Source organism: Leptidea sinapis, chromosome 42 (assembly GCF_905404315.1).
Source record: "Leptidea sinapis chromosome 42, ilLepSina1.1, whole genome shotgun sequence".
NCBI lineage: Eukaryota > Metazoa > Arthropoda > Insecta > Lepidoptera > Pieridae > Leptidea > Leptidea sinapis.
In genome coordinates this window covers 8,961,316-9,033,404 of record NC_066306.1, presented here as the reverse complement: position 1 = coordinate 9,033,404, position 72,089 = coordinate 8,961,316, and the positions used below count along the sequence as shown (strand labels likewise).

Here is a 72,089-nt window from a genome sequence, read left to right as displayed (position 1 = left end):
TATCAATAGCCAGGGTCAAAACCTAATTGTGAGCGAGTACCGAGTAAGTTGATAAATCCAACGGGATTGTGACGTGCGCGCACCCCATCATACGCATTACTTATACAAAACACGAGCTATTCACGCTCACATAGATAGTTGTATTTCGGGCGCAGCGCGACAGCGATAGTTTCTTCAAATATACCTATTTTTCAAATTACGCTAGACCAGGGTTCCCTCTTAATTACACGCGTTTTAATCCTTCGAAAAGTGTTTTATTTAAATCAATCGTTTCTCCACCTAGTGGCAAGCTTACTGACTACTTCAACAACAGTTGACGAGTATCTGCAAACGCTGAAGACCGATCTAGGTCACGCTTATCATGATTAATGTTTTTTCATTTGAACTGAGCAAGCATTTAATATTAATTTTTTCTAAAAGAACAGGAACAGGTACTGCATAATATTGCAAAATTTCACCTAAACAACCAAACCTATACAAATAGTGAAAGCCAATAAAAACTTGTCAAAAGTGGTTACTGAATATGTCCTGAAACTGAAACATTAATCCCAACTATCTTTTGTCGTTTAAATAATCTTTTACATTATAATTACATGTTAATTTATTTTTCACGATACATTTAAATTTTTTATTGGTAATATTTAAATATCATTTGGGAGTTTTAACACAATCCACTTTAAAAGATTTACCAATTTTACGGAGCCTAGTAGACGGAATTGCGAGTTTATGTTTGTTTCGAGTATTGCCATTATGTACATCACTATTCTTTTTACCTAGCCTACAGCCTACCCCCTACCCCACAATATAATTCCGTAGTTCTTACATGAGCGCCCCATTATAGCTTTAAGTCTAATGTAATGCCTAGGAATGTTGTCGTTTCTACTACATCTAGTGTTGGTTGGTGCTTTATATTTGGAAGTGTTAACCTAATAAATTTTGTTTTCTTTTCGTTTCAAAGTAAGTTATTAACATTAAACCAATTTACTATTTCATCAGTATCGTTGTTAACTTGACAGAATTTTTTTCAGCTAACAGTATAAAATCATGTTTATTGAATAAGATATGGTAAATCATTGATTTCATACAAGAAGTAAGACAAACAAGAATCAGTCGGAGCGTTAGCCGCAGTTGTCAAACAATCGAACTGACGCTAAATAATTTAGTATTGTCGTGAGTAGTGTCCTTGTTTACAATACAATTTCCCATTATGTCTTGGTCGAGTTGGATACTTTATAATATCTTTCATAGTTATTATAACGATTCAGAGTTCAATCAGGGTTTTGATGTTTTTTAGTTGCGGACTGTCAAGCAGTATTAAGTTGCGCCACTATCTTGAGTTAAGTATTGGTCTTTCCTTTTTTTGTTAGTCTATGGCATATAAGTGAGAAATAAAAATAATTTGAAGTGGATTGATTAAATTTAAAGTACTAAATGGTGACGTAGATATTATAGGTGATTGTGTATGAATGTGAACTATAAAATATTAACACATGTGCGGTGTTAATTGACACCACGGTGAGCTCGACACAGCGTTCATTGTCACGGAAAACATAGTTATAAGCCGAGTCAACAGACAGAATAACCTAAAATGGCGTCGCTTAACATTCGTTATTCGTTCTCACTCACGCGACTGAGCAACTGAGCAACTGAGCGCAAAAAAGACATAAATGTTTACCACATTTAACAAGCGTAATATCGAGTATAACAGATATACATTATATTTTCTCTATTATCTAGGTTAATACGCTGAGCATTTTGATAAATTATTGTGTTAGTAATTATAACTGAATTTTGCAAATTAAACATACAAATAAAATTATCTCTTAGTCTTTTGGTGAAGATAATTTTTAAATAAGTGTATTATATTGATAGGAAAACCAATATCAGAAAAACAATTTATAAAATCCCGTATCACTCAAAAAATTTGGTAAAAATTAAATTTATCTAGGTACTCATTCTCAGAAATGAGGGATATAAGTTAAAAATAACATACTATTTAAATTATTTAGATTCGAGTTTATTATTAGACATTTAGATTTGAAAGAAAATGAAAATGAAAAAAAGTTTTATTTACGTAAACTTACAAAAAGTATCTGTAAATAGTCATAAAATTTACATAAGTGCGCAAAAGCGTCAAAAAGTAAATTACGTTAGTAATTAAAAATACGTCAGTGGATGCTACAGGGTTGCAGAGATTCGCGATATGCATGGTACCGTACTCCAAACTTCTTTATCCTCCATGTATTCCTTAATAATATAGTAACCTTTTCCTATTAAAACAGTTTTTATATATGTCTTGAATGTTTTGTCGTGGGGAGCTTATTATAGAATCTAACAGAATTTCCCAAAAATGACTTATTTGCCTTAGTGGTTCTAAAACTGGGTGTAGCAATTTTATGTTTATGTCTGGTATCAAAGTTCTGGTGTTCACACTTTTAACAAATTTATGCATATTTTTCCTAGTATATGTAATATTTTGATAGATATATTTTGATTGCACTTAAGTATATTATTTCTTTAAACAGATTTCGTAATGAGTTTCTACTTCCATGTCCGTATATAGCGCGAACAGCTCTCTTCTGTAAAATGAAGATGCTATCAATATCGGCCGCCGTACCCCAGAGCAAAACACCGTAAGACATAACACTGTGGAAGTACGCAAAATATACCAGTCTAGCCGTTGCTATATCTGATAGTTGCCTCAGTTTCCAAACGGCGTAGGAAGACGAACTTAATTTAGATGACAATTTCTCAATATGGGGGGCCCCCATTGCAATTTAGAATCTAGTGTAACTCCTAGGAACACTGTATCAGAAACTAAATCTAGAGTTACATTATTTAGTTTAACTAATTACTTGAAGCCATGGCCACTCAGCGAACTCCACCAAAAAGTGACATCAACAGATATCCGTCAAACCCGGAGATACCTACACCGGTTGCGAAAGAATATGCGAATATCAACACACGCAATCAAAAACAATTTTACGAATGCAACCCAATGTCTCAATTAGAGATAAGATTCGAGCAACAACTAATTACTTGGGATAATAAAATAACTGAAACGATAAATAGAAGTATAACAACAGCTATAAATTCGGCCTTAACTCAGGAATTATCAAAAATAACAACTGCACTATGTGATCTAAATTCAAATGTGTCAAAATTAAACAAAGAAACTTTAAATATAAAAAACTCTGTATCTGAAATGGGAACTCGGGTCCAAGAGATTTAAAACTCCTTAGATTTCGCAACGGAAAAACAAGCAAGTTTAGAGAATAAGATTAAAGAAATCGAATACAAAATATCTCCTATTACTACCTTGTCCACGGAATTCGAAGGAGTTAAACAGAAATTATTAGTGATGAAACAACAGGCAAGATCATGCAATATTGAAATATCAAATCTTCCTGAAAGGCGTGGCGAAAATTTACTTACCCAGTTGGAAAAACTATTTAACGCGATCAAGCACCCACTTAGTCCACCGTGTTCCACATGCTGATCAACAAAGCTCATCCCCGAAGAACATTTTGACTTTCAACAAGTGATTTCACATCCTATTTTGAATAAAAATATTTGAATTTGAATTTGTGAAGTTACCGACACGCATAATGCGAGACAACTTAATCGCGGCCCACCGAGCAGCCAAAGGCTTAACTTCTACACAACTATCAATTACGGGCCCCGCTCATAGAATATACACAAATGAGCATTTAACGTTTAACAACAAGCGTTTATTTCGCCAAACTCGGGAAAATGCCAAAAAACATAACTTTAAGTATGTTTGGGTTTAAAAAAGGAACCATATTTGCTCGTAAGACAGATACATCACCCATTATTGTTATTCGTTCACAACAAGATATCGGTAAAATTAATTAATCTGGTGTTATTTAACAACAAGTATATTGTAATTGTATTAAAAATAATTACACTACATGAACTTGTGCGATTAAACCTTAAGTATAGAAAAAGCCTTAACTATAGTCAGCTATATTACTATTTGATAAAGTCTAATAACTATAAATTAAAAACAATAATTTTAAAAGTTACCCATAAATGGATTTCAAAACTATCCATATCAATATCATGTTTATCTGTTAATATGTATCATAATAATTGTCAAAGTAGATATAGTAAATATTTATTAGTTACTTATTTTAATGAAATATTTCTCTCTATTGTAAAACATATTCTGATTCCATGTGTGCAAGGCATAATTACATTTGATGAAGTATATTATGACATGTCCATCAAATATATTTCTTACTATAATATTATTCAATATCTTGCAACTACCGTATTTTTGATGTGTCTATTAATTATCAATAATATATATATATATATATTAGTACTACAATTAATTTCAAAAAGATGTACAATGGATAAATACAATCTGTGTCTATTCTATCAGAATTGTCAACTTAAATTAAATCCAGTTTGTCCCAACATAATGACTAGGAATAGTATTGACATAGTGATATTTACTTTAATAATTGTGGTCTTGGAACTTAGTTGTACGTGGTATTTAATAAATTTAGCAATATGCTTTATATCCTTATTATCTTGTTGTGTGTTTATAAAAAAATTAGCAGTAGATTTTCAAATGACTCTTTATTATAATCTCTCAATTTTAATTTGCATATTTCAGAAAGGGATAATTAAATTTTTTAACGCAATCATGTTTCAATGTGCTATACATATGTCTATTAATTCTATAGTTAAAACCTCTATTATTATTTTCTTAATATCCAATGGCTAATAAAAGCACGCTTAGTATTTATTATCAGAACTGCAGGGGCATTCGTACAAAGTTACACACACTTTACACTAACATATTGACTAACTGCTATGACATTATCTTACTTACAGAGACATGGCTTATACCTGATATAAATAATTTTGAATTTATTGACTCCCATTACTGTGTGTTCAGACATGACAGAGACCGCTCTATAACTAACAGAAAAGAAGGTGGAGGAGTTCTAATAGCAGTGCTTGAACACCTCCATCCCATTCCAATGCATCCATCTATGGTAAGTGCTTATCCATTTGAGTGTATTGCTTTACAACTACCAAGGGCTAACCCCCACGTATTTAACATTAATATAGCTATTACATCCCGCTAAATGTATCTGACGATGTCTATGTCAATTTTCTTGACACATTAGCAAACCAAATGAACAAGAGTTCCGTTAATAAGTTCATTATTGTTGGTGACTTCAATCTGTCATCTATTGACTGGATTAGGTCTCAGGATCACATAGAAATATCCGATAAATGCCCACTAACGTCACCCAGAATTCATTTGCAACAGTTTATGTCATTAACTAATAGTTTTCAGTACAACCCATTTAAAAATCACTTGAACAAATTACTTGACCTAGTCATTAGCAGTGTGAACTGTCAAACATTGCAACCCAGTAAATCTCTAGTTAATATTGATGCACACCATCCACCCATACATATTTTAACATTTTTTGATATATTTACTCCACTACTAAAGAAAAAGGTTATGAGGTATAATTTTAATAAAGCTGACTATATATCAATTAACAAGGAGATTGACAATACTGACTGGGACTCGTTACTAAAAGATACATACTGCGAGCTATCCGTAGCAAAGTTTTATGAAATCATTAATACTACTATTAAAAATAACATACCGCTTTCAAATCTTAAAAATATGCAATTTCCCATTTGGTTTTCACCGTCTCTAATACACATTTTTAAAAATAAATCCCGAGCATGGAGCAGGTGGAAGAAATATAATAATATCTCGGATTATGAAACTTTCTCCATGTTTAGAAAACGTTTTAAGATCTTTCTTAATGCGGATTATGTTACAAAAGGTACATTAATTCTGTAGAGGATAGTGTTCACTCTAATATTAAATATTTTTGGAACTATGTAGCCAACAGTAAAAAAAAGATTGGTATTCCACATCATATGACATACAAGGACTTCTCCTCTAGTAATCCTGAAACTATTTGCGATATGTTTTCTTCTTTTTTTGAATCTTCTTATGAGCCATCAAGTCCTAATTTAGAAAACTGGGCCCACCCTTTATGCACAAACACTAAGAAATCTGAGTGTCACATTATCAGATATAAAAATTAAACTGAAATCTCTGGACCCTTCAAAAGGACCGGGACCTGACGGAATTCCAGCTAGGTTTCTTAAAAATACATGGGAAACCATCTCCTATCCAATACAAATAATATTTAATAAATGTCTGAATGAAGGAATATTCCCTAGCGTTTGGAAGCATGCAAATGTAGTTCCGATTCATAAAAACGGACCTAGAAGTAATGTTGAAAAATACCGCCCTATCTCAATAATGTCGTCCTTGTCAAAGGACTTTGAGAGTCTTGTACATGATAAAATTTACCCCCTACTTCACAACAGTATATTAGAACAACAGCATGGCTTTGTCAAGGGAAGATCAACCACAAAAAATTTAATTTTATTCACGACCTCTCTTTTCCATAACATTGATCAAAATATTCAAATCGATACTGTTTACACAGATTTTCATAAGGCGTTTGACAAAGTTGACCACAAAATATTATTGGATAAAATCTCCTACAGTGGCATAACAGGCAACCTGCTTCGTTGGTTTGCATCCTATCTTACTAACCGTACCCAGAAAATCGTCATTAGTGATTATGAGTCTCGACCTGTTAATGTAACATCCGGTGTTCCTCAGGGATCTATTTTAGGACCTTTTCTATTCGTTCTATTTATTAATGATATTCACACATGTTTCCTAAATTAAAAATTCTTACTTTCTGCAGACAACCTGAAGATATATAAAACCATATCAAATCCTTCTGACACTATTCTCTTGCAACAGGACTAAAATAGACTCACCGACTATTGCAACGCAAATAAATTGTTCCTGAGCATTCCCAAGTGCCACTCTATAACGTTTTCTAAAAAAAGAAATATTATTACCTCCCAATATTCCCTTTGCAGTTCAAACCTAGCTAAAATGTGCAGTGTCCGTGATCTTGGCATACAGCTTGACTCTAAACTACATTTAGACCAGCACGTCAACAATATTGTAAACAATACATATAAGATGTTTTCATTTGTCATGCGCGTATCCCGCCAGTTTAAGCAACATACAATATATATAACACTTTACAAATCACTAATACGTCCTCAACTTGAATACGCTGTACAGGTCTGGGATCCTCTGTACAGTAAATATACCGATATGATTGAGACTATACAGCGTAAATTTCTAAAATCGACTCATTATAGATGTTATCGATCTAAATTATCATACCTCGATCTCCTACAAAAATATAACTTACAGACCCTAAAGTCCAGAAGGGAACTTCTTGGGGCTAAAACATTATATGGATTATGTAACAACAAATATGACTGCAGTGATTTAGTACACAATCTAAACTTCCAGGTCCCAAGAGTTGTATGTCAGCGCAGTCTACGAAAGCGTTCCCTTTTTGCAGTTAGCCCAATTTGAACCAACTCCGGCAAACGCGCGCCTCTGCAACGCCTATTTAGCACATACAATGAAATCTTTTCAAATATTGACATATTAGGTATATTGGAACTACAATTTAAATCAGCAATTAATAGCACATTGAAACAGCATCAACTTAATTAATGTTATTTAATTAAATTTAAACTTAAATCTCATTGTTAAGAAATTAAATATTCTCATTGGAGACTTATATGTAACATCATAATAATATTGTAAGCAACATCTGTTTGTAATAACTACTTTTCTTTCTTGTTATCTAACACTTATATAGTAACCCGTGGACATTGTCGTTGGTTATGCACTTAGTACTACTTATGTTATTTCTTCCTCTAATGTAATCATCTAGTGTGTAATTGTTTTGTGTCCCAAATAAAATAAAATAAAATAAAACTATTTGTTCGGTAAATGTAACATTTTGTAAAGAGAATTTAATACATTTAGTTTTACCTTCATTCAACAAAAGATTATTTGCAGAAAACCAGTTAGAAACAACGCTGAGGGCATTATTAGTTTCAATGGTCTCTCTGTCTTTGATAGATGTGGAAGATCATTGATATAAACTAGGAACATGAAAGGACCCAGTACAGAACCCTGAGGCACTCCCATTTTTATTGAGGAACCTCCAAAAGTGACACCGTCGATGGACACTATTTGCTCCCGAACGGACAAATAGGAAATTATCATACCCAAAGATGTTCCAGAGACTCCATAGAATTTCAGTTTTACAATTAACGTACGATGATCAACGCAGTCGAATTCCTTCGGGAGATCACAGAACAGCGCATCGTGCGACGCCTCACAGGCCATCAGAACAGATTTGATAAGAGTAGATCCCGAGTCTTGAGTGGACCGGCTTTTTGTAAGTCTGAATTGGTTTTTATGTAATATTCCATTAATATTAAAGTGTGCCAACAGTTGCTCGAACATGACTTTTGCGAATATTTTACTTAACGCTGGCAGTAAAGATATAGCCAGTCTTGAATATGGGCACTACCTTGCTTAACTTCATTAAATCGGAAAAGATACAGTCCCTATAAGTCTTCCGTACCTTTTATTTTTATACTTCTGAAAGCTTTTATTTTATCATTCTTAGTTACAAATTTAAAACTAAATGTGGTCAAATTAGGTTTAATGCTGTTCTTTAAAAGAAGTTCAGCCGAATTTGGTAATGGACGGTGGGCTTGGTTGGAGAGAGAAGTGGGACGCAAGCCGAGAGTTGAACAAACAAACATGCCAAGATTTACGGATCATGCGGCATGCGGATGGTGGGCTTGGTTGGTGAGAGCACTGGGACCCAAGCCGGTATTTTGGTACAAATTAAATTTGTTAAGTTAATTCCAGAAGTGGGAGATATTACTTAAAAAAAACAAACATTTTTTAAAATCATCAATGGCTGGGCCGATTATGAAGGAACTTCCAGTTTGTGAAGGATTTTGCAAATAACTGAGATAGGGGTAATTAAGGGTACTTTTACTCCAGAAAATACTGCAAAATATATTATAGTCAATGTTGTTTAATATTGTTAAATACACTATCAAATCATAAATGTAAAATGACGTAAGTAATTGTACGTGCATCGGTTACGTCTGCGCCATACAGAATAGAGAAAAATATTTGACTGCTTTGTATTGAAACTGTCATTCAATTGTTCTTAATGCAAAACGATATTTTATGTGAATGTAATTTTCTACGTGTTTTAATATTACCTCCATTATAGACGCTTGAGGTTGTACTGAAATTAATTTACTTAAGCTTTTTTTTAATGACAATAAGGGACGAGACGAGCAGGACGTTCAGCTGATGGTAATTGATGCGCCTTGCCCATTACTTAGGATTCTTGAAAAACCCAAAAATTCTGAGCGGCACTACAGCTGCGCTCGTCACCTTGAGACATAAGATGTTAATAGTCTTATTTGCCCAGTAATTTCACTAGCTACGGCACCCTTCAGACTGAAACACAGTAATGCTTACACATTACTGCTTCACGGCAGAAATAGGTGCCGTTGTGGTACCCATAATCTAGCCGGCATCCTGTGCAAAGGAGCGTCTCACTGGTGCACAGGAGCCTCCCACTGGTAAAATAAAATTGTTTTATTTAAAAATGGCTTTTTAAATAAAACACTTTTAGAGGATTAATACGCGTTTAATTGTAATTATGTTATTACATTAGATTTTGGGTAATAATAACAGTTTTATTAATATCTTAATTTTTCATCTGCAGTATCATTTTTCCCCTGAAAACAAGATTTGGAAAGGTCTTGAAACGCCGGGTTAGCTTAAATAATAATAAAAATTTATCTTTTACGAAAAATTTATTCAAACAAAACAAATCTTATAACTATATGTATAATACTATGACTACATAAAATTAAAACTATCATTACGTGGAAGCGTATCTAGAATACTGGCAGCATTTAATGTCAAAATATAGTTACAATTACACGCGTTTTAATACTTTAAAAAGAGTTTAATTTAAATGTATAACACTCGCGTTAATCAAAGAAAAGACTATGCTTGAGACTTACTGTATAAGCAAATAATACTCTAATAATAAAAATACTCCATGAGAACTAACTGCAGTCTCCTCACACCGGAACAGAGTTAAGACGCCGACAGGGCCACGACAACCAGCCTACCTGCCATATGTTAAGGGTATTACAGATAGAATTAGCACATTGCGGATATCTAACACAGACGTAACTCTAAGTCAGCTGTATGTGAACACGTAACAGACCGTGCTAGCCACTATATCCGATTCAACCAACAAAAAATTTTGGTAAAAGAGAATAGATTTCTCCCAAGACTGTTATGTGAAGCCATGAAAAAAAACACCCTAATTTCAATAGAGAACACGGTCTCAAATTATGTAACACCTGGGGAATAATCTCTAAATTAAAACCCACAACTACACATACCAAAAAAGAAGCACAATGTCAGTAAATTTTGCCAAAAACCATCTGTCAATAGCAATTACCACCTCGAAGCATAAATGGCGCTAAACTTCATAATGACAACTATGACAAATACTATCTTTGACTCTTTTCATCTGCAGTCCCCTTGAAAACTAGATCTGGGCATCTACTCTCTTTCTCCGTAACGAAACTTCGTAAACGAACGAAATTTAAACGAGGTATCGGTAGCGACCTTACTATATATTGTTTTCGGATACATCATTGAACTTAGGAACCACAGACAATTTTCCTTATCGAGTGGTGAACGATTAAAATAAATATTATTTGTATCTGACGAATTTGAAGAGTACTATTTCGATGGGAAGTAACTAATGACAACTAACAATATCTGTATTACATACACAATGTAAACATGTAAATTTTTTGTTTGACTTCTTTAAAAAGTTTTCTTTAAAGAGTTCTCAATTATAGTGCTAATAAATGATCTTTTAATGTGATATTTAACATTCCTCGAAATCGCGATATCATACTCGTTCTATCGGAAAGTTTCAAGTAAACATCAGTTATATACTTGTTTGTTTTTTTTTTTTCACAAAAAATGTTGCGTCTACATATAACCATCCTTTTAAAGGTACGATGATGAAGCAATACCTTTTTTTATTTTATATGTCTGAGTACCTACTTTTTGTAAGCTGAAAGTAAGTTTTCCTGGTAAAATAAAAAAAAAAAAAAAAAACAAAAACCGTGTGGTGTCGTGGGACACCGGATAGGAACGAAGTTCCTTATTATAAAATATTAATTTTAAGTTCTATTCGAGGTATAAAGAAAATAATTATTCGTGTATTCATTTTTTTTGTGATTTTTTTTTAAACTACTTAACAATGTTTATTTTATACATATATATACTTTACAAAACGTTATTTTATTTACAATGATTTATATAAAATATGAAAACATTTTAAATAATGGAAAATGAATTGAATACTGAGTGACAGAATTGGTGTTTGATAATAATTGTATAAATGTTACCAAATACTATGTAAGTAAAAAAAATAAAAATATATTAAAAACATTTCATAAATAGGCAACACGTGTTTTTTGTTTGTGGTTGTATGTGTATTATTCATTTACGATTTTTTTAATTTTTTTTTTATATAAAATGTATTATTTTATTTGTTATATTATTCATGTTGCATAAATATTCAGCAAGATATTGTCGCGTAGCCATGCTTCGACGTACATGATGAAAGTTGTCAAACTTCATGTCCTACGTTCAGGACTTTTTTCCCGGTTAGGGGGATCCACTCCGGATCGTCCCATAACGAACTTCATTCCAAAAATAAATTTTGTTCTTTTATTTATAACAAAAATGACACTTATTTCAAATTTCACTATAGATAGGTATACCGCTACTCTTACAAAGGACTAAGTAATTTTTATTGATTTCTAACAGTTGTACTAATGCAGCTCATGCCTATAGAGCTTGAGGTGAATAATCAGCTGATTGAGAGGGAACCTGCCTGCTGCCAACTCGGCAATATCGATACCACGCCTACTACATAACTTATGTAAAAGACTGCAGGCTATAATTTATTTCAGTTTCCTACAAACTCTTAGCCGGGAATTTCACTAATATTAAATATTTGTGCAAGCGGCGCCGGTTCCCTCTACGTTCTAAACATTCTTCACGCAGAGCAGCCTCGATCAATATTCTAAGGTTAATACAAAGATATTTTATTTTTGTTGAATACGCATACCGTGCAGTGCCAAATAATAAAAAAAAGATAATTTATGAAGTTTTCCGAATGTCAAGCATCCTTGCAAATAAACGCGCGAACATTATACGTCCGAATAATCAAAATGTCTATTTGTAAACATTTTATATATTCTTGGTTTATTCATAGTTATAACTCTATATCAGGTTTATTTTTAATAGTAATAAAAATGTTACTATTACGCCAAAATCTAATGTAAAAATTTAGTTACAATAGCACGCGTTTTAATCCTTTAAATATTCCGTTTTACTTAAAAAGCTTCATTTCATTTTCATTTATTAAGCTCCTCACATCCATATTACAGCGAAATGTAATATCTCAAAGTCTATTAAATATAAACAAGTTTGCTCTATGAGACTGACATTCATCAGTCTTTCTAAAGGATTAATTAAAGGGTTACCTAGTATCTACTCTAACTACATTTGTCAGTTATACGTATAATAGAATAGAGATATATTTATTTACCGTTGGGAGTGATAATATTGTAACCATAGAATAATAACGCTCAGAACGATAGTTTCATTCATAGTTCCTGTCAATATAGAAGTAACATTATAATTAATGTGTACGTGAGCGTCACGTACTTACTCTCGCCAACACGCACACAGACAGCCAAATAATGTTGCAAGTTAATAGACATTTCCCTAAATCAGTAAATTATAAGAAATACTAGATTATAGGTACCTAATAAAGAAATAAGAAATAAAATATAAATTAGAATTTAATAAAAGCAACACGTATTTAATTATGGTTGCAACAATTTTTGAAGTGTAAGTAAAGAAATTCTTTAGAATCGTTGTTTTTTCAAACTCGATGAAACGAAAAAGGAGACGATAGAGGCGCCTAGGGTGTAGGTTTTCAAGATGGCCGCCGTGCAAAATTATGATTTAAACAATATGGATATCGTATCCGAGGTTCTCGAGGGTGCAGAGAACGAATTTGGGATCACTTTTGAAATCCAAGATGGCCGCCGTGCAAAATTATGATTTCAACAATATGGATATCGTATCCGAGGTTCTCGAGGGTGCAAAGAACGAATTTGGGATCAGTTTTGAAATCCAAGATGGCCGCCGTGCAAAATTATGATTTTAACAATGATCCCAAATTCGTTCTGTGCACCCTCGAGAACCTCGGATACGATATCCATATTGTTTAAAAAAAAAAAACAAAATGGTACGTAACCGAAAATCATGACAATTTGCTATAAAATTTCTCTCATACGTCGATAAAGAAGTTTCACTTCAAAAACATACCGTGTACCGTATTGAGAACCTCACAAGCTCAACTTTTCCGAACATATGGTAAATTCAGTAATTTAAAAGAAATATTTATAGTGACTATTCAAAGCCCTTAGTTTAAGCCTAATTGAATTAAGATAATTTGATTTTGACTTTGAATACTTATAGCATCATGTGGCGTCTTACATCCTTTCAATATCTACCAATAAACACAAAAAACTATCCCAGCGGAGGAACTCGGGGTATGTAGTACTTTCACAGCTGGCAACATATTTTTTTAATGGCGTTTGTTTTGTTTACATAATATTTTGCTGTTTTGACGAATGTATTAGCTTAAATTGAAAGTTGTGAAATAGTATTTTGGTGTGAAATGTGATTTTCTTATCATAATTTTTATTATAAGATGCTTTGTGACACCCTTTCACTGCACAATCAGTAATTTTGAATCAAAAATATTTTTTACAATTACAGTAACATTTACAAAGTAACATTGTACAATTAAACTTATTATTTAATAGCCTGAGGGCGGTCGCTCCATTCTCAATCTGTGGTATCATTAAGAAAGTCATTTATGTTATAATAACGTAATGCTTTTTTTTTGAACATTTTCTGGGATCCTGTTGTAAAAGCATATACATCGCCCTACAAGACTTGCTAACTCGACTTAGGCGAGTAGTAGGCATTATGAACTTATGTCTGTTCCTGGTGTTAATATTATGGCTATGAAAGTTTCTCGCAAATTAATTTATGTGCCTATGAACATACATTACATTATCAAGAATATATTGAGAAGCAACAGTCAAGATGTTAATTTCTTTGAATTTTGCTCTCAATGATTCCTTAGGCCTAGATTATAAACAGCGTGAATAGCCCTCTTCTGCAGCACAAATATTGTATTAATATCGGCAGCGTTGCCCCACAGGAATATACCATAGGACATAATACTATGGAAGTAACTAAAGTATACAAGTCGCGCCGTATCTATGTCAGTTAATTATCTAATCTTTTAACCGCCGATATTAAGAAACTCTCAGCTCATCTTTTAAATCATATAATAATACAAGTATTTAGCCTATTTTATATAATATTAGGTGACCTGCGCAGAACCAGTCCAGAGTCATGCATATTATCTTCTATACAATCTGCCTTATTTGTCAAAGAAGTTTTTGTGTTCAGTAAGTCCTAGTAATATCTGGTATTTTATTGTAATATTGTATATCAAGTCTTATGAAGGAGTCCTTAACTCTAGCTAACGTATTACAATGTACTTTTTTTTCGGTTTACTCGAATTGAATTAGTTCAAAACACAAATTTTGAGATATGGTCATTGTCGTGTCGCTGTGCGCTACGTTATAGCTGATTTTGTGATGCCTTGCATTTCAGACCATACTGTCAAATGTATGTGCACAATACTACCTAACTCCACTAGTAATACGATTTTCACTGGCATTTTTAAATGCATATCTAATATCATTAAACGAGCAATTCTTGTATATATATATATGTATATAATCTGAATCTTGGAAACGGCTCCAACGATTTTCATAAAATTTAGTATAGAGGTAGTTTCGGGGGCGATAAATCGATCTAGCTAGGTTCCAAATAAAAAAAAATGTAGTTTTATCCGTGTTTTAATGAAAAACAGCTACAATAACATTAGAATACAAAGGTAAAGGTCGTTACACTCTTGATAGAGCGGTCGTGGTCATCACGAAGTGAAAACTATATACAAGACTATAATAGCTCAGATGGGACTTTGGGTGATCCGGAATGCAGAAGACCCCGGTCCGAATTCAGGTGTTCTATAGGTTTTCTTTTTGTTCAAGTTTTGTACATCCTGAAAAATCCGAGCAAGGCTAGGTCGTCCGGATATTATAATTTATGTACAAGTGTTGGTCACGCTGTCATAAAAACTCAATGAAATAACAAAGAAAGAAATATATTTAAACAATGCTCACAAAGTAGTCTCCTTATTTCAGTAAGCGTTGACTATTTCATGTATCCTATCCTTATTTTTATTTTATTTTTATTTTTTTATTTTATTTTATATTGTCTTTACGTGTAATTATAAATTTACAATACAAACAGTTGGTTGAAAATAATCATAATCTTTTTCATGTACTTTAAATACATTAAATTGGAATAACACATTTGATTAATAACATAATATTATAGTGAAATTGATTTGACATTCTCCTGAAGCACTAGAAGGACCCGTGCCGATTCGTTCTGAAAACACTCCGAAATAAAACATTAAAACCTTAAGTCCTTATGACAATACATACTCCAAGCTTTTCTTATCATTTAAATAACTATATAGATTATAGAACAATGTGCATATTAATGTAAAATGAGTACTTTATGAATATATTAATTGATAAAAGTAAACACTAATTTGTACATAATACAGAAATGTGTATGTTAAATATATTTGTCTTAAAATTCATTGTTTTGTTACTCATATTCAAACTATCCCTAACATACTTTTACTTTGGTACAATATAATATTGATACACTTTTACAAGAATTATCACCTACCGGGACTCGAACCCGGGACTCAGCAAGCAGGGTCGCTAACCACTGGGCTATATGGGTCATCAAATGAAACACCTTATCCATTTCATTGTTCACTATTCACTATTCAGTCTTCAGTCACAGTTCACAGTAGAATCAGTCGTAAACGCTTTCCCGTACAAGAGAGACGCGTCGCGACCGCGGTCATTCCCGATCTCGATAAACTCTCGATCTATTTTTCACAGTTTTAATAAAAACATTGTGTGATTATTGTGATCATGTTTTACATTATTTTGGAACTTTAAAGTACAAGTGCACAAGGCATGGTATGTTTATGTCATCTTGCTTATAAACGGAAATTTTCGATAAAGTCATAAATGTTGTAATGTTAAAATGAAACTGAAATGGTACACTGTCGCAAATTTTTTTTGTTGAAAATTTAATAACTTTTTAAAATTCGAAGCAGCACTTCAATTCAGTCTCTGAGAACCTTTAAAGCGAAAAACAATAGGCCTGAATATCACTAAGTCTGACAGTACTTACACTTTGCTCAGACCCTACTTACGTAAAACTTAGCTGATTGTGATGAAACAAGAACTTGACTTTTGATTGTTTTTCGGCTATCTTATCTTAAGCTCAGCATTATTTCAGATTATGCTCAGCTTACACTCTTTTTACGTAAGTAAAGTGTGAGCAAAGTCTATGTACGCTCTATAGATCTCTGTGTTAGTTTCTAAAGAGCAGGTATCAAAACAATCCCACAGTTATCGTATTGTAAATATTATATTTTAATAATAATCTCTCTTGTACTTGGGCGAGGCGTTGTAATAAATACCTGGATATTTCATGCTTAAGGCAGGGCTAGACTGATGTGGTATAACGAAACATATATTAATTGCTGTTCCGGACCCTTTTTTTTCGAGAGAAGGCAAAAAAAATCCGTATATAATCCGTGATCGAAGGGCCCATAATATGTCGGATTCAGATCCGAATCCACGATCGACTTAACACCTCCTCTAAGCTGGTAGTTCTAAATCCTCTCCAGCGAAGACCGCAACACTTTGTTCTGTCAAAATAAAAAAAAGCAACAATTTTTTGAATTAGATAAAATCCAAGAAAATGGAAATGTACTTATAAGAAAAAAAAAGAAGTAAAAGATTCGGAATTTATATAGTGTTTCCTTATAAAAACTAATTTTTAAATGAGAATTCGTTCGGTATATCCTGTGATCATAATATTATATATTTGGCGATATACAGGGTGTCCCAAAGTTATGGGACATGAAGGGAAATTACCTTAAATGTCGTAGATAGAGTATTTTACTGAAAGAAGACTATATTATTTTTGAAAGTTAGTAATTGTGCATTCAAAGATTTTCTAAAAATTACTTGCCTCGTCTGGGACTCGAACCGACTTAAATGTAAAAAAAAACACCCGTATATTTATGATGCCACTTTAAAGAATGGCTAAAAACTAATGACTGTTCTTAAGTAACATAGTATTTTAAAAGAAAGGAGCAACGTAAAATGTTTGAGTCAAATTTTAAGAAAGTTATTTATTGCCGACGACGACGTTCGGAAAGTAGAAATACTATCATTCCATAGATAGCATTGATTATTCGTAAATAAGTACCCACTTCATAATTGAAATACTTTATAGCAAAGTTTGTTTTTAGTTTAAAAGCGAAACGAGAATGTGGACGAGTTACAAACAGAATTGTGCCATATCATATCGAGTATTCACCATAAAATGATAAGAAAATCAAAAGGCAGCGGACACATTAAAAGATTGGCGATTTGCGTAAGACAGGAGGGATCACATTTTGAGCATTTAATTAATTAATTTACAAAAAAATACCCACTTAATTGACTACTTTCTCATATCTACATATCATAAAAGTAGGGGTGTTTTTTTACGTTTAAGTTGGTTCGAGTCCCAGACGAGGCAAGTAATTTTTAGAAAATCTTTGAATGCAGAATTACTAACTTTTAAAAATAACATATAGTCTTCTTTCTGTAAAATACCCTATCTACGATATTTAAGGTACTTTCCCTTCATGTCCCATAACTTTGGGACACCCTGTATACGCGATGACACTTCGATACAATTTCATGAAGCCTGTTAGCCAGATCTCAGTTCAAGTATTAACGTCAGCTTTCACCCGGGACTTATTTGTCATTGAAATTTTGATGTTGAATTAAAATCATCTTTCTCTACGAAAACAAAAAAGGATTCTATCCCACGGGAACAATACCTTTTTTTAGATAAAAAGTAGCCCACGTCGTTCTATGACTCCTAATATAACCTCTACGCAAATAATCATCTTGACCCTCGCTCTGTGACAAACAAAAACGAATATATCCCACGGGAACATTACCTTTTTTTAAATGAAAAGTGGCCTACGTCATCTTATGACTCCTAAAATACCTCTATGCAAATATTAATGAAAACCCTTGCTCCTTGAAAAACAAAAAGAAATCTATCCCACGAGAAACATATATTTTTCCAAGATCAAAAGTTTACGTGCTTTATTTTTGTCCATGCAGCCATTTGTCCGATAATTGATTTCCATTATGCCATTCTACCGTCAAAACATACAAACATTGAATTCATAATATTATTAGTATTAGGTTTGAGAATCCGTGATATTAATAAGAGTTTCTTCCTTCAGCGCTAATAAAAGTTTGAAATCAATATAAGAATACATTCAACTAAATACCTAGTCTTGCCATAAATACTGAAACTAAGAAAAAAAAGCTCCGACGCACGACTGGAGTTTACTCCTCAAGAATGATTGTCTTTGAACAGGTACTAAATAAAATCAAGTCCAATGGATTCGGTTACAAAGCTAATAAAATCGTATTAATTAAAAATGATCGACATCATATGTAAGGGTAAATAAACGCATTAATGAAAATTCTTAAAGAATATATATATATTTATTTTATTTACATTTTTAACGACTATTCGGCGAAATATTGTATATCAAATATTTTACAATTAAGTAGATCTTACTTTTATTAATAATCATAACTGAAACTACAAAAATAGTTAATAGAAAATAAATCATAATAACTTTAAAAAAATTGTAGATGTAAAAATAAAATTTTCTATTTGGCGTAAATTAAATTAAACATTCACACACTCTCCATATTAAATTAAACATTAAATTATGTGCATAGCTCATATAAATTTGTATGAACTATATTGATAATTCAATATTTTTAATAAATACAAAGCACACATGTTTATATATACAATACATGTAATCTTAATGTATGAATTGTAACTTACTTAGTACCCACGTGCGTATCAGATTATCGGGCACTATTATTTACACCACTTTCTTCAATAATTTATAGAATTTTCACTTAACTGAAATCAATTTCAATAATACAATAAAGCTTCAACATACAAGAAAGAGAAAGGTGCGCGAGAAATGATGCGCACCAAAAACGTTACTATGCCACTTGATGAGTAGGTTTTACTCTCCGTATTTTTCTCAGCCTTATATGAAAATTGATTCTTAAGGAGTAAACTCCAAAAATCTTTTTTAAATACTTAACTTCTATTACTTTTCCAGTGTGTTAGTTTATTACATAAATACAAAACAATTTAAAATATAAAAAGCTTATGCAGAGTAGTCTTCATTGGCTGCAATACAGTTCTTCGAATGTTGAGGCCAGTTATCAATAGCAGCACGCACTCTTTCCATGGGAAAATGCGTCACTGCCAATCGTAAAGACCAGATCTTGCTGGAAGGACCATTCTTAGTTATTGAATATGGGACTTCTCCACCTTCACAAGAATGGTATCTTGATACACTTGCCGATGTTTTGATACCTTTTTCACAAAAGTCACTCCTTCATGGCTCTAATACCCAAACCAAACCATCACTGAAGTCGGATAGTGCCCACGCTGCACTCTGTCGACAAATAAGAATGCTTCCTTAGAGCTTTTAGCATAATAAATACGGACTTTTGTTTGTTACAATATTCCTCAATTGTACAAAATTTCTTATCCGTAAACAAAAATTTTCCGTGACCTCCCTTCGCGTACCGCTTCAGTAGTTGTTTAAATTTTACCACTCTATTATTTTTTTAATTATAATTTAAGATATCACCAGTACGTCCCTTATAGGCTGCAAGTCCTATGACATCTTTTAAAATAGGCGACATGGTTGTAGGTAATATCTACATGTCTTGAGATAAAATCTTTTGCTATCGGACAGGATTCTTTTTCTTATTGGTTTGATCACCTTTTTCGTACGAACACAGGACGGCCAGATCTTTTTCTGCCACACAACAGAACAGAGGAGGTCTCATAGTACCTATTAATTGCCCGGTACATAAACAATTCACTAATACCAAGCATATAGAGAGTTTTAAAAATTGCATTTGGCTCTATACCTACTTTGTGTAATGCAATCACAGCGATTCGGTTTTCTTTATCACTCTTTTTTATTATCGCAAAATATTGTACAATGTATTGGCGCTAAAATGAGAAAATTCAACGAACAATTATATTAAAGTGACAGATTCCAAATTCAAATGTAATATTTTGTTTATTTTTAATTATAACAGTATTTATGGCCACACTAAGAAGTTACTTTAACCAGGCGAGTATCACTCCGCGCTTTAGATATAAAAATATACCTTGTAAAATGAAGAAGCTATAAATGTTGATTTAATATGTGACGTAGATTTAAGTTATATAAAATGTGTATGTTAGAGTATAAGGTATTTATTTTATGGGTCTTGTAGCCTAAAATAAAGAAATTATTATTATTATTATTAAAAAGCGGTAATGATTTTCTAGCCACTTCTTCTCAACTTTTATTTATTATTTTAATTTAATATGTCAAATTCAAAAATAAAAGCTGAACTTTTTCCGAAGTGGTGGTAAATGTTAAAAGAAAGGAAAACTTTTGACACTCATAAGTGTTATTTCTTTGTCCTACATGAATAAAGTGATTTTGGTTTTATTTTACGTAATGGAGAACGGAAACCTGGAGGTAGACAATGTGGTGGATTGTCCAACGCTCACCGTAACAGGGGCGCCGCTTCGTAGGTATCCGGGCTCATCGGTTCATATTATATTTTCTCTGTTTGTTTGACCAAAGTAAAAGTCTTTATTCTGTGCTTCAACGTATAAGAAGGTTAGTCAGTCAGGTTTAACAAGGATGAGTAATTATTTTTCCATTTACTTTTCTACGGCTTTCGGGGTGCTTGTAAATAATTTATTGTTTCAGAACTAACATAATTGATACGTCTAGATACACTGAGACAGATGTGAACACGACCAAAAAGATAGCGGCGAACAGTACATCACTATTGTCAGCAACACATGCACACTACAACTAAGTGACATATATACGTATCGCGAGTGTAAGGCGTCGCTTGTCACGCATACTAAAGTAATAAGCCTGGCCTGTTGTCATGTGTTGCCTAACAAAAAGAGACCCTATCTATCTACGTAAATATCTTTATATATATAATTGTTCTGTAGGTACATGTGTTGACAGTGAACTCTTCCTAAACGGCTGGACCAATTTAAATGAAATTTTCTTTGGGTGTTCAAGTGGTTTCGAGGATGGTTTAAATTCACAATTGAACTACCTCCTAAATGGCTCGAACGACTTTGATGATTTTTCTAGAGTGTTTCAGTGAATTTGAGATTGGTAGATAGAAGTTGGGACTGTAAAGTCCCCGAATGGCGACCTCGTACAGTTGGTAGCCACACAAGATAGACCGATGCCTGGTCAAGATGGGAGGAACAAGTTGAATGAGGGCAGCGCAGGACTGATCGTCGTGTAGACCTTTGAGGATAGCCTTTGTCCAGCAGTGGACGTCTTTCAGCTGAGATGATAATGATGATGTCAGCAAACAATACTGTTCCAGCAACACCAAACTTAAACAGACCAGACAAGTGCGAGTCGCTCTCGCCTACCGAGGGCTCCGGACAATTTTATGATTTAATTACAAATATATGGTTTTATATTACATTTATGGTTTTCCCTATACATTGGTATTGCTAATAGGGCTCCTGTTTCTGCAATTAACACTTGAGTGCATTTTGCGTGCAATTTTGGCCAGTATATTCCAACCAGCCCGGCTGCTCCCAGAAGGTTAGAACACTAATGGGGTGTTCGCAGACTTCTCGAAGCCACCTTGCATTCACTAAGGGTTTTCGCCCGTTGGTTGGCCACTCCTACACATTCCAGGATTACATGAGTGACCGTTTCGTCCTCAGCCAGACAACCGCTGCACTGGGGACTGTTAACTAAATATTATTTTCTCATAGCTTAAAGAGACTGTACACTTGAGTATATTGTTTGAATATCGACTGACACCTTTACGCTTTCTCGAGACTTAACAGACTGGCGGACGACGAACAATCCTATAAGAGTTTTGTTTTTTCTTTTGAGGTACGGAACCCTAAAAAGTAGGCACCAATTAGCAGAAATATTTAACTGGAAGTGGCAATTATAAGGATATTTCTTCCAATTTAAAGTAAAAATATTGACTAAATGCCTGAATACTAGGAATAAACAATTTCAAGAAGACATTTTATGTTCGCGCATTAAACTATTTGTAGCTAGCGTAAGCGAGATAACTTTGAAACTTCCAGAATTGTATCCATATATCAATGTTATACCTTCAATAAAATAGTGCACGTTTTCACAATTAAAAGTGTTAATATATTATAATTAGAATATTAATGAGAGAGTTTTCGGAGGTACCTATAAAGCGTAGTATGGTTGTAATACGGTAATGTTTATAAATATTTAATTGAATGTCTTAAATATGTCTTACATTTGGATGATTTTTATTTCTTCAATTACTATTTATTAAAAGTAGGTAATTTCATACGAAATACATAAAATGGTTTTTACAATGAAACATTTTATTTAATGTTTTTTTTTGTTTCTTTCATAACATTTTGGTATTGAAAGAGCAACTAAAAGTTATAAAAGGCCCAGTCTTTATTATAAAGACAGTAATAATAATAAATCCACTATTTAAACAAAGAGACCGTACCTACTAACAATTATTTTTAAAAACTAATTAAATTTTTAATTCTATGTATCGATCTTTTTAATTGTTTCTATCTATAATTTTTTATTAATTTTAACAACACAGATATTATAAATATAACCTGAACTAATTTATTTTGGAGGAGGAGGAGAGGAAAACAATACATTAATGTATAACGTGACATCAAGTCATAGCGATTCATTTATATTATTTGACATAAAATTCATTTTTAACCCACTTCAAAAAAAGAGGAGGTTCTCAATTCGTCGGTAGTTTTTATGTTTGTTACCTCAGAACTTTCGACTGGGTGAACCGATTTTGATGATTGTTTTTTTTATTTGAAATCTGGTGCTTCCGATGTGGTCCCATGGGTGACATCCATGAGAAAACCATAAAAGTCTTGAATTTGCTATAAGTATGTGCGCTAGAAATGGACGAATAACTCAATACCACTCAACCGATTTAGATAATCCTGTTTTTATTGGAAAGGATATACTTCAAAAGTTGTCTGGTGAGAGAGAAGTTAGTTTCTGATTATGCGATCTATTACAAAGTCTAGTAGATTCTTAGAAGCAAATTAACGATACTCGGCTGAATTGCAGCTCTATTGATTGAAAAGAGTAGCCGTTGAGTTTCTTTTATGTTCTTCTCACGAGCTCTACTTTATACACATGGTAGATTCAGTAATTTAAAAGAAATATTTAAAGTGTCGATTAAAAAGCGCTTAAGTTAAGCTTAATTGCATAAAGTTTATTTGACTTTGACTCTGACTTTGAGAACAAAAGAGCGTATGGGTCACCTGGATTTAAGTGATCACCGCTGTCAAAATTCTCTTGTAACACCAAAGGAGCGTTGCCAGCTTATAAGAGGTATTTTATTTTTTATTATAACATTCTGGAAAATTAAACAAAATAATTATAAACATCGTTACATCTTTCTGAACTTGAAAAAAAAAATGGTGCTCACTTTCTGTTTGCTTTGGTTTAAGATTCAGACTTTGTAGGAACTTTCGAATATACACCTAATAAAAATTGTATAAAATTAGAAACAAGTCATGCAAAAGAAATTAAATTTTCCCTTAATGCCATAGAATTCATGACTAGCCGACTCAGAACAAACTTTGCACTGAAACGAATCTTGATTATTGTTTTCATATGATTTGCTGCAAACTACTCAATCATCTCTTAAGGCGCTATAGTCTTAAAAAGTAACATTTTTGAAAATCTACTTAAAATACTTCTACAAATACTACGGTTCCAATTTTTTGAAATGTTTATCTTCATTTCTTTATCTAAATTATCGCAGTTTCGAAAACACGATTACGGAAAAAATCTCGATAGATTTATTTTTTGAAAAATAGTCTTTTTTATTTGAATTGTTTATATTGTCATAAAACTATGAAAGCTATAAACACAAAACTTATTTTATTCGATAGTTTATTAGTATTTATAAATTTTCCTTGTGGGTTTTATCAATACGCTTTGTGAATTATTTTATATTATTTTTTATCGTAATAAACCAAACGCGACGCCTTGGTTGCAAGCTCATTGCTTGCTCATGCCAGCAGTACGCCCGTGACCACTGTTAAGGAAGGTATTGTGTTCGTGTCTCTCGGGCTCACATTACGTAAGATTTTAGCAAACAAGTACAAAGCGGGAATCATACCAAAAAAATAACGATGATGCGACAGCGTATTTGTTAAAATATATGGGTAAATAGAAGTCGGAAAGTACTAAAATAAAATGTACGTAATATTATTTTGAATATTATGCCACGCGGGATATTTGTATCAACGATTTTGGGATCATTTTTGGAATCCAAGATGGCCACCGCTCAAAATTCGTCCTCGTCACCCTCGAGAACCTCGGATACGATACCCATAAATTTGTAATCATAATTTTGAGCGGCGGCCATCTTGGATTTTAAACATGATCACAAAATCGTTCTCTGCACCCTCTAGAACCTCGGATACGATACCCATAATGTTGTAATCATAATTTTGCGCGGCGGCGATCTTGGAATTTAAAAAAAAACCTGCACGATACAAGGCTAGTGGAAGGTGTTCTACTTACTAGCGGCCGCGCGCTAAACCTGCACGATACAAGGCTAGTAGGGAAGCCCGAGAGTAAGAAATACTCTTCCTCAATCGGTGTCAATCGCTCTCTCCCTTGAACAAAAACTTCTCAAATTTCCGTGACGTTCTTTTTTTCCGTTTCATTTGTAAAAAAATACCCTCATGCGCCTAAAGAAGTTTCACTTCCAAATGCATGAAAATACGACAGCATTTCGTACTCTTGCGCAACCATTTTTATAAAATATTACGCCTTCTTCCGGGGTGGGGTCATTGACCCGCATCGCTCGGCTAGTGTCTCAGCCATGCCCGCGTCGAACGTATATATCTACCGCTATAGATAAATACGTTCGAGTGATTTTTGCCTAAAGTGTTGGGAAAACCTCGCCTTAAACCACTGTTCCCCTGCTCGACATGAGAATAACAATAATTTTGCTTACTGGGCAAATTGCAAATGATATTCTTTTATTCAGTATTCGGTCACCGAATGAGCCGTGCAAATGATTTTTTTTTGTTTTTACCGCTCATAAATTATCTATCGTTCTGTAACAGGACGCCTGTTTAGAAAACTTTACAACAAATGCCGATCCCAAATATTCTTGTCAAATATATCTAGGACGTTTTTAAATGCAAAATGTTCCGAAAAGACATTTGATCTTAACATTTTTTTTTTCATAGACCATAGAGCTTTTACCCCTATTGCTACAGTAGAAAAACATCTCTTACGATACAACAAGACGGAGAAGGAAAGTAATTCTGTTGTTACTAAAACGGATTTTGATGAACAAGTCGTAAACAGTCAGCCACGCCTGGGATTAGCTCTTTAGTATTTTGAATATTAACATTGATGACACGATGTCACGACAATGGGTGACACAGTTTCAGGATGTCAGGTCGTGTATAGATACGCCAGTATATTTTACAATATACACTTAAGTGTAAGGTAACGACGGTGTCATGAGGAGACACTCGTGCGAATAAATGGTCGGTTTGTGTGATACGTCATTGACCTCGTAGTCGACGTTACAGTTTTAAGTCAGCGTTAGATTTTGATTTTAGCCATATCATTGTTCCATTTATGTTTGGATTTCCTATGAAAAGAGACGTCGGTTATAAATAATTATTACATTATTATTCAATTGCTAGTTGCTGCGGACCTGTAGCAGTCTGTTCACAATTATTTAGGAAGTGCCCGTTTTTTTGATGAAAAATCCCAAAAAGTCAAAAGCAGCGGGATCAAAGAAAGGTCTTCCATAGTGCTGTTTTCAAAGAACTTGCTTCCATAGTGCTGTTTTCAAAGAAGTTGTGGAATGAGCTTTCTTGTACTGTTTCCAGGACAATACGAGATACCTTTAAAAAAAGCGCGTACACTTTTTTAAAGGGCTGGCGACCCTCTTGTGATTCCTCTGGTATTGCAGGAGTATGTGGGTGTCGGTGATCACTTAACATCAGGTGACTCGTACACTCGTTTGTCCTCTCCTATAAAATTAAAATTAAAATGTAGATGATCACGCCACTACCTACAAGATGGTAAAATAGTTATCAAATAAAATAGCACATATACTGTATTAAGATGTGAATAATCTTTGATAAAAAAGTCTTGGGTTTATAAAATACGTATAGCGTGGCAAGAAACATTATCCCCGACCTAATATTACTGTCAAAGAAATTACTGTTTCATACAGAAAACACGTTATAAGCAATCGGGGATAAAGAAAAATAATAATGTGTGATATCCAAGATGAGTGAAATGGTATTATGTAAGATAATTATTATATTCTATAATATTTGTGAGAGTTTCGTAAAAGCTTTCCAAAGTTGCCCACGCGTGTAATTATGTACGTCGTAGCGTGTTCTTGAATCTATTTTCATCATGACTTTACAGATGGGAGCTGAGTCTTTTATATCGTGTTTTCCGATTTTTTTTTACATATAATGTACGATTTTAATGGAATGTATTGCTTTTCAAAGCTAGTTATAAAAATCAAAGAAATTATTATATTTTCAAAAATGTTACTAAGGGTCCGCAAACCCGACACAGGACGATAGTTATTCGGATCAGAAGTGCATCCGGACTTAAATATTGGTGTAATTTAACTATATTGCAGAAGGGCAGGCAACATGCCTTGTATAATACAATTATTAAAAACTATTGCTAGGTTTGGTGCTATGACATCAATTATTGAACTTATAATTATAACAGAAATGCCCCATATATCAGCAGATTTTTTCATGTCAAGAGATTTAAAGGTTTTAATTATTTCTGCAGGGCTTACAAAACTGAAATTGAAAATTTGTTTACCCTCTCTAGCCTTTTCCAGAAGAAGTGACTCAGCAACGCTGGTGGAGGAGATAAGAGTGTTTATATCTGTTTTAATTATTTAAATAACATATCATACATCTTATTAGGATTACTATTATATTTGAATAATTTCAAATTTGAGAGTTTTACTGAAACATTACCTTTATATTTCTCCAATCGCCTATTATTCACAGGAACAAACGTAAACTTTTTAACTGTAGCACATTTTTTTAACTCAATATTTTAATACATATAATAAAGAGGCTAAATTGACCAAAGCCAAGCTGAGATCAGACCGATCTCTATTATAGACTGAGAAATGGGTTTATAATTATTAAATATATTATCAATACAGCTTTTATAGGTATAGGAAAATATTGGATAAATCGTAATATGATTTGAACAAAGATCTGAATCTAAAAACGGTGGTAGATTTTTCTAATTCATATTAAAGTGACCACATATCATAATATACTTCTTGGACTCAGAAAATTGTAATAAAGCCTCCTCCGATACACTTTCAAATAATTCTTTTTTTGGGTCTGTATATATTTACAACAATGGCGCGATCAAGCTCTGCACAGGCTATTTCAATGGTACATTTTACAGAGAGGCCTACAATATCTTCACGTTCTTTGAATTTAAATAATTTACTTACAAGTATAAGAGAACCGCCACGTGTAGCCTTTTCTCTGCTGAACCCACTTGCCACCTGATGACCACTGAAGTTAAAGATGAGCTCATATTTTTTGAGCCAGTGCTCTGTTAAACATAAAATATGTATATTTTCATGAGTCATAAATAACTCCAGTTCTAGTTCTTTACCTAACAATCCTTGCATGTTTTGGTGCATCAGATTTGCATTTTTACAATTAATAATTATTCTAGTACTTGTAATATTACCTTCTGTTTTACCACTGCTAGAAGAGCCTATTTATTTAATTTTTTGGAAAATATTCCAAATCTTTATTGAATTTAGTACACTGCTCAATAGAAGCTGTGGTTATTTCACTATTACTCTGCTCAATAGATGATTACATTGCTACGTACGCTTGAAACACTCCTCTTATTGAAGGACTGATACAGCAATGGTGCGCAAAATAATCAAATAGAGTGTTGTGTACATCTATGTTAGTCATGTGTTGATTCTTTGTTCCTTTATTAACAAAAACTCATTGATTGTATAATTACATCATGATAATATATATATATATATATATATAATGTATAAAATAATAAATAAAAATGTGTCAGCGATACTAATAAATTCAGAATCTCATTATAAACAATTATCGCTATAATACATTATTATATTAACTGACCTGGCGAATGTTTTGCCATATAAATTATTTATAGTGTTCGACCGTTTTTTCTCAGACTTACTTTTAAAAGCCGACAACCACGAACACAAAAAAGTCTTTTCATTTTTCGGGTTAATATAATATAGCTTATGACAGTCACAAAAATGTGGCTTTCTATTGGTAAGAATTTTTTTAAATCGTTTCAGTAGATCCAGAGATTATCATTATTATAAAGTATTTTATTTATTCGTCAACATTTCAATGTTTACGATTTACAGTACTTAGTTTCACAATTTACATACATTACACAGTTGTTCGAACACTTATATCATGAACACTATTTTCATGATTTTAAATTTGTTGGATTTGTCTCCGTTTCGAATAGCAAAATAATATAATATTTTGCTATTCGGAACGGAGACAAATTTAGCAAAATAATATAATATTTTGCTATTCGGAACGGAGACAAATTTAGCAAAATAATATAATATTTTGCTATTCGGAACGGAGACAAATTTAGCAAAATAATATAATATTTTGCTATTCGGAACGGAGACAAATTTAGCAAAATAATATAATATTTTGCTATTCGGAACGGAGACAAATTTAGCAAAATAATATAATATTTTGCTATTCGGAACGGAGACAAATTTAGCAAAATAATATAATATTTTGCTATTCGGAACGGAGACAAATTTAGCAAAATAATATAATATTTTGCTATTCGGAACGGAGACAAATTTAGCAAAATAATATAATATTTTGCTATTCGGAACGGAGACAAATTTAGCAAAATAATATAATATTTTGCTATTCGGAACGGAGACAAATTTAGCAAAATAATATAATATTTTGCTATTCGGAACGGAGACAAATTTAGCAAAATAATATAATATTTTGCTATTCGGAACGGAGACAAATTTAGCAAAATAATATAATATTTTGCTATTCGGAACGGAGACAAATTTAGCAAAATAATATAATATTTTGCTATTCGGAACGGAGACAAATTTAGCAAAATAATATAATATTTTGCTATTCGGAACGGAGACAAATTTAGCAAAATAATATAATATTTTGCTATTCGGAACGGAGACAAATTTAGCAAAATAATATAATATTTTGCTATTCGGAACGGAGACAAATCCAACAAATTTAAAATCATGAAAATAGTGTTCATGATATAAGTGTTCGAACAACTGTGTAATGTATGTAAATTGTGACGATGTGACCGTATTTATGGAGTTCGGCGCACGTGCACGTGTTTTCGATTCTTTTTAAAAATAATATTACATCAATGTAATCAAATGATGACTTATGATTTTATTTTATACTAAAATTATTAATATTCTTAGTCTCGATTTTATAATAGGTGTGTTGTAGTATTTGCGCCGATATACATTATAACATGTATTTGCAAGGCAAACATGAATTGCTCGCAGAATGCAGTAATTTTTAGTGTAAAGAAGTAATAAACATACACACACACTCACAAACTTTCGCATTCTCCTTGAACTATTCCCCACAAAGAAGTTTATTACATAAATATCAAAAAGAAAACCAATTAATAATAAAAAACATAATAATATGTAATATATTATATAAATATAAAAAAACAACTTTGTAATTAAAATAAAAACGAAGTAATCACTTATAATTAACTATTCAGCACAAACAAATTTCGCTTTCGTGGTCTTATTATAAGTAGTAATATCCATAAAAATCAAATACCAACCTAAGTTATTAAAATTAAAATCCTAACTCCTAATAAGTAGCAATGACAAACACTTAAGATGTCGTGGATTTATTGTAAATAACTGTTAAGTATAAAGTAAAGTAACCTACTTACTTCACACTTCTTTTACGTTTTGGATAATTCAAACTATAGTCTTATAAATTATAGCCTATGTATTATTCTGGTGTGTAAGCTACATTATTGTAAAGTTTCATCAAAATCCATGCAGTAGTTTTTGCGTTAAAGAAGTACAAACATACATCCAGACATACAAACATTCACATTTATAATATTAATAGGAAGAATATTTATTATATCCTAAACTTAAATATTATTATATATTTATTAATATTCTAAACCAATCATATCACAATACCAATCAACGATAATATTACATGTAATATTTTTATTGGTTTCGCTGTGGAAGATTTTCCGTAGATAGTTTTTCTGAACTTAAATTATTATTTTTTAATTAAAATTATTATTCACGTATGCCGTGCCGTGTTCATTAAGAATTGAATAATATTTGACGCAAAATGTTTATAGAAAATTGAATAAATATCGAATCGTGTTAGTAATTCAAACTTGACATAAACACGTACATATACTATGTTATATATCTAAAATCCCTTCGTGTGCTTGTATTGTTCAATCTTAATGAAACTTACATTTTCCAAGTAAACACTATCCCTTGTACCCAATTACGTAATCTCTGACGTAGGTACTTAGATGCCTTAGCAAATGGTGTTTGTTTTTCCGAGAAATAAAGTTTTGTATCAAACGATTGCCAAAATAATCCTCTTTGAACTTTTTACAATAATATTATTAATTAAACTGTGATGTCGATTAATTCTAATTCTAACTCTTTGAAGATTCCACATCAAAAGTCATACAGAATAGTTATCAAAAATTTTGGATAAACAAAGTTGAACTGCCATCGTGAATCTTTATCGTAAGTTCTCGTTACATACATTATTTTATAATCAATCAATCTGATAAATTATTTAATTATTAATATATTACATTGATTCTCAATACAAAGAGATACAAATTTCTAGTAACTTTTAAAAATTCTTTAAAAAGAATATTGATACAATTTGAAGGTTTTGATTGATATAACAAGACCCCTTGTTGTTAGATCACTTAAAAACGTTATCTGGTCTTAAGGTTGGGCCAGTCGGTCAATCTTCCATACAAACGTAGTATGGCGATTACTAACCTGATTGATGTTGTACGTTTTAATTGAAAGTAATATTTATTCTCCTCATATTATTATCTAGCGTCATAGCGGAAACAAAAAAGTAAAAAATAGTGTGTTTAAAGATATAGGTTATTTAGGTTAGGTCGAAACGTTCATATTTCAACAGTAATGAAAACACTTTTTGTGTGAAGATAAAACACTTATAGAGCCGTCTTTTGACGTCAGCACAATCGGGCAAGACTCGTCCGGGTTACTTACCACACTCGCACAGAATACCGGCGGCCTAGTGCCGCTATGTTTCGCATAGGTTAGTGTCGAGGACCGGAGGCCATTTCCCCCCCCCCCCCCCCTCCTTCCCCAACAAAGATTATGAAAGTGGTCCCTAAAGAGATAGTACCCCATGAGGGTACCGACTCTACCAGAGTCGGAGAATCCCTCCCCGAGCACTCTAGCTCGGGCTGCCCTTCGTATTCTGGGGAGGGCACAGTACCGCGCATAACCAAGGACAAACGAGGCAGTAACACCACGGCACCCCGCTCCACACTCCACGTGGACTTTTGCAATATCAGGGGAATTCACTCCAACTTAAACGCCGTCCACCACCACCTTGAGACGGCGAAGCCGGCCTTGTGTTTCCTTACGGAGACGCAGATATCTCGACCTAGCGATACGTCATATTTAACGTACCCCGGGTACAAAATTGAGCACAATTTTTTGCCTCATGCCAGGGTATGTATGTACGTTAGGGAGGATATCTCCGTCTCGGCAATTTTGAGGGTAGGGACCTGTCCACTCTCTGGCTCCGCGTAGATTTAGAGGACCGCGTCCGCATCTATGCGTGTGTCTACAGGTCCCATAGTGGTAACGCAGAAACCGATCATATCATGGGCTGCGTTCAAGCGGCAATTGACGACGTGCTTGCACAGACCCCCTCCGCTGAAATCGTAGTCTTGGGTAATTTCAACGGGCACAATGCCGAATGGCTTGGATCACGTACCACAGACTACGCAGGGCGATCTGTGCATAATTTTGCATTGGCGTACGATCTGTCCCAATTGGTTGAGTCGCCAACGCGGCTCCCGGATTTGGATAGCCGCATGCCGTCCTTATTAGATCTTCTGCTGACTACACATCCCGATGGTTACCAGGTCATTGTCGACGCCCCTCTCGGAACGTCCGACCATTGCCTGGTCAGGAGTGTAGTGCCTATCCGACGCCCACGTCGCAGACCACCAGCGACCCGCCGCGTTTGGCACTACAAGTCAGCAGATTGGGATAGGATGCGTTCCTTTTTTGCATCCTACCCTTGGAGCAGGGTTTGTTTCCCTTCGGATGATCCTAGTGCCTGCGCCATTGCAGTAGCCGATGTGATACTACAGGGCATGGATATTTTTATACCAAGCTCTGTAGTACCGATCAGTGGCAGACCACAGCCCTGGTTCGATGCGTCAGTTAAAGCAGCATCTGACTACAAAAAACAAGGGTATCGAAGTTGGGTTTCGGCGCTGGGCACAAAGGATCCGAACTGCATAGTTCTTAAGAGGAAATACAACCGTGCATCCAGATTTTTTAAGCGGCAAATCGCCCGTGCAAAGTCTAAGCACGTCGTCAAAATCGGCGAGCAGCTTTCCAGTTACCCGACCGGAACACGCAAGTTCTGGTCGTTCTCGAAAGCTGCTCTTGGTAACTTCAGCCAGCCGTCCATGCCGCCGTTGCACATGAGGAATGACACCCTGGCCCATACGGCAAAAGAGAAAGCCGATCTCCTGTGCGCTCTTTTCGCCTCCAACTCGACTCTTGACGACAACGGAAAAATACCGCCGACCATCCCTCGGTGTCAGAGCTCTATGCCTGAAGTACAGTTCCGACAGAAAACTGTTAGGCGAGCTCTGTTTTCGTTGGACGTCAGGAAGTCGAGCGGGCCGGATGGCATTTCTCCAATCGTGCTTAGAACGTGTGCCCCTGAGTTGACTCCGGTGCTAACGCGTTTATTCCGGCACTCTTATTCCAAAGGCGTAGTCCCTGACTCATGGAAGTCAGCCCTTGTCCATCCGATCCCAAAAAAAGGAGACAGTTCGGATCCGGCAAACTACAGGCCTATTGCTATAACCTCCCTACTCTCCAAAATCATGGAGAGCATAATTAACCGCCAGCTCTTGGTATACCTTGAGGGTCACCAGTTGATCAACGACCGGCAGTACGGCTTTCGCCATGGTCGACTGGCGATCTTCTGGTATACCTAACACATAAATGGGCTGCGGCTATTGAAAGCAAGGGGGAAGGCCTGGCAGTTAGCCTGGATATAGCGAAGGCCTTTGATCGTGTATGGCACAAGGCGCTCCTCTCTAAACTTCCATCAGTTGGGCTTCCCGAGAGCTTGTGCAAGTGGACCTCCAGCTTCCTCACTGGGCGCAGCATACAGGTCGTTGTCGACGGACATTGCTCGAACCCGAAGCCCGTGAATGCTGGAGTGCCCCAAGGCTGTGTGCTATCTCCTACGCTGTTTCTTCTGCATATTAATGATATGTTGGACACCTCCAACATTCATTGCTATGCAGATGACAGCACTGGTGATGCCGTATACACGGGCCATGCACGTCTCTCTCGGGAAATCGTCGACCAGTGCCGGGAGAAACTTGTGTCTTCTATCGAGTCCTCTCTTGAGAAGGTCGCGGAATGGGGTCAATTGAACCTTGTCCAATTTAACCCCCAGAAGACTCAAGTTTGCGCGTTTACCACTAAAAAAACCCCATTTGTCGCATCACCGCTCTTCGACAACACTTCCCTAAAAGCCTCGCCTAGTATCGAAATACTGGGTCTCGAAATCTCGAGCGATTGCCAATTCCGTGGCCATCTGGAGGGCAAAGCCAAATTGGCTTCAAAGAAACTGGGCGTCGTTAATAGAGCACGGCAACACTTCTAGCCGGCCCACATTCTAGCGCTCTACAAAGCGCAGGTCCGGCCACACATGGAGTATTGCTGTCATCTCTGGTCTGGCGCACCCCAGTATCAGCTCGATCCATTTGACCGCGTGCAACGCAGAGCAGCTCGAATTGTTGGGGACCCAGTACTCTGTGAACGGCTGGATCACTTGGCGTTGCGTAGAGACGTCGCTTCATTGTGTGTCTTCTACCGCATTTATCACGGGGAGTGTTCCGAAGAGCTGTTTTACCTAATTCCTGCCGCCGAATTCCACCTTCGCACGACACGCCACAAGTTAGGATATCATCCTCACCATCTGGATGTGTGGCGGTCCTCCACAGTGCGGTTTACAAGGAGCTTCCTTCCACGTACTACAAAGCTGTGGAATGAACTTCCTTGTGCGGTGTTTCCGGGACGATACGACATGGGTACCTTCAAAAAAAGCGCGTACACCTTCCTTAAAGGCCGGCACCGCTCCTGTGATTCCTCTGGTGTTGCAAGAGAGTATGGGCGGCGGTGATCACACATCAAAAAAAAAAAAAAGAGTTTTAAAATCTAACTAAACTTAAATATTCTAATAATTTTATTTTGATCTGGAACATTCAGTAGTTTTCTCAAAATGCCCAATAGCCTCTTTATAAATTCATTCAATCATTATCTATTATACCGGAGTGTGTGTGCCTGAGTACATTAGCTTTTTACTTCTCTTTACAGCGTGTATCACCTTCACACATGATGTTGTATGAGACAGCATGCATTTTAGCCGCCGTCAGCAACGATTTTGAACCGTCGACTAGTGTATCCTTAAGACAGATGCTAAAGTTGTAAAGGAATGTAGGTGTGTGAGCTATGTTCACTCTCAACGCTCGTATCTCAACCGCTGCGCAGTTAAGAATTCCTCAGGGGGTAATAAGCTACCTTATATATAGTCATAGATATATGACACAGCATAAATATAATAGACAAGACTCATTCCTGTATATCCCCGACGGAGTAAGTACAGATATTATACCATATCAACGTTTCGCCGGCTATATTATATCCTGCATTATTAGAGGCAAAATTCAAGACTATATTATATTGCTTAATAGTGAGAATTTCTCATAATTCCGAGTAAGTAAGTATTCTGTTAGGAGATGTGCTTTTACAACATAATCCCAGAAAATATATAATACAAAACAAATGTGTTAATTCAAAAGAATTGTTAAAAAACCTTGCGTGGTAAAGATAGCTATATGACGTACGGAACGTATAACGTAAATGATTTTCTTTATAATACCACAGATTGGAAACGGAGCGACCGCCCTCCGGCTGTTTAATAGACTTTATTGTAAGAAAATTGTAATTATTAATTATGACGAAATTTCATAAAAAAAGGAGCCCGCTGAGTTTCTTCCGCACATATCCTCAGTAGGTCTACTCTTATTCAAAGAAAAAAGAGGTGTCGACCAAAGTTTCGCGTGTTTTATATTAATGTATAGATTTTGTTGCAAATTTGCTTGATATGGTTTCAAGAATGCTTAAAATCGAGGCTGCTCTACGTGAAGAACGTTTAGAACATAGAAGGAGCCGCCTGCGTGGTAGTTTCACGACTTAGAGTTTGTAGGAAACTGAAATAAATTATAATTTATTTCTATTTAATACCTGCTGTGTTTTACATAAGTTATGTATAAGGGGTGGAATTGATATAACTGACTTAATAGAGGATGAACTCTGATCTGAAAGAAGCAGGCGGCTTCCTTCTCAATCAGCTGCTTCGTCACCTGAAGCTCTACAGGAACTTTGAATGACATAAGCTGCATTAATACAACTATTAGATGAAGTAACATATAAGTAAAAACCTTTATGTTACTTATTCCTTTCTAACAGTAGTGGTATTTCTATATTTAGTAACATTTATAACAAGTTTCATAATATCTTTCCGTTTCGTTATTAAAAATAGAACAAAATATTTTTTTATTTTATTTTATTATAACAGGAAAATTTACTTACAGCTAACAGAGAGTACTCAGACATATAAATTAAAAGGTATAGTTTCATCATTGTAATATGTGCAGCCAATTGAAAATATGTACTCATAGAACGATGCTTTTATTACATACAGGCGAAATTTTTACAGAAAAAAAACAAATAAGTATATAACTGACTGAAAGTAGCCCCCAGAGCCTACTTTCTTTCAAACGGGACCATATACTCTCTTTTATATATAGGTACTCTATTTTGTTCACGGACACATCGACTAAGTTCGGAATAATAGACAATATTCGTGAACGAATTGTGAACGATTGAAATGAACATTATATTAATCCAACTAATTTGAAGCATTCTTGAAACCATTTCAAGTCAATTTGCAACAAAATACACACAAACGAAAATTTTAGTCACGTTCCTGGATATCATTTCAACGTAGTTTTCATTTGCGACTACTGGAGAATGTTACTTTCATAATTCCATATCGTTGTAGCAAACCACAAACCAGTATTATATTTTGCACTCAAAACTCTTTATTTTGTGTATTATTTATATCATCAACCAGGCATTATTAAACTAATAAGAATTTCGTTTTTATAACAGTGTAAGTTTAGAACTAGATGAAGTAGTTGGATATGTAAATTTATTACTGTTTTAAATAGCCTCATTGTAAAAAGTAAGTATGGAGAGACAAGCTTTAAGCTCTGCCCTACCAGTTATGTTAGGTTAAGGAGTGCTAGTTTTTTAATTCTTTTCAATAGCCTTCTCAGTGAATCCTAGTCTAAAGTTCTCAACAAACTTATATACCTAAAATACAGTTTGGCTTGACAGTTTCGTAAGAGTAACGTAGACATTTCTATGAGCAGAAAATTTAAATTAGGCGGTAATTTTGGTGCTTGCAAACATGAAACGACCATTTTGACTAAGGTTTAGGATTTGTATAATAGGTATTAAAACTTAAGTATTTAAGACTAGTAGGATTCAAGCAGAGTGCTATCATACGCTGTGATGAGAGTTAGTTAGAATTGTGACTGTATAAACTAACATAACAATTAGGGCTTATACAGCTAGGAGCTTGCCTCTCCATAAGATGCCCTGCCCTGTGCTTCCTCGGGGCATAAAAAGAATAGGGAAGTCCCGGGCCCAAGGGTGTATGTAGTAAGAGGCGACAAAGGGCATATACAATTGGGAGGCTCCTTTGCACAGGATGCCGGCTATATTATGGATACAACAATGGTGCCTTTTTCTGCCGTGCCGTGCCGTGAAGCATTAATGTGTAAGCATCTTATCTCTCAAGGTGACGAACGTAATTGTAGTGCCGCTCAGAATTTTTGGTCTTTTCAAGAATCCTAAGCAGCACTTTTTTTATGGAAAAGGAGGACAAACGAGCGTTACGTTTACGGGTCACCTGGCGTCAAGTGATTATCTTTTTTTTTCTAATTGCAAATAACATTTATTACTTTAACAGTGTGTTAGTTTAATACATAAATATAAAACAATTTAAAATATTAAAAGCTTATTCGAAGTGTTCTCCATTGGCTGCAATACAGTTCTGTATACGTTGAGGCCAATCATCAAAAGAAGCACGCACTCTTTCCATGGGAAAATTCTTAAATGCCAATCGTACGGATTGTTTTAGAGACTCCAAATTATCATGGCATTTGACCATTCTTGGTTATTGAACATGGTGTTGTTGGGGGGCTTCAGTACCTTCTCAAGAATGGTATAATTTGCCTATAACAAAATATTACATTTGAATTTGGAATCTGGCGCGGGGTTTGGATTCGGGGTCAAGAGATGCATTGCGGGCCTTTAAGTTGGGAGTGTGGTCAATGCTTGAAGGTGCTTAAGTCTTAAAAACACCAGCCGGTAATTGATTCCATAAAGTGGAGGCAAGCAAGAAAGACTGGCTTGGCGCCAGAAAAATCCAACTCTATGGTACCCATATATCTATCATGCTGTGCAAATAAATTATTGAAAAACATGAAAACACAAATACATTAGATTTTATTTGACGCCATACATCGTCTAAGAAGGATTGCTTGCAGAAGAGTTAAAAGACGCATCGATCACAGTCAATATTGATGTCTTACAAGTTTTCTCTTGTTATGTAAATAATATAGATAAAGTTCTGTGCAGTGTCTTATCAAACATTACCGTGAATAAATTAAATCAACCACTTTACTGTTCAGGATTGCATGGCTTTCAAATCACATAAGCTACGTTTAAATTGAAGCAATATTATCGTCTTATTTGATACGGATGTCCCATGACAAATGTTTGTAGTCACTAGTAACAACTGTACTTTCTTAATTTAATATTTATGATAAGAATGTGATGAGACATCATTTAATTGATGCAAAATCTATAAATTCTTAACTCTACAGATATTTCGCTTTATACTTAGTTAAGGTTTTTATCAAGGGGTTCTAAATATTGGTGATTATGATTAAATAAAACACTTTGAACAGGCTTAAGACGCTACATGCATTGTTAAGTTGTATCTATATTTATACATTAGATTTTGCGTGAAAGTTGCACGCCTCGAACGCGAAGTGGCGAGGTTGTGCTTTATAACCGACCTGTCAAGGTCACACGATTTCCACTCTTTAAATTATATATTTTGATTTTCTATTACTCTTACACATTATAAAAAGAACATCAATATAAAGCTGAGACACTGACAATGAATAATCCTGATACTTTTTTAAATTGTAGAATACGTATTAATATAAAAAAAAGTTTATTAAAAAATTTATCGTGGACGTCCACTAGTCTGTGGTTCAAAAAATCAGCGTGGTATGGATATCTCGAGAAGGACTTGACGAAACGACTTAATTTCTTTTTTCACAATTTTTGTTATTATTTAAGTTAACCCGATGACCTATCCTGGTCACATTTTCAAGAAGACTAAAAATATAAATGTAGCGAGCTCTATAATTGTGACTTTAGCAACATTTTATTTTTACAAGTTTGTTAGCACATATCTCCGTAATTAAATACACATTACACAAAGAAAGAAAATTAGCCCCGTCGATTTCCCGAAAGATATACAAATAAATTAAACCTCCAACAATCAAATTTAGTATTACATACATCGAGTCCTTATGTAATGTCTATAAAAATATATAGTAATCTGCCAAACAAATAAATAATGAAAATGAATTTATTAAAATACTGAAACAGTTTTTATTACAAAAGTGCTACTATGCCATAAATGATTTCCTAAACGAGCCAAATGAAAATAAATAAATAAAAAATAAACGAAAATAAGTAAAAAATATGGGTCGGTCTACTACGGTCTGCTGTTCAGACCAAATTGCGCCACCCAAACTGGGTAGCCTTATGTAATTATAGTATTTACTACAAATGTTATATTTAAGGACTGTATTTATGGATTTGCAATAAATTGACATTGAAATTAATAATTAATATAAAAATTTGTTCCAGGTCTGTTCGTCATAAAATGTAGATAGACACTCCATATAAAAATGTATAATAACTCCCAAACCCTGCTCGATATATTCCACGAGATTCTCGCCGCGGCTGGCAACTCATCTGATCTGAACAGCATCGACGAGTCCAGGATACTCTCCGTGTTGAAAGAACAAGCTTCAAAGGAAAATGGAAAGGAAAATATTGGATCAGTGTTGGCTAAAGTCGTGAACGATGCTAAACTCAACATTACTATGAAACAAGGCCGATGCGGTTATTGTGAAGGAGATTTTAGAGACATTATAGACACTTATAATGGGATTCATGGTTACGTTGCCTTAATAGTAAGTTGCACATTCATTTTATTTATTATTGTTACAAATTATGATACATTTTCACCAAATTTTTAATGTTTGGAAGAAGACCAAAAAAGGACCTAATGCCACCGAGTGTCCATAATAAAGGTATTTTATACATAGACGTACAAATTATAATATGATTTAATATTTATTACAATTTTTTTTATTTTTTATTTATTTACATTAAAGTTTACAAAAGAAAATACTTAAAGCTAGCATCAGAAAAACCACAGGGGTTTGTAATATATTATGCTAACAAAGAGTTAAATCTAGGTACATTAACTACAGAACATTAGTGCCAGTTGGATAAATTGTGTAAATATATTTATTTGAAGTGACTTAAAAAGTATGATTTCAGTTTTTTCTTAATATTACGAGGATTTATACAGTTCCGTACATCAGTGGGTAATTCATTAATTAGGCGAGGAACTAGGTAAGCATTCGTTCGTTCGCCATATCTATTGAGCGCGCTCGGAGCGCATAAACAGCCCCGAGTGACGGCCCGCGTACATACAGATGTTGTACTTTATCCCAGTATTTAGTATTGAAAAAGTTTTCTTTTAACATTGAATATTTCATCAGTACTCGCACCGGTACAATTTTGCAATGTTTAAAAAGTTCAGTTTCGGAATAGTCATTATGATTTTTGTTAGGCAAAAGTTTTAATATACTTTTTTGAAACTTAAATATTTCAGTCCAGCCGTTCTCGAGTCTTAGCGAGATATACGAACAGCAATTCATTTCTATATACATATATATATAGATTATTTTTTATAACTCCATACATTTTCAACATAAGACAAAATCCGCATATGATATTCATTCATTCCCTTTGACAACAAAAATTAATTACGATGGGAAGACTGCAGCAACAGTCAACTTCAAATGTCACGGGGGGCTGCTGAAAACCAATGTTGTGTTGGTGTCTTCTGAACTGACCAACAACAGACTCCCACAGAGTATGGATGGATACATGCTTATTAAGTTATACTGACTTTGTATTCACTTTTAAATTGTTTGTTAACACTGAAAGAAATATACCTATAGGTACTATCATTCATAATAAATTTAAACAAACCTACTAGACAAAAAAAATTATAATAGATTTTGATGATTGAAACACGATAATAATATGAATTTATTCCTAATTGATGTAATTGTATGACATTGATTATTAATTCCAATCCATTATATCTGTATACAACACAACTCCATACACAAGACCGAACTCGACACGTTGCCAACACCCTTCGATAATGTTCATCCATTAATCAAGGGAGAAAAGTGATATGTCGACTTCCACTTACTAAAAATATTATTGATGTCTACTCAATTCTGTAATGGAACGCTCAAATGATTTTGTTATCATACGGATGAGTAAAAAAAGAAGGACTCCATTTCACCTTACCTAACAGTGAAGCCACAAAGCAAAACGGTAAACGTGTAAATACATAGCCCCCCACGCACACAGACTAATACAAGCCGATCGGCCGCCATTATGAGATTTGCCATCGTCTGTGACAGATCAATTTGCCTCGCAATAAAATATTTTAAAAATGCCGTGCGTTGTCTAAAAACAATAATATAAAAGTATTTCTGGATATATGATTATTTAAGGGAGAAAAAAATTGTGTAACTGGTATCCCCCGTAACCACACACACACTAGCACAAAGGTGCTTAATTTGCTAATATCACGGCGCGGAGTCCTTCTTTTTTTACTAGTCCGTGTGTTATCCTTAATGTCTCGTCGGTATTATTTTAATAACATTTCATGCTTTCATTTTAAGTTTAGCAGGCACGGCAGTAAAGCTTTATTATTTGAAATGTCAAATCTTTTATTGTTAAAATCGTTATTTATTTCTAAATAATGTTTAAGATTAACCTTCAACAAAATTAACTAAATTCGGAAATACGAAATACGAAGAAAAAAAGTTACAAACAGACTTCATTTTTTATTTTGCCTTCTTGTGGGACGGTATCTGTGGTCGTTTTTTGTTTTCCTGTTATTTTCTTTTTACTCTTTTAAGCTCGTCCTATTTAAAAATGTGTATCTCCTAGTACTTAGACACAAAATTATAATTCGTTCCACTACTGCAAAACTAGTATTTCAAACAAAGGTTTAAACTGGGTTTTTGGAACTTGTTTTATGCCAACAAAGTTTCAAAAACCTTTTTAACGATCTGGTTGTAGAAAGAAACTTTTACGGTTTATTCTATCCTACAAGTTTAGCCTAGATCTTTTTTCGGCATTATACATAGAAGACGAAGACATTCCTGTCCTCAATTGCAGTAGGTCCACTTTAAGGCTAATTAACATGACAACACCAGACTTTACGAGTTGAAATACTCTTGACAGTCAAAGTAACAAAAATAATGAGCACACAAAATAAAATGTGTCGCAACTATGCTAGATAAAAACTGTCAATTACTGGACACAATTAAACAAATAATTGGGTAAATGTTCGGTTTTGTAGTAAATTCAAATTCAAATATTTTTATTCAAAATAGGATGTGAAATCACTTATTGAAAGTCAAAAAACTACCACCCATTCCAAAATGAATGCCTCAGGTCTGAGAAGAATGGGCGCAACAAACTCAGCGGGCTTTTTTTTTCATCAAAAATATGTTTTACAATTAAAGTAACATTTACGAAGTAACATTGTACAATTAAACTTATTATTTAATAGCCTGAGGGCGGTCGCTCCATTCCCAATCTGTGGTATCATTAAGAAAGTCATTTATGTTATAGTAACCTTTACCACACAAACGTTTTTTAACAATTCTTTTGAATAAAGTAATACTTTTGTATTCAACATTTTCTGGGATCTTGTTGTAAAAGCATATACATCGCCCCACAAAAGACTTCCTAACTCGACTTAGCCGAGTAGTAGGCATCATCAGTTTATGTCTGTTCCTGGGGTTAACATTATGGTTATGACAGTTTTTGGCAAATTCACTTATGTGACTATGAATATACATTACATTATCAAAAATATATTGAGAAGCAACAGTCAAGATGTTAAGGAAACGAAATTCTAAATTAAATTGTGTAGATTGCATAGAGTTTTTGTTTGCAACAGAACAACTATATTTTCACAAACTGATTTTAAAGATTTCGGTGGTTTGGCGTATCTGTCAACCAATGTGTTTTTAATTTGAAATCGATCCGAGTGCGTATTACGTAATACCATGAAAGTGCAAAGTGGAAAATGTTTAAGAATAACGTAATATGTCGATAATATCATAATATGTTTCCAGTGCGTTCCAAGCTTCAATCACATTATATATTCCTTTAAATAACACTCAACCAATATTAAACATTATGGTCTGTTTCTGAGTCACCAATTGTTTTGCAGTTGTTACTTGTTTGTATATTTTTATCAACACGGGCACTAAGGTTTGTTTGAAAAAATGTTTCCATCCTGTACAATCATGTAAAAAATCCAAAATTATTAAATTATACGACATTGAATAACAGAATAATTTTAAATCAAGAAACACTCGAAATTCTCACTTTTATGTAAATATATTCTAAAATGTTACTGTTAATGTAATTGTAACTGTACTTGATAAGTTATTTGCGGAAATGTTACGTTTTTTATTATTATTAATTAAACCCGACGTTTTCTTCCTTTAAAAAGTATTTTATTTAAAAGGGAATGCACATTTTAGGCTTTCTCGCATAGTAATTTACTTATACTAAAAAACTTATTTTTCTTCTTTTATAAAAAAAATAATATATTTAAAATATATATAGAAGATAGATATATAGAGAAGTCAAACTTGTTTATGATATATAATTTTTCTATTATTTACAACTTCACAGAAATTGGGTAGGCTTAAGAAAAAGAAAATTCCATATTAAATTAAAGCTATTTATTATTATAGACATGCATACAAGTAAGTGTTTTATATTTATATTCTAATCTCTAATTTGATATCCATATTTTTGAAATCATAATTTTGCGCGGCGGCCACCTTGGATTTAAAAAATGATTCCAAAATCGTTCTCTGCACCCTCGAGAATCTCGGATACGATACCCACATTGTTGAAATCATAATTTTGCGCGGCGGCCCAAATTCGTTCGCTGCAACCTCGAGAACCTCGGATACAATATTGATATTGTTGAAATCATAAATTTACGCGGCGGCCATCTTGGATTTCAAAAATTATACCAAATTCGTTCTCTGCACCCCCGAGAACTTCGGATACGATATCAATATTGTTTGACATGAAGTTGTATCGTGCAGGCTTAGCGCGTGGATAAGAGTAAGTAGAACATCATTAACATTTGGTTTAGAGAACAGATTAGGATAATTAATATAAATGAGATTTAAAAATTAGTTTTCCAAAGAAGTTTCACTTCTGTCATGTGTTATTTGTACACATTTTTTTCTTCTTAAAAATCCATTCTTTTTTTAAACCAAAGTCCTAACTATTTTCTTATTCATAGTTCATATTGTAATCCCCATATACTTTTCTATGTGTGCACTCGTAGCCGAAGTTGGTATGGCTGATGGGCATCCCCCTTTGTAACACTCGCGTTTATAAAAGATAATACTTATATATATATATATATATATATATATATATATATATATATATATTTTTTTTTTTTTTCTAGAATAATTAAGAATATTGAAGAGGAGGACAAACAAGTTTACGGGTCACTGATGATGTGATCACCGCCGCCCACATGCTCTTGTAGCACCAGGGGAATCACATATTACATAACGCATACATCGTCCCCGTAACTGACAAACATTGACAACATGTGATATTATGTCAAGCGCGCTAACCAATTACCGTAATTATGTCATGCTGAGAATCAATCACGTAAATCAAGCTGGGCGCATGACAAAATAACTTATAAAACACATCCTAATATCGGTGTAGACCTAGAGTCAGTACTAATAACACTGTTTTTACAATTCATTGACAGTTTATTGTATTGTGACTAATGGTGAGAAATTTTGAATAATCAGAATAATCAACGGTAGATAGTATGACAAGACTGCTTCCATGTTTTATATGTATTTAATAGTTAGTAGCAGATAATTCCCCTTACCACTGTCGAAGGTAAGAAACTATCCTTACACATTGCCGAAAGCTGAAACTATCGAATGGCTCCAATCTAAAACTATATATCATAGAAAAAATATGATTAAAGCTCATTGTAATAAGTCGTGGAAAGAGAAAAATCAAATTATGAAACTTTAGCTGTGGCTAAGATGGCTGCGGAAAGTGACGCCACCGAGTATAGCACTGGGACTTGTATTATTGATTCTGTAAGAATTTAGAATTTTCTTTTATTAAGGCGAATGTTACACATTTATTTAAATAAATGGCCGGCGAGAATCCTTCGCTTTACTCACAACTCTACATAACTCGTTCGCTCTGCTCAAGTATGTCAGGATAGATATCTGGAATATTTCGATGAGCACACCATCTAATATGACAACGATGACGTAATACTAGCTCTACTGGTGTAAAGTCTACTACTACTATTTAGCATTTGGAAAAATGGAGCAAGACAATTATGTTTTGGTAAAGAAATGTGAACAAAAAACGTAGAAGACAATACTAAAGTTGTGAAGGTGAAATAAATAATAATAAATCATACAAATTCACATATAAAATTGAAATAAAAAATATCCAATACATTGAAACTGATAGTTTATTTTAGTATCAAATATTTAATAAGGTTCAATCTGAGATATATTTTCAATCGATTGTTACAAATATTTTAGGTGAATCACCTTTCATTGTTTGATCAAATTGAATATACCATACGCAAAACCATATTTAACTGATAACAATAAGACAATGTGTCTCAACAAAAAATGTAAATTGGACTTCAAAAACCTAACCAATTTATTATATATAACATATTTCATACAGCTGGTATCATCATAAAAATTAGGAGTTGTGAGAACTCCTAATTTTTTTTATTAAGAACTTAAGCGATAATAAACAACCAAATTTTTAAGAATCTAATTAAAATGTTACAAAGTGACTTAATGATGAAGCCGCAAGGCAGAAACTATTCACTAAAAGAAGGATCTTGGTCAGATCGAGCTCAACTTGGTCCAAAAACTCAGAAAAACCAAAACCAAAGAACATATTTTGCATTTATTTTCTTTATTAGGACCAGTACTGTAACAGTAAGTAACACAACGACATTTACTATAACTAACTTTTAAATATTAACCTTAATTTATGGTAAGACCAACTACATTAGCCACAGATGAAATATACACAAGAGATAAACACATACATATAGTTCAACTCTTAAAAAACCAATAATTATCATTAAAAGTATTAATATAAAGTACTCGTCATTTTTAAGAGATTCTAAACACTGTGCACGAAAACTTGCGTTTGTGTCGTATCTATTAGTTGTAAATAAGTTTCTTTCGCCCCCAATATATACATTTAATATATAGAACTGCTCATTTCAATATATTCGATATATCCGTATCGTATCGTTATTGTCAAATTAAATTAAATTAAAATTGTCATGAAAAATTGTCAAAATAATTAATGATTGCATTGTGTCCATAGTGATATGCTGAATCAGAACCAACAGTCTGGTTCCTATATATTTAATTATGTTGTAGGTTTGTACAATAGGCGTTATAGCTAACACCATGAACGTAGCAGTACTGACGAGACGGGACATGGCCGCCGCACCCATCAACCGGCTACTCAAGTGGCTCGCCGTCGCAGACGTGTTCGTGATGCTGGAGTACGTGCCATTCTCCATCTATAAATACATGGTACGACTCTCTATGAGGCTTATACTTTTAAGATTGTTTTAATTTTAATTGACCTTCACCGATGAAACTCTTTAGGAGTTTCTAGATAAAATGTTTCACTACTGGAACTATAAAGATATTATTTCCACGATCCACCACCTTAAATAAAGGGGTATATATTGAACACTTAGACGGAACTCCAAACTGGAAAACCGACGGAAGACCGCACTGGAAAAATAACTGCTAATATATAGGATCATATTAAATCCATTGATCCATAGAATTGAACTGTACGTTTGAACATGTGACTCCAACTGCAACAAAGTACATCTTTAAACAATGTGAAAATAAGAAAATACCAAGATGATGTTATATACTAACAAACTAATGAAGCATCCAAACCAATTTACTATGCAATTGATCATTCCAGAAGCAATGCGCACGTTGAAGTGTCGGATTATTAGTCAGCGATGACTAGCTATAGAGATATTCCTAATGAGATCGCCATTGTCCGTGAAAAATATTTGTTGATAGTCTCCTCTCAACTGATTGCTTGATTAACTCCAAAAAAATTTCACGATCATCGAAACTAATAATTGTGGTGTGGTGCGCCAAGTCGATAACACAATATGCCTAACATCATATTTGATGGGTTCATTCCATAATACTGGAAATATCGCTGAAATAACAATGGTGGTGTGACTTGTAAGAGAGCAAGACGTGAGGGTACTTACATAGATGAAGCATTAAAATATTTTTCTGATGAGCTGAACCCAGCAGACAGCGTCCTGCCACTTATGAATACAGCAAGTACTGTTCCGTGTTCAAATATAGCATGATAACAATTTATAGGGATCATTCAACCGATATTGAAGTTGACAGCACAACAATCTTCACAAAAGATACCTACATTTAACTGTAAATATTCCAATTGATCGGATGAAGTATGTTGAAGTGAATACTTGAAGCCGGCCCACATTCTAGCGCTCTACAAAGTGCAGGTCCGGCCACATACGGAGCTGACATCACTGGTTTGCCGCACTCCAGTATCAGATCCATTTGACCGCGTGCAATGCAGAGCTGCTCGAATTGTCAGGGACCCAGTGCTCTGTGAACGGCTGGATCACTTGACGTTGCGTAGAGACGTTGCTTCATTGTGAGTCTTCTACTGCATTTATCATGGGGAGTGTTCTGAAGAGCTGTTTCACCTGATTTCTGCCGCCGAATTCCACCTTCGCACGACACGCCACAAGTTAGGATATCATCCCCACCATCTAGATGTGTGGCGATCCTCCACAGTGCAGTTTTCAAGGAGCTTTCTTCCACGTATAACAAAGCTGCGGAATGAGCTTCCTTGAAAACCTTCAAAAAAGCGGTCGGTTCCTTAAAGGTCGGCAACGCTCCTGTGATTCCTCTGGTGTTGCAAGAGAATGTGGGCGGCGGTGATCACTTAACACCAGGTGACCCGTAGGCTCGTTTATCCTGCATTTCCTTAAAAAAAATGTATCTGTACTTCATTGGTATTGGTACAGAAAATTGTTAAAAAATTAAGAACCTAATTGTTACATACTTAGGAAGAGTGTCGAGTACGGAATAATATCCTGAAATATCGTTAGTGTTACATTAATAAAAACATGGTTCTATATAAATACAGTGTTGTACTAAAATTTCAAAACGATCAATAAGGAACTTTTGGAGATTCGTTTGTTCAACAAACATTAGATTATTGCAATGCCACTTAGAATTTTGGTTTCAATCAAGCTGAAAATCTGATTGCAGTACGTTGTAATTTATGGGCAGGGCATTTCATTTAAATGCGGCTATTGATGGTCACGTCACTTTTTCATACTTTTACTAAATAAAATATAGTTTTCTCTTTCAGGTTTTACCAGAAACGTTGGACTTTTCTTATTCTTGGGCTGTATATTTGCTATTCCATATGCATTTTGCCCAAATATTACATACGGCTTCAATATGTCTAACACTTTCGTTGGCTATATGGCGCTACATTGCTATAAAGTAAGTAGTTGTTTTCACTCTCACTGAACACGAGTACTGTATAAAAAGTACGATAAAACTCGTTCCAGGGAATATCGTCATTCAGACTGTAAGAGTTATATTTTTACTGCCCCTCTTGAAATATTAATTTCTTTTTTAATGAAGCAGCAAAGTTCATGTTCAATGTAGACAAAATTAATGCTTTGGACAATCGTAAATCTTAATTACAACGAGAGTTTTCATTCAAATATAAAATCTGTATTTATGTATCGTTTTCATTATGAAGTAATTAAAATAAAAAGGTACTTAATTTTTAACAAGTAAATTACACTCGTGGGTTTGATTTTTAATGTTGAGCTTGGCTCTTATTTTGTCTAACTTTTACTTATTAAATATAGAACTACCTACGTACTGAAAAATTGGTTTATCTTTATCAATTCACACAATATGTACAAAAAATATTTCACCCAATTAAATACCAATTTAATAATTATGTAACTTGTATTATTTGCAGATACTCAGATAGAAGTCACATCTTATGTACAGAAAGACGATGCAGTGTTGCAATTTTAAGTAGCTTTATTCTTCCTCCGATATTATGCATTCCAACGTTTATGGTGAGCAGTTCTTCGTAAATCTACATTATATTAATATAAGCAGTCACTTTATCTGAATTTATATAATATTTTAGCAGATCTATTATGGGTTATGATAAATATTTCACATTCTCTTCACAATTATTCGTCGTTCTATGGCATGATAATAAATCTTCAAACTAAGTGAAGTAGAACAGATCTGTTTTTATGTGGAAAAAAATAAATACAATTAAATTTCTAGTTAAATAAATAATATTGTTAAGAGGATTCTAAAGGACATTAAACGGAACATAATATGAAAAGAAAAATTCAAAACGAGATAATGAACACCTAAGCAGGATGTTTAAATTTAAAGTTTTTTTTATGTCACAAAAATTTCTGAATGTGTCTCTATTAATTTCTACTGTCGAGCTAGCTCAATACTGGATAATTATTTTGGAATAATATTTACGTCGTTGAATAGGGAAATTAATTTTCTGGACAAAAAAGTAATTCTTAATATTTTTAAATAAACATAAACAACAAAATTCACCAAAAAACTGCTCGCGATTGCTCAGTACCGCGGGCTTATCTGTCATCTTGTAACGAAATTGTATTTTTGTTTTGTCATAATATGAATCCTCTTAACAGTATTTCCTCATCAACATAAGCTATATTAATAACAATGAGTAAAATTATTAAACAAATACAACTACATTGAATGTCTCAATTAGAATACCATATCAATGATCATAGAATCAGAATTAATTTTCTTTATTCGTTCTGCAGGTATTTGACATTCACACACAGAATGTCAGCGACGTTTACGGACACGCCGACATAGCTTACCACGTCGACTCCGACAGTCAAGGAAGCTTGTATCAGATCAATTTCTGGGTTCACGGAGTACTCATCAAACTATTGCCGTGCTCGATACTCACTGTTATAAGTATTTGGTTGATCCGAGCTCTCTACAACGCCAATCAACATCAGAAAAACTTGAGAAATAACAGCGCGTGTCCGGCTGCTGAAAAGATGGTGAAGAGACAGCACAAAGCCGATAAGAGAACTGACAGAACAACTAAGATGCTGCTCGCTGTGTTATTACTGTTTCTGGTAACTGAACTACCGCAGGGCATTTTGGGGCTCATGAGTGGCTTGTTAGGAGCGTGCTTCTTCAAACGATGTTATGGATTGTTTGGAGAGCTGATGGATTTCCTGGCGTTACTGAATGGAGCAATCAACTTCATACTTTACTGCTCGATGTCGAGACAGTTTAGACAAACATTCCGCCAACTGCTTCTCCAGAGGCGTTTCGCGAGATTCCTGCCGCCGACCGCGTCTCATTCTGGCTCTCATAACCAGAACACGTACGTATATTATGACTTCAAAATGCATGATACACTGTCAAAACAATACAAGCTTTAACACAATCACTGCTTACTAATCATTCACAATATTAATCACTCATAAAACTGTATTTTTTGAGAATGTGAGCTATGAAAGTATTTTCCTCCCTGCAGGTACACGGAAAAGATAAAAAGGTAACAAAAGCGGAGCACCAAACTATTTGAGTAACAATGTGAGTACGTTGTCCTACTAACATGAAATATAACTAACATTCACCAAAATGAATTGTGCATGTCTTCTTTATAATATTTGCATCAAGTATACGAGTTATAAATAATGTACATAATTATGGCTCGTATGAAGCTCCGCATAACATCGTACCTGGAGAAACGACTGGAAAAAGGAAGCTATTACTAAGTCTGAGTTGTTTTTTTACACACGAGATGGATGTAGATATTATGATAGATGTTAGAAGACTTATAAATAAATATAATTAAAGTTATTAAGACAATTTAATGGCTTTTCATAGATATTACAAAAACACAATGCACCTTACTGGGTGACACATACTTTATTATTGAAGATGTTATTATATGTGAATGAATTACAAAATAGGATTTCATTTACACAGATCATGTTGATCTCTTAACATATAGGAAATCTTACTGATTGTTATCACAAAAAATAAAACAAATATTATATAATGGTTGCTATTTCAGTTGAAGCAATCAAAAAGGCTAAATAATTTAATAATATCTGAGTTATTTTATTTGATTTAAGCTTGGAAGCTTTTCGTAGAAAACTCAAAGGAAAAAGATTTTAATAACAGTCAATCATAGCAATAAGGGATAAGGAAAGTCCGTTGATATAATTATAATAAAACATCTTCATCTCATTATTATCCATCTCGTGTTAAACATTTCCTTCACCATTATAGGTATATATTCTTGTTTATTATTCAAATACCTACATTAACATTTTATACGAAGTCAGTACCTCTCCTTTATATAAGATGTTGCGTGATAAAACCAAACTTAATATTTCAGCGTCTTTATACCAGCTATAGAATCACAAAAGAGATGCCTGCCATAATTTTATTAACGAACTATTCTTCCTCATTTATGAAGGGTAGCAGTCGAGCATAAGTTGCAAATTGAATAATTTATTTGCATATTAGACCAAAGTTCCTCCAGTTTTATGAAATTCTCAGCCCTTATTATTTATTATTCAGCCCTTATTATGCAGGGCTTAGGATATCCTAAAATATCATATAAGAATGTGTCACTACCTATTAGACGTACCAATTTCTTCCAAGAGTGACTAATTTTAGTAGGAAGTATGAATGTATCAACTTTTAAAAACTCAACGAGTCGATAAGTGTGCAGAAGATGAAATACTCGGCAAGTAAAGAAATTAAAAAAAATGTCTGAGGTATCAGTTTTTTGGAAAAGGGGTCTTTTGCCCAAAATTTTTTGACAATCCCTGGCTAAGTGGGTATTTAGATAAATCTCTCGTGAGACATCAAATAATTATATTTAAACGGCATCACTCTCGTTGAACTGTACCGACGAGTGTGATTAGATCGCGGTCGCGGCCATTCTAGCACTGCATGCTTGAGCTCGCACCGAGCGCCTTGATAGGGTGGGGCGATAATGAGCGAGACTGTGAATTGATCACGCTCACCTGATGAGAGACCTTCGATTATCAGTAGGTACCTACACCAATTGAAGTTAAGTGAAACTGTTTAAATATATTTAATTAACATTCATTTGAACGAGATGGTCAAAATTCAAATATATTGGCGATAAATGCCCACGTCATTTCTAGATGCATTATTTTTAGATTAGGTTTACCGAGGTGGGCATAACCGCGGCACCTTTTTCTGTCGCGAATGAGTAATGTGAAAGCATTATCGTGATTTGAAAGACGCTATGGCTAGTGAAGTTACTGGTCTAATAAGATTTCATTTTTGTCTCATGATAATAAAAACAATTGTGATGCCGCTCAGAATTTTTGGTTTTTAGTAAACCTATGCAGCTTGGATTGTAATTGGCGTCTAGCTTGTCGTGTCACTTTAATTCATAAAAAACTACCTTCTAATGTTTAACAATAATATTTACATAAAATTATATTTCCTTATCAATCAATCAAAACAATTTATTGAAAGTAGGTATATACAATACACTTTTCCACGTCTAAAATATTTACGATACAATAATTTAATACATTATCATAAGAACATAAATTAAAATATTAAAAAACGTTTGTTTTTGAGAGATTAACTCTTCTAATTTTTCATTCTTTCTTCAACTCATCATGCAAGGGAAAATCCAGCGAAAGCGTCCACCCGAAAGAAGGCGTACTTCGTGACTTAAGAATCTCCGGACATTGTACAACCTCGGCACAGGATCCCTGTTCCGAGCTGCTGTGCCAAAGATAAAAATAGCACTAATATTACCGACCTTCGGTAGGAGATGGCAACTAAAATACTAATTCTTGGACAATCTTCTTTCAAGTCCATTTCTACATCCTAAAGAATATCAGAAATCTGCAACTTTTATCATCATCGTGGTTGAGTGAGTTTTTTAAACATTCACTTACTATCATGATTATCTTAACCTATGTTACTTGTTTCTTTTCTTATATGACAGTTACAATTTTATAAAAGAGTATCTTTTGTGATAACTCTGATATTGCAGGAAAATTTTGATCAGTCGGATCGTTTGTTTTATTCTTCCCTAAAATACAGTGCTGGCACACGGATCAATCCAATCCAGTAAAAATTCAACCAATCATATGAATGGTACGTTCAAGGCTCGCTTTCGTTCCTTCGCTTGGCGAGTCTACAATTCCTTAGAATGCTTGGTGTTGAAGCAAAGCTCGTGTCAAGTTGGTTTTAGCAGAGTTTCACGTTAAACCGATAACTGTATGCCGTGCGGGCGAGAGGACAATGCATCGTAACATTTTTCAAGTGAAAAGTCTTTACCGATGTACGAGAGATATTTTATAGTAAATCATCACGAATTTTGGTAACGCACCATTGTGTTAAGTTATTGTTGATTTACGAAAATACGCCTAAATCAAGCATTTTTTGCTGTAGTTTTGTTAAAAGATACTTATGATCTTTTCTCATTTAACATCTATTTTCAGTGTAAAGACATCGCTACCCTGAGGTCGGGTCGTGCAAAGAAATGTCCCGTCAGTGAGTGAACTTTTCCTGTGAACAGTAACACCAGTTATGACGTGTGGCAACACTGTGTAGTAAATATTGTGACATTATTATATCGACAGCTTTACACGTGGAATATTTCGTTGTGTGTTAATATTAATATAATCTATTTATCAAACGGTAATGTGTAAGACTGAGAGGTGACAGTGTTAATGAAGTTATATTAAATTATTAGAAATATTGTTTGATTATGAAGTATGAGTGGTGAGACAGTAACGATATTATAGTCGAGTACTCGGTGTAAATTATGTAATTAAATTGGTTACTTAATTATTGAATAAATATACCTATGAATAAAATATGTAGTATGAATATAACTCCGTTGAGTACGCGACTCTTTCTTTAGTTAGAGCAAGCGCCGACAGGTCCGTGTGTCCGCCTTTCCGTTTCTTATTTCCGCGCTATACAATTAGGCTCTAATCAAATTCTACTATTTTTAAAATCACTTATTGAACGTCGGAAACTACCACCCGCGAGAAAATCAGCAGGCTTTTTTTAAATACAAATATGGATATAATGTCAAATTGTACGATAAAATTTATATACTTATATATTTTTATGATTAAAGAGCCTAATGTCTTCTCTCCATTCCCGTGGTCTGTGATATCATTAAGAAAATAATTTATGTTATTATAACCTTTACCACACAAACGTTTTTTAACAATTCTTTTGAATTTCGTATCACATATTTTGTCGTTATCGTCACTTCACATCACTCGACGTAACCGAGTAGTAGGCATAACAAGTTTATCTTTGTTCATCGTGTTAACATTATGATTGTTGCAGTTTCTAGCAAATTCCTAATGTGGTTATGAATATACAAAACATTACCGAGAATGTATTGAGAAGCAACAGTCAAAATGTTTATTTCTTTAAATTTTCCTCTTAATGATACTTTAGGACCTAGGTTATTAATCGAGCGAATAGCCCTCTTCTGCAGCACAATATTTGGTATTAATATCGGCTGCAGTGCCCCATAACGATAGCCACAGGACATAATAGTATTTCAACTGTAACCGATGTAGCGACGCTTGGAAGTAGCTCCTCAGTATTTTGAATATTAAACCAACTACGCACACATTGACAAAATTTGGTCACACATTATCGAGCTGTGAGTTCGTCTATAGTATAGACTCTATACGATACAATACTAGTATACGTCTGATCCAAGCATCCGCACGTAAATCATAACTAAATTTTACTTAGTAGATAATGTTTTTTTCTCAACATCATCTGATATATCATGTTTCTGATTATCGTTAGTATCTCACCACTCTTGAAAAGTATTTGTCTTACAATGAATGTATGAGTTATTAAAATTATATTCAATAAAATAATTTGCTTAACAGAAAACAATTGTATCTGGAAAGTGTTGACTTTGAAAATGTAAATGTCCGATTCCTTATGGTAGTTACTTTTAATGAATAAAATGTAACATATAATAAGATAAAGTTTATTGAATACACTATTTGCTTTGTATTAATTATTTTATATTAAAAATTATTTTCTTTTGTGTGTTCTATAATATATATATTATATGCAATTTTACTTTTTTTTTTTTAAATTTAAAAAATGTCTTTGTACCAATAACGTAGGTCACAAAAGTTTTGCGTAACTTAAAAAAACAACGTGTTATAACCAAAATAATATGTTTATTGCTTTTCAAAATACTCTCCTATACTTTTTAAACATTTTTCATGCGATCGAACCATTTTTTAAAACAGGAGGACCACAGGTCTGAAGGCATGTTTTCTACGTGCTGATTGAATGCTATCACTGCCTTTTCGGAATTGGTTAAAGTGAAACCTCTCATCAAATCTTTGATTTTGGGGAAAATACAGAAATCACAGGGTGCTAGGTCGAGGCTATGTGCAGGATAGGTGACGAATTGTACTTTTTCGGAAGCTAAAAATGACTTAGTTTTGTTGGCCGTGTGTGAAGTAGCGTTGTCATGATGTGAGGAACGCGGCCTTTTTGGTCGTCTTTCGCGAACTATTTTTAATACCCTGGGTAAACTAATGGTAGAATACCACTCGGCATTAACACTATTTTGATCTTCAAGTGGAATTGTGCAGATGGGACCCGTAGCTTTCACAAAATTCGTCATGTAAAGAAACCCGACCTCTCTCAAATTCATCAAACCATCGCCTCACGGTGCTCAAGCAAGGTGCTTCTCTCCCAAAAGCATTTTGAAGACGAGCGGCACAGTCTTGTGAGGAGAGAGAACTTTTAAAATCATAAGAAATCATCGCTCTAAAATCTTTTTGACTTAATTCCATTTTCGTTGCGTACGTAGAACTTTGATGTGTGATAAAAAAAAATTTTTTTTTTTTAACAAAAACACAACGGACTTCAAAAACACTATTCCAAAACAATAGATATAATATGCTCTAAAAAGTATAAAAATAATTGCGTATTTTTATACAATCTAATTCTAGTTACGATTATTGTAATTTTTGGAGGTGAGATGTGCTTGAGTCGTGAGGAGGCGAGTGGCGAGAGCGAGTCGCGGCGGAAGGACACCGATTCCAAAAATTACAATAATCGTAACTAGAATTAGATTAATTAATTAGATTGTAAATGTAATTGAGTGTCTGTTCCATAATAACTCCTAAACTATTAGACCGATCTCAATGAAATCTTTTGTAATAGATTCGTTGAAGCTCAAGGAAGGTTTACATATAGCATAGTATATAGTTTGTCGTGTCACGCACGCATTTATCATATCTCTCGAACCGTTTATTGACAGAACAACGCCTACCAGGTCAGTTAGGTTAATAAATACAAAGCACACATGTTTATTTATATAAACATATGAGCTTTATGTATGTCCAATACACGTCATATTAATGTATTAATTGTTACTTACTTAATACCCACGTGCTTATGAGATTTTCCGGCACTATTATTTACACCACTTTCTTCCATAATTTATAGAATTTTCACTTAATTTTATGAAAGTATAATAATAAATCAATTTCAATAATATAATAAAGCTTCAAAATACAAGAAAGTGAAAGGTGTGCGAGAAATGATGCGCACCAAAATCGAAACTATGCCATGTTTGTTGCCAACTATGTTTTACTCTGCATATTTTTCTCATACCGGGCGCCTTATATGAAAATCGATTCTTAAGGAGTAAACTCCAAATAACAATTGACAAATGATTTCCCGCCACTTGTTTTTGTTATTACTAAGAAGGTTGCAACGTTTCTAAAAATATAACATTCGAATTTCAAATAGTTCTGATTAGCTAGAATGGCAAAACTTTTAGTGTGCCCCATGTATACTTGCACATAAATTCCCCTTATAGACTGCATACTCTTAATAGTTGATACCAGACTGAACGCACTGGCGCGGCTAGAACTATCTTCACTAGTTTGTGGCAGTGACAAGAGTTATCAAAGATAATTCAACAAGCATTATATAGTGATGTTCGCTTGGCGGTCAGAACCATGGTCTTACAATATACTAGCCTATAAACGACCCGACAGCCCCGTAATGTGTGACTGATTTTAATTGACAAATTACAGAAGTTCTTCCCTCCCGCACGCTATATATGTCTATACGCTATTATATTGTAACTCTAAGGTCAGAACCACTCGCCAAGCGACTCCCGACCGCCCGTAGTACTCATACATTCCCTGTAGCCCAGCAACAAAACTAGCGGAACTAAAATATATTCTAGCCGGAACTCGTTTCTAGTTTCTATCAGTCTCTTCTCGCTTGTACTTAATCGCTATCGGTGGAGCAAATGATTGACACTAATAATGGGTCTTCTTAATAACAACGACAACTACACATTTCGAACCTAACCTAACCTAACCTAACGTGTGCTATTCTGCTGCAGGAATATCCGGTAAGTTTATCCATGCGTCATGACGTCAGTTCCTCAACAGTCTATAATAATAAATTCTTTATTGCCATACAAATCATTACAAATATAAAATAAACAATTAGGATACGCGATGAAACAAAGGCAAAAGGAAAAGGCTCAGCTTCACCTGACATGGAATCATGGATTTATGTTTCCATGCAGCGCTGTTTTTCAGCCATCCCCTCCTCCCTAAGGTGTTGAGCGGGAGTGGATGTATTGTGGCTCCCCGATTACCTACTTAAGCTATCTTTTTTTTTATAAAATGTAATATTAGAAAAAAAAAATTTTGATTACCCTTGCAAGTGTATGTAAGTGTGTGTGTGTAAATGTGTGTGTGTGTGTATGTATGTGTGTTTAGGTATGTGAATGAGTGTGAGCGTGTGTTTATGTCCGTACACAGAAAAAATCTTTTAGAGAAATATATTTCCAGTGGAAGTGGTTCAATTTCTCCGCAGCAAGTTGCTTTTTTAGTAGAGCAAAACGGTATTTTTTTTTAAAGGACTCGATACTAATTTGTTTCTTTAGAGGAGGAGGTAAGTCATTCCATATTTTTGCTGCAGAGAATCTGAAAGATCCCCTAAACCGAGCTGTTTTGTGCTTAGGGATTATCAGGCCGAGTTGTCTGTTTGCACGCAAGATGTGTTGTACGTTGAAATCTTTAACCCAACGGAGCTTTTCAAATAAATATTCAGGCTTCTTGTTCCAATATAGGGAAGTTGTCTTCTTGCACTCATGTTCAGGATGCCCTTGCTATTCAAGTGGGGAGTTATATATGATTTCCTGGGTATGTTGAAACAAAAGCGTACACATGAGTTTTGCACTCTCTGTATTGCCCCCTCTGCGCTAGCGGTCAACCTCGGCCCATAGACGGAGCTATAAGGAATATAAAAGAATAGAAAGTTATCTATTACCCACAGGGAGCGTCAATAAATACTTAGAAAACGTCATAAAGCTACATGAGTTCGTAAAGGGGCTTTGCATTGGGAAAAGGGAAAAGAACTGATATAAAAAAAAAATAACAAAATGCTTAGCCTCCATACAACTGCGCAGAACTAGTCGAGAACCATGCATTATTAAGTATACTGGCCGATATTTTATTGAAAAATTAATTACCAAGACTTATTAAGGAGCCCTTAACCCTAGCTAACTAATAATAATTTACACGGCAGTTTATTCTTTGTTCTTCAGTTAAGTGAATTCAAATCACAATTTTTCTAGAATTCAGTAATAGTTTTTCTAGCATAGACACATCAAATAAATTTAGAGGAGAGGTTACGATGCTTATTGATATTAAACCCCGAAGCGAATCTCTAGGGCACATAATATTAATTCCTCTGGAAGCCCTCTTTTGCAGCACAAATCAACATCCACAGTATTTCTCCGCAATAACAAACCGTGTGTCACAATTCGATGGAAGTATTCGCATTAGTCAACTGTCTGAATGTAGTCTAATCTTTTGAACCACAAAAGCTGCAGAACTCAATCTAATTGCTAAATAACTGTGACTAGTGTTTAAATCTATGTCTCGTTTATATTCCAAGGTTTTTTAATATTACGTAGTTACACTAATTTGTAGTAAATATAAATAATTGTTTCAAAAACCGTAAATATTAAAAAACTTTTTCCAATTTTCTTTTACAAAACAGACATTTATAAAATGTTAATAATGAAAACATTACTAAAAATAACTGAGCCATTTCGTTCCCGGCAACGTATAAATTACGAGAATAATTAATTATAGATCGGCTGACCACCCAATGTACTTTCGACATTGAACGAACTGACAAAATAAATTGTGAATCATTCATTTATCCAACAAGTTATTAATTACTGCACTAATTAGCTCTAAATTATATAACTGTAAACAACCAACAAAAGCCATGATGAATTTATTAAGAAAATGGTACGAGTAATATGTGTAGCATGAAACATGATGGATACATATAGATTTATAATAAATAACATACAACAGTATCCGAGTACAAAAGGTGTCTTATAATATAAACAATGCTCAAAATGAAATAGGTCATGTCAACGAGATACGACACCACTTCACAATATACTGTTGTATCGCACATTACTGATTTCAATGAAATTAAATTTTTGAAATTTATTTATTGCGTCGAATACAGTATACATAATAGATCTTAAATTTATTGTAGTGTCTTCTATTCGGCTTATTTAAATTACAACTATTAAGAAGAAACAACTAAAAGAAGTCCAGTAAATCGTTTCTGTGGTAAGTTTTTTATTACAAAAGGTAGATACTTAAATAATTATATACATATTGCGTACCTACTATTTAGGTATTATGTTGTTCTGAGACAGTGGCCATGGAACGAGGATTCAATTCAATGGCCTTTTAAATAAATTAATATATTGTTTTCCAAATTTACACGCTTCAAATATACAACGTGAACCAGAAAGGGTATAAAATCCCTTCAATGGTACGTTATTTGGGTCATATGCAATAGTATGGTGATGTTTAAGTTTTTATAAATAACAAAAAAAAGAAAAAGACTTCCCTACGAAATAAAAATATTATTTTTCAATTTCTTTTCTTAGACAACCCTAAATTTTAAGAGACTACCAGTTTTAGGCGGGGCCTTTGTTTATAAACAGAATGAGGTCACCTACCTATGTACTTAAACATAAACAATAATCTATGATTAAGGAGTATGCACACTACATGAAATGTGGCTTGTGTCTATGTTATTATTCATTCATTTTTTACTTCCTGTTATTGAAACAAATAAACAAAATAAGAAATTACATAACACTACACAGTTTCACATCTGTATTCCTGAAGGGTTAGAGGTGTATTTTTTCCACCCCCGTTTCACTATGTTTAATTCCCACGTAATAGGGGCCGAGCATCTACATTTCTGAGCTATGGGCTGCTAGTGAGAAATTTCCTACGAAAAATGCCCCATTCCATAGCCAAGCCGGTTACAAAACCCGGTCCGGGAATGGAGTACATATTATTAATACGAGGATGGTCAAAGATATCCATATTTGACAATAAAAAACCGTGAAGAACAATTTCTTAATAGGAGTCTATTAGAATTATCTTTATTGGATAAAACATTTTTGAATTAAAATGTCAAGTCTCGTTTGCCCAGTAATAAGAACAGCTACAGTGCCATTCAGACCAAACCATAATAATGCTTACACATTTTTGCTTCACGGCAGAAAAAGGTGCCGTTGTGGTACCCATAATCTACAATTACAAATTTGGAATTATTTTCAATGTAACTTGAAGAATACTTCAAATAATTCTACATTGAAGTGCTTACTAACTTCGAACATAATAAACAAATCTTGAATTAAAAATGGTGCAGTGTGTAGACACAGAGCAGTAAATATCGTGTTTCAAAGCACAATTCAAAGAGTATTAACGCAGACAGGCCGATCTTTTCAACCTAACATATTTAAATAAACACAAAATGTAAAAACACAGTTACAATTACACTAGTTTTTATCTTTTAAACGTGTTTTATTTAAATTTGTACCACTCGCGGAAATCAGAGTAAATACTAACATAACATAGTTTCATTATTAGATTAGAATTAAAAAAATCTTTATTGGGTAATACATAACTACAGTAAATACAAATTTAGAAGTATTTTCAATGTCAGCTAAAGCAAATGCACATACAAAATAACTTTGTCTTCATGACAAAATGAGAACACAAATTGCTTCACAGCTGCAATGAATCATAGGCATTTTACTATTATCTGATATTATGTCACATCTACGTTTTTCATCTGTTTAAGGTCAAAGAGAGTTCAAAAAAACAGCTGATTAGGGTTGAGGGAATTATAGTTTTTGCGAAAACTTAACACTTTAAATATTGTATTAAAATATAATGCTGATTCATTTCTGACTTCACATAGTCATTAGAGATGACCTAAGGAATGTCTGGTTTAAAGCATAGTATACCCATTTAGTTTCACCTTGTATACATATTGGACAATGTCAAAATATTTAACTTTTTAAATTAGTCTATACATGAATAGGGGGACCAACTCCACATATACAACGAATACATTTTTTTTGAGCATGCTTGATGTACTTCTGGTACAGATGAGAAGACCGTATCTTAATACTGACGCGACATATTCTCTTCTGATGAGAATAATTATAATTAATTGTTTTAATTTTAGCTCGCAGATCATCGTTTTAGATCGTTTGTGTGACGTGAACTCTACCAGTGGGAGGCTCCTTTGCACGGGATGCCGGCTAGATAATGAGTACTACATCGGCGCCTATTTCTGCCGTGAAGTAGTAATGTGTAAGCATTATTGTGTTTCGATCTGAAGGGCGCCGTAGCTAGTGAAATTACTGGGCAAATGAGACTTAACATCTTATATCACAAGGTTACAAGCGCAGTTGTAGTGCCACTCAGAATTTTTGGGATCTTCAATCCTGATTCAGAATCCTGAGCTGCACTACATTGTAACGGGCAGGGCGTACCAATTACCATCAGCTGATCGTTTCCTGCTCGTCTCGTGCCTAATTATTATAATAAATAAAAAAGTCATATTGTTAAAGTGTCTGCCTGAAGCTATGACATTTACTATGACGTTACTAAAATGGTGGTTTGTCTCATTCTCATCGCGCGGGCATTTATTGAATATTTCTGAGAAACAAGTTTGTCTAATGTGTGTATCAAACAATGAATTGTGGATTCGTTCGGATGCTTATAACTTTATAAATTAATTCTGCTTTATAAATACTTTCAATTTTTAGTATCACTCTCTAAAGGTCTAATCAGCCGTTTCACTCTTTTTCATACGGCGTAGTTGGAATGCAATAATAGAATGGCAAAAACTCACCTCCTCTTAAAAAAGCAGAATCAGAATGTTATCGAAGACAGATAATACACCAAATAGATTTTTTGTGATTAACGAACAAAATAGATTCTCCGGGGGGTTAAATATAACAATGTTCATTTTACCCCATTCCGCGACCTTCCCAAGAGAGAACTAGATAGAAGAAACAAGTTTCTTCCGGAACTGGTCGATGATATTTCAAAAAGTCCTGTCATACGCATAACAATGCATTTGGGAGGCATCTAACATATAATTGACACACATACACGTTGTATGGTATGCCCAGTAGGGATGATGGTGGATCACTAGCATTAAATCCCATGAGGCCCAATTGATAGATGTTTCGAGAGAAATCTGCAAAAACGAACCAAGGCCTTCGCTATATCCTGACTAGTAGGCCTTCTCCTGCCTTCGATAGCCGGCCCTGTGTTAGGTATGCCAGAAGACTCCCAGCCAATCAGCACTATTGGTCGTTGATAAACTAGCGACCGTCTAGGTATACCAAAAGCTGGAGGTTAATTATACTGTCCATGGTTATTTTGACCATCTCTATATATATATAAATATATATCACATTTCGAAGTTGGTGGCAAGTTGAATATAAAAATTTCGAGATTTAATACTTTTTGCCTACCTACTTGAAATCTCGATATGAAATATATCGTATTGAAAACCTCTTACTTTATTTGTAGTTGGATTAAAACAAGTAAGAACGAGAAATATTCAGTTAACACCTATACTCAAAGTCTACTATGATTTAATGTTCATGAAGTCCTAATTAATGTATTAGCTTCATAGTGATGCTTTATAAAAGTGATTCTTATCTTTATGACTCGATAAAACCAGATTAATTTTCATCAGAATTTGATCGATGAATATTTTATCGACTTCATTACGGTCACAATCCATAGGGATGGGGCTAACTATGACATTCATTTCATTGGTATTTAATTCAAAATTCAAATATATTATTGAATGTTTGATTTATGAACCTACTATTGAAAGTCATCCCTAGTTAATAATAGGATATGCCTCTAGCTGTTGAATACTGAGCTTTTTAAGGTAAAGTTTAATTGCACAAAATATTTATTCGATTAGTTGTCCTCGGGGTGTAGTATCATTTATTAATAACTAGCTGACCAGACAGACTTTGTTCTGTACATAATAAATAAAATACCGTTTTTGATGAATTTGTCAATAATTTTTCATTGTAACATAATAATATGCTCCTTGTTGTAATAATGAAATTGTTTCACAGCAGAACTGTCAAACCGCGCGCAAAATACTCTCACAGAAAATATGTCGAAACAAAACAAATATTGGAAATAAAAATAATTATGGGTCCCAAATCGAAATAAAAACTATCCTATCTCTTAAGTTGGACTAAACTGCACTCCATGAAGTAATCCCCATTGAAATCCGTTCATTAGTTTAGGAGTCCATTGAGGACAAACATTGTGACACGAGATTTATATATATTAAGATTTATGAAATTCATTGCCATTATTATAAATAAAAAAATTATGTTATAAAATATCAATACATTGATATAGATATGAGAACAAAAAATAAAAAATATTATCAAAAATAAAGTCTGTTTTTCGGCTAATTTCGCAAACGCGATTGATTTTTTCAAGAGAGTACTTTATTAATAGTGAAAAGTGCTCATTATTTACGTCTTAACTCTCAGGTAAATTTTCTGATACTACATCATATTTCAAAATCTGAATGATCATTAATATTAAGTATGTCTAGAGTGCACCTCTCCCTTTGTCACAACGAACGTTGGTATTATCGAAGTCATTCTTATTGTTTTAATTACAGTTTTCTACGTAATCATTTTTAAATGTCATTATTAAAGCAGTTTTTTTTCATTCGACTTTAATTATTCAAGTACAAATTCAATTATGTATTAATTACATTCAATTTCGAAAACTGTGTGAATTCGATACCAATGTGATAATAAACCACTAAAAATACATAAAAAGTTTTATTTAGTTCTTTAGTACTATAAAAATATATTTAATATTAGCACGTTAAATGATCGATAAGCGAGACGGGCTGTATAGCCATGAAATAAATAAAGCAACCTGAATCTATAGACATTGATTAGTTGACACTTGTAAGTCTACGTGACCTGATGATATCATATCATGGCTACCATTTCACTTTATAAAACTTATTGTTTTTTTCAACAATAAATTTTGGGGGTCAGACAAACATACTTAGAACTGAAACTCAAAATTTTTTTTATCAAACCCATACGTGTGGAGTATTTAGGGATAGGTCTTCCAAAATGATATTGAAGTTTCAAAATTTTTTTTCCTTAATCTCTCTTCTTAAATTCTCTTTTTGTCATATACTTAAATTTGACTTAAAAACAGGACAGTACACATCTCAATGGAAGCTGAACCGAGTTACGCCAATACCTAAAAGGAACGGTACGACATCAGTTCAGGATTTTCGGCCCATAGCTATTCTCTCAACGCCGGCCAAGGTATTTGAAAGAATTGTGCATAGAGTAATAAGCCGACAAATCTGTTATTTAATTACGTGACTAATAGCATGATTTCAGGCCCAAAAAGTCTGTCAATAACAATTTATTAAAAGCTGCTGATTACATATCGACCTGTCTAGATAGAGGCCATCAATTAGATGCCCTTCATTTTGATTATCGCCAAGCTTTTGATATTTTTCTTAATAAGCTCAGTGCTATTGGTATATCTCCTCAACTTCTTTACGTAATCGCTGACTATCTCCGTGACCGTCAGCAATTCGTTCGACATGGTATATATGAGTCTAAATCTTACCATACGCGTTCGGTGTAAGTCAGAACTCTATCTTAGGACCCCTGTTCTTCCTCATCATGATAAACGATCTTCCGGAATGTATTAAATGTGCAAAATGTCTATTATATGCCGTTGAATTCAATTGTGACAAGCGTTCAGTCATGAGCTTTGGTAGAGTTCGGCGTACTTTGATATATGAGTATAAAATTGATGGAATTCCTATCCCCAGAGTAGAGAAGGTTAGAGATCTAGCCGTAATTTGTGACCACCTCGACACAGTAGCAGCTGACACATTTTGAAGATTACGATTCGCACTGCGGAACTCTCGAGACTTCCATTGACCATTGGTTATTGACGTTTACTATATTATACCCTAGTCCGAAGCAAAAAGGAAACAGTTTTGCTTCGAACTAGGGCAACACAGGTGTGTCTGGGATCCTTACGAGAAAAGGTACGTTGCTATGGATATTATCCTTTCATGTTGTTTAGGTGTCAATGTGGCTTCAAGGCTGGATGGTCAGATGGACTTGCGACCAGCTAAAAATTATGTGTCGAATTTTACGAGGAGACGTTGATGCTCCAGATCTTCATGAGCCATTGTGTCGTATACGTTTCTCTAAGTTCAATAACCTTCGCCCACGAAAGAATAAAAATTTTCGTGGTCCCGCTTCATCGCACCGTTGCCCGAGTCATAACACCTATACCACTTTCATTGGCATCTTACAACGCGCTCTTGGACAAGAATGCTCAATGGGATCCATTGAATTATGGGTGCACTTCCCTAGTTCCTGAAATACTAAGGTACGCGTAGCATTGAAATTGAATAATTAATTAAATTATACTTAAGTATTCCTTTTTTGTTTGTAATTTTTTCATTTTGTGTTTCGTCTTATTAATGCAGGTGGCACTGCCGTGCTAATTGGATAATAAATAAATAAATAAAATAAATGACAGTTCCTAGCAAGTTCTAAATATATTACATGAAATGAAATGAAATAAATTTATTTATATGAATCGTGTTAACATAGTTCTTAACAATTGGTAGTAGATGTACGGTACATTATGAAATTCCATTTCCAAAACAAAGAAAAGCTCCGTGGTTTAACAAATATTTGTTATTTAATAATCTATTATCTATTGTATTATTAAAAAAAAGGTGGTTGTTGTTATCAAAATTGAATGTGCTAAATACTAAGTAATTATGGAAAATCAATACGTCACTTTACGCAAACAGAAACAGAATCAGAGTATGGATGACCTTTACTCAGAAATAGCACCTAGCACTAGTGAAGACATAAAAAGCTTACCGGCCCTGTCTACAATTAATTGCGAATTAGATGATTTCAAAGAAAAAATTCTTACATTGCAATGTTTATTAGACAAGGCAAATAAAGAAATAGAAGAATTAATTTTAGAAAACAATTCCTTAAAGAAGACAATTAGTGAACTGGAAAGAAAAATAACTACTTTGAATATATACACCGACCAAAATAGCACTAATAAGAAATTCAAAACGTTGTCATCACTTAGAACTTTAAAAGCTAAACGTAGGATTGATTTAGATATTGTAAATCCCTATGATAATCATCTCAAGCCTACAATAAGTGTATCTACATCCATGCAACATGAGGAAAATAAACCCAAAAAGAAAAAACGTTTATTTATCTTTGGAGGTAAACAATGTGTGGGTATGGCTTCTCGACTCTCTGCCTCCACATATAATTTGACTTCAAAATATGAAATCTCAGCAGAAACAAAAACCTTCAGCCAGTACAGAAAATATAATGGAATCGTGTTACAAAATAAAAACATGCCAAACGGACCAATTCATTCTTAGTTTAGGCGAACACGATAGAAATGCGTTCGTATTTATGTCTGAGACTGCTGCCCTCCTACGCTACCTAAAAGGTACTGATATTATAATATTGAGTATTGTGAAAAGTCCTCATCTTAACGAAATTCTTATTAATAACTATTTAAAACAAATATGTCAACAATATCAAATTTGTAAATTTTTGAATTCAAATGTAAATTATACTGCATATTATAATCCTAAAAATAATTATATTAATAAAGTTTGCAACAAAATCAGCAGCGAATTAGAATGTCAGCATTATAAGAAGGAATTTTTGGTATGCAAGGATTGGTTAAATAAACTAAAATACAAAAATAGAAGCGTTAGAAACCAAAAAGAAATGTCTACACAAGTTGATAAAACAATATTGTCAGTTAAAAACTATTGTAATAAAGCGACTCAAACAATTAATCTAGAAAATAATACACAAGCTAATTTTTTTCGACCATAAACCATGTAAGGAAAAGTATCTCTTGCACCAAAACATTGCTGGTGTTTTAAATAAGCTAAAATGGATTGAGCTAGCGTTGTCTGCAATAGAAGTAGATATAAGTATAATTTGTCTTACTGAAACTTTTATAGAAAGGGGAGAAGAATCTAATCTCATACTGCAAAATTATAATGTCGTTTCGACGTTTTGTAGATTGAATGAAAGGTACAGTCACAATAGTCAAGTCACAATATGATCAATCATATTGTGACTAAATCTGCTTCGCTTAGATGTAAAGCGAAGTTCTCTGTCCAATATAACCCCAAGATCCTTTATTTCACTAAGTTTAAGCAAAGTTGTAGTACTGAGATTGTAATACGATTGAATTGATTTCTTCTTCCTTGAGAATCTAACATAATAGCACTTTTGAGTATTAAGATCCATTTTATTGTTCGTGCACCACTGTTCAATTCTGCATAGGTCAGACTGCAATTGAATTATATCCTCTGATGATATAATTGTCTTATAAAATTTCAAATCGGCAAATAACTAAAATTTTGAATAATAGATTTCAGAGGCAATATCGTTGATAAAAATTAAAAATAATATGGGACCGAGGTGAGAGCCTTGAGGAACGCCAGACATAGCAAAGTAAGGCTGCGAATTGTAACCATTCACTGACACAATCTGAAGTCTTTTTGCTAGGTAAGACTGAAACCAACTGAGGAGGGAACCAGTTATTCCAAAGTGGTATAGTTTTTTGATGAGAATGTTTTGATCAACTTTGTCAAACGCACTAGCAAAGTCTGTGTAGATTGCATCTACTTCATCACCCCGATCAACTGTAGCGCAAAGATCTGATAAAAAACATGCTAAATTTGTTGAAGTGGAACGACCTGGTAGAAATCCATGTTGATAAACAGAAAGGGAATGTTTGACATGTGATGTTAAGACTTTACATACAAGAGACTCGAATATTTTTGCAAAACAAGATAAAATAGCTATTGGCCGATAACTTTTCACGTTTGCCTTATTCCCTTTTTAGTGCAAAGGAAATATTCGCCCCATTTTCCATTCATCTGGGAAGCATCCATCAGCCAAAGAGCGGTTAAAAATAATACATAATGGTAAAACAATAGCAGAACTACAACGCAAACAAAAATAGGAGGAAAACCGTCGGGGCGAGAACCCTTAAAAATATCTATTTGTTTTAATTTAACTAATACTTCCCTTTCGTTTACAGTAATTTTGTTGATAGCATTACTATTAATAATGAAATGATCATAGGGTGTGTTTTGTGAAGAGTTCTCGGTAGCATTATAAACAGAAGAAAAGTGCCTAACGAAGAGATTAGTAATATCAGACCCGGATTCAACAGATGTGTTGTCACTATACTTAGTCGCTGGAAGTAATGTCGAATTTTTATTTCTTGATTTTATGTAACGCCGCAATGCTCGTGGAGTTTTAGCTATATCCTGTTCAATTGTGTTTTTCTACTGATTATAGGAAGTGTGAAAAAGCTTTTGACAATGAACACGGACATGAACAGTGAAATTCTATCATATCGATTGGATTATTATATTTGCGATACCTCTTCCGGAGTTTTTCTTTTTCAGCAAGTCTTTTAATTAAGGAAATACTAAACCATGGTGGAAATTTGGACTTTATCGGCTTCTTTTTTGGTATAAATTTCTCTCGAACATCATACAATATTTGATAAAACAATGACACGACTTCATTTACATTACTACATTGCGCAAATCTGGAGTTCCATTCGACCCTGCATAATTCACTTACAATTTTGTTGTAGTCGCCTTTAAAGTAATTGAAATCTTTGTATATTCTGGGCGGCACAAGTTTGGGTGGATTGAAATGTGGAATATTGATAACTAGCGGAGGATGCCTATTATCTTGTTCACGCAGAATGTCAAATGATTTATTGACATATGCATTTCCCATATTCGTCAGAACCCGATCCAATAGCCTTCCATCAGAATTTGCTATGTAATTAATTTGGTACAAATTATTTAACGCTATGTAATCGATAAATGTATATCTTTGTTTTAAGTTTCTTCTGTTTTAAGCCATTTAATGAACGGTAAGTTGAAATCACCCAATATTAAAACGTTATCAACCATGCTCATAACATTGTTGGCTTTGTCAAGATGATTCCTTAACACTTCCAGATTAAGAGGTGGAGGTAGGTGTATACACAACATATTGCAATCTTTTTAATGCCGTTATTGATATTCAAATTGAGAAGTACCCAAATATCTTCACAATCACTTTCCCATACTTCAACGCGTATTGAAGGAATGTCGTTTTTTATGGCAATTAGTACCCCTCCTCCATCTTTTTTTGTTGAAGTACAACATGACCTATCCCTACGATATATGCTGTAATTTAAGCTTATGAATTCACCATTTATTATTTTTGAATTAAGCCTGGTCTCCGTTAGAGCGATAACATTAAAGTTTGTTTGCATAATTTGTTTATAAATGTTATTCGTATTGGTTCGTATAGCTCTTACATTTTGGTAATATATATTAAGACAATCGAATTTTATGTATATAGTGCTAAAACATTAGTGGTAATGAAGTAAAATGTCCTTATGCTAACATTGTAGGACTTCCAATGTCTCTTATTAAAATACTATGGAAATAACTAAAGTAAACTAATCGCGCCGTATCTATGTCAGTTAATTGTCTAATCTTTTTAACCGCGTATGCTGCAGAACTAAGTGTGTTCGCCAATCCTTCAATATGGGGTAATCCCCATTGTAATTTGGAATCCAGAGTCCAGAGTGCCACTTCAGTTTCACAATTTTCATTCGTAAAAAGATTCAGAAAAACATATTTTATGTTTAGCAACAACACAAATTGTGAAAGCATACGATCAGAGTAATACTGCAACCCCAACTTACTTATATTTTCAATTGAGGCCGTTTTTAGACGGCCTTAAAATAAATTAAGCATTTACGAGGCAGTTTTATCTCTCGGGTTGCGGATCGCAGGACATCGTCAAACCCATAACACTATTTCCTTGTTACACAGTTTAATGTCAACATATTCTATGGTTCATGTCAAATAATAATATGAGAACCCAATAGGATTAATAGTAGTATGTTCTTTAATTAAACCGAGTGTTACACATTTAAATAAAATACTTTTTGAAGTAAAACTTATTTACGTACTTGGACTTGGGGAGTAATTCGATGAATGCGTGACGAGAGCGTTACGAAAAGTGGGATCGGGAGAGGCGAACGGAAGTTGAGAGGGATATAGATTAGTGAAGATAGAATGAGAGAGAGTTATGTTTCGTATTTTAATGAATAATATCAATATATTATATAACTCCTTAAATAATAATAATATATATATATATATAAAATATATAAATAATAATAATAATTATATTAAAATTTTGATATTTATTTAAGTCAAAGAATACATCAATCGCGCGTGAAGATTACACGCACACACTGTATTATAGGATTAAAACGTGTGTTATGTTATAAATAGATATATATATATTTTATTTTTTAAGAGTGCCTTATTTAAATTCAGCTGACATAAAAGGTATTAGATCAAACATTGTAGATGAGTCGATCTGCTATTGTTATCGTCATAGGTGACAACCTAATTTGGGGCTAGTTATACAAGTTAGCAATTAATTTATTTTATTCCTATTTCTTAATATTCATATATTATTATATATATATTTTTGTTTCATATTAATGAGAAATTTTAATATTTATTGAGAAGACACCTCTGCACACACAACCAAGCTATGGAATGAATTTCCTTGTGCGTTGTTTCCAGGACGAATATTTTTTTAGATGATTTAAATAATATTAAAAGGGACTATAAGGAAAGTGTGAGCTCTCTTCAATCCGAGTTGATTAAATTACATAAAGATCAGTAAAGTGAATTATGTCACTAAATAATATGAGTCTTCTCAAAAAGAAATAGCAGAACACATCTCTGCTATGGATGGATTGATTGAGTTGAGTAGTTACAACACAGAACGATTTAACGCAATCACAAAAATATATAATTGTGATTTTAAGTGTTCCGCGGGCACTTCAGGCAACATTTCAATATCTCGGTCTG

At 33.8% G+C, this 72,089-nt stretch overlaps 1 protein-coding gene across 2 annotated transcripts; it reads left to right on the top strand.

Moving 5' to 3' along the window:
* Positions 1–16,084: 16,084 nt before the first annotated feature.
* On the top strand, positions 16,085–55,670 carry LOC126976876 (G-protein coupled receptor dmsr-1-like). 2 transcript variants are annotated; one of them, XM_050825503.1, is made up of 8 exons: positions 16,085–16,272; positions 39,937–40,265; positions 46,902–47,060; positions 48,922–49,058; positions 49,552–49,654; positions 50,402–50,982; positions 51,136–51,194; positions 54,113–55,670. In XM_050825503.1, the coding sequence occupies exons 2-7, from the start codon at positions 39,978–39,980 to the stop codon at positions 51,158–51,160; spliced, it is 1,293 nt and encodes a 430-aa protein (XP_050681460.1). In that variant the 5' UTR covers positions 16,085–16,272; positions 39,937–39,977; the 3' UTR covers positions 51,161–51,194; positions 54,113–55,670. The 2 variants fall into 2 exon arrangements, with proteins under 2 accessions (XP_050681460.1, XP_050681461.1); XM_050825504.1 differs by lacking the exon at positions 51,136–51,194.
* The last annotated feature ends 16,419 nt before the right edge of the window (positions 55,671–72,089 follow it).

What these genes read in the sequence shown, in the direction of transcription:
- LOC126976876 (XM_050825503.1), top strand. Translation starts at nt 39,978, where the DNA reads ATGTATAATAACTCCCAAACCCTGCTCGATATATTCCACGAGATTCTC. An exon ending in ATGGTTACGTTGCCTTAATA is followed by an intron (nt 40,266 to 46,901) that starts GTAAGTTGCACA and finishes ATTATGTTGTAG; the next exon opens with GTTTGTACAATAGGCGTTAT. An exon ending in TATGCATTCCAACGTTTATG is followed by an intron (nt 49,655 to 50,401) that starts GTGAGCAGTTCT and finishes TTCGTTCTGCAG; the next exon opens with GTATTTGACATTCACACACA.